Below are 52376 nucleotides of genomic sequence, written 5' to 3' on the forward strand. Positions count from 1 at the left end.
TTCAATGAAATAAGTAAAAAACAAATTTAAACAAAATTTGTATTTTAATTAAATTATAATGATCTAACTATAACAAATTTAAATATTAAAATAAATAAAATTTTATGATAATTAAATAATATTTATATTTATGATAATATTATTTACCTTCGTGATAATTTTATATATTTTTATTTTCTTACATAAAAATTTTATCTAATTCTTTCAAATTTTACTTAAGATTTTAAATTTACTTTATTTAAAATTGTTAGAAAATAATAATAATTATCCATGCGTCAGATAAGTAAACTATTTACGTCAGTTTTGAGTTTTTAACCTTGTAATATATATTATTAGTTTTCTTACTCCAATGTATGAGTTTAGTTGTAAGTATGAATTAAAATATATTATATTTATTGAATTAAAATATATTATATTTATCTTTAAAATTTGATACAATATTTCTAATGTTTCAAAATATTATTATTGAGAAAGTAAAAATAAAATATATTATGTTTACAAAAGGAGGTTTTTGAATTAAATCGAAGAGTAAAAATTCTTATTTTTAAAACCAACCAAGGATTGTCTATTTTTATGAAAAATAATTAAATAATAATCAATTAATCATGAAAGCTATAATTTAGAATTTAAAGGGAATGGCTAAATAAAAAAATATTCAAAAACAATCAAATTGAGGGACTAGATTAAATTAATTATTAAATATATGTGTAGGAAATAAAAATAATTAAAATTTAGAAAGTATTCAATACCATGGGTTCAAATATTTTTAGAGACTAAATTGCAAAACTATTAATATCAACATGGCCTAAAGATGTAAATAAACTATCAAGGAGTTATAAACCTATTATAAAAGTCACCTTTTATAGAATTTATAAATAACTTTATATGCATTATATATCTATAGGCTTGTGATGAGTCGGTATCATCATCAACTGAGTTACCAATTTAATTAGGAAAATTATGGATCTGCTCTTCCATAATTAAAATAATTATACTATTCAATGGTATTTTAGTTTTTTTTATTTTTAAAAAAATCAATAAAAATATACATATGATGAGATTTAAACTCGAACTAATTGCATTAATAAAACTTTTAATTTATCATTGAGTTAAGTTTTTTTTTTAAATATTTTAATTTTATTATGCAGACTTTATTATTTCTATCATAATGTATTTGATTTAATTAGTGTCATAAATTAACTCGACATATTTCATGTTTCATTATTAATTAATTTCAAGCAATACATTTTATTAATTTTTTAAACACATATTTATGATCTATATTTGTGATTTCCATATGCATACGCGTGAGATAGAATTTCTAATTTACTTTATAATTATACTAAATCATCATTAACTATAAATAAACTTATATATAGATTAAACATTTAAATTTAAATCTATATAAAGAAACAAAATAACAGTGATCAAATTGAATGCTAATTAAAATCAAATCAATTTAATTAAAATTGATTTAGGGATCAAATTGTATAAGAGGTAAAATGAAAATGATAAAAAAGGTAGAGTATCACTAAAAAAGTAGCGAACTTGGAGTTCACGTGTTGAAAAATGGACCCCACACTTACACTATGTTTAGTTGGAGGGAATGCAATAGCACTCTCCCCTTATTCATTGAATGGTAAATTATTTTTTTGTTTGGTTGAATGTGATACTTATTTAGTAGAATGATTATTATTTCTCTATATCACTAAATACTATTCCATACAACCTTGAATAATAAAATAAAATTAATTTCTAGATTAGTCTTTTAAAACTTAGACTTAGAAAATATAAAAATAAGATATTTTAATGTAAAATATTAAATATAATTTAATAAAAAATAAATATAATTTAATATAAAATAATTATACTAAGAATGTTATCAAATTATATATTATTTTTTATTAAATTATATTTAATAATATTATTAAAATTTAATAATAATAACAATAATCTTTTTTATCTAAAAGAAAATTCTAGTAAAGGTAGTGGTAATTTTCTAGCAAGAGATGTAATGAAGGTGTTTCATTTTTTTTAAAGTTCCTAAAAATTCATATTTCTGAAACAAAATTTGTTGTTTGATGATTTTTGCAAAAACAAATTATCTGAAAATAATATTTTTACAAAATGCAAAATAAGTAAAAGCAAAAAAATGATAGGAAAAATTCGAAAGTCACATACGTGAACAAGAGGAATATGTTTCCAGAATGAGTATTTCTTTATTAATATAGTAAAATATCTAATAAATAATTAAAAAAATAACAAAAATTGAAAATTAAATTAAAATTTTAAAATATTTTTTAAATTTCTTTTTTCACTTGATTTATATAGTGGAGAAGATTGGGAAATAGGAGTTCTAACTACTGAAAAACGCCTTTATTAGTGGTTCATGCATTAAACATATATCTATTAAATCATTTTATTAATTTTTATTTTTAATATATCCACCAACAATATATAGATATACTATTGTGTATTTAAAATATATTTTTATTTGTTGATTGAGCATTAGCTCGATTAGTATGTGTATTGTTGTCAATGTAAGAGGACGTGAGTTCGAGTGTTATGGGTCAAAGTGCAAATCCCGTGACCATTGCCCAAGATGCGTCCCATAGAGGTCTATCGATTAGATGGGGATCATTTAGCCCATAACAATTGACCCAATTCAAAGAGCTGTTGGAGAAGCCTGTCAGATTAAAGCCCGAGTGGCCCAATGATGAAGATATGGCAACATAGGCAACCTTGATAAATAGGGAAACTAATCTTAAAAGATTGAGGGGTATCATATCTTATAAGATTAGACTGGATTTCATTATGTAATCTTGTAAATCCCTTGATTTAAGGGATAGGCTAATCTCGTCCATCGATGTAATATGCTAATCTCGTCCATCGAGTTAACTTGATCTAGACCATCGATTCTAAAGGAGCTCAACTATAAATAAAAAGTCTCCCCCTCACTTGAAAATCATCCATTGTGATTCCATTCTTTCATCGTTTCTTGTATTTTTTGAGAGAAAGTAATACAATTGAGAGAATTTACTCAAACACCTATCGTGTATTATTTTTTGTGGCTTTCTGTTCTTTTGTGTTTCTTTTGATTTGTGTTACTTCTGCTATATAAATTAATGCCTTGGATAAATTCTTTGTGAATCCTCAATTGGTTGGTGGTTAGGCTGATTTAGGCGTGTTTGCATTGAAAGGATTGTCTAAGGCCGCATGGAACGCGAGACTAAAGTTCTAGCCCTGTGACAAGTGATATCCGAGCCTTAGTTATGAAGGCATAGTTGTGATGTCGAAAGAAGTTGCCAATTAGAATGAGCCAATAGAGACCCGTGAGAGGGCCAATAAAGTAAGTTTATCAAGGGATATGCTGTCAGCTTTGGAAAATCGAGTGATCAATCTTGAGAAGTTCTGAGGGACATGAGGGAGACATTCGAGTTGGTCGAGGAACGCACAGATGGGTTTGACTCAATGGAGGAGCAACTCATAGAATTTGTGTTGAATTTTCTTAGTTCCAATGTAGAAAAGATGAATGGAGTACTCAAATCCACTACGGAAAAACTGGCAGAGAGGGATGATGCTCTCGAGGTTACGGTGTTATCCATGAAGGAGGAAATCACGGAGCTTAAGGGGGAGCTCACAATTTACAAAGTTACTTTGAGGAATGAGATGTTAATTTCAAGACCGAAGCAACAAGCAATGGATGTTCTCAAACCAGAGCAGTTCAAGGGTGCAAGGTCCTCAAGGGAAGTTGACAAGTTATTGTGGGAAATAGAGCAATACTTTCGAGCGATGAGCATCAAGGATGATGCCATTAAGGTAAACATTACTTCAATTTATTTTACTGATGTTGATCTCTTGTGGTGGCGTCATAGGTGTGCTTTTCCATATAACCCATAATTACCAACAATTCACAACAAAACCCATAAATTTATACTTTTAACAATTTAATCCCTATTTCCAATATTCATCAAAAATCACTTAACAGAACATGTTTATTTTACAACAAAGATTAATAATCTATCAACTAACATAAAAAAACATTCAAAAAAATTCATGGAAAGTCCCTCAACCTTTAACAATTTTGCAAATCAACCTCCGGGTTAGCTAGATTAAGCTAAAACGGACTCAAAAACATAAAAATCATTAAAAACGGGACACAGAATCATACCATGCATATGAAACAAGCCTTGGCCAAATTCTCCTCCTCGTTTAATGGCTATTTAGGTTTTGAAACAAAGATGAAGAAGATGTTGTAACGCCCTAGACCCGGCCTAGAAGTTTAGACCAAATCCCGAAGGTTACATTGATCATTGAAGTGATCGTAGGAAAATTTTACAGGACAAGTTATCTTAAATTCCACACAAACGTATTTATCTCTTTATAAACCGAGGACATTTACCCCTTTAAATTTCAATTAGAAAAATTAAAATTAAGTTTAATTTATGAACAAAATAAGATTTATGAGAAAAATCAAAACAGAATCTGTACCATAGTTTTTACAGAACCTTACAGTTCGAAACCGAATTACAAAAATAGAAACTGAAAAGAAGAACTGTTAATTTATTCTTTTCACAGTGGCTGTCTGAGACCTCCGCATATCGAGTTCAATGTCAGAATTCAGAAATGCACCTGCAAGGGAAACACTAAGAGGGTGAGCTACACGAGCTTAGTGTGAGTTCAAAACGATTAACAATAAATTTACAGAAGAGAACTCCAGATGGTAGTTCATTGGTTAAACATACCTATAAAGACATGTAGAAGTAGAAAACAAACTCAGAACTAATATTCTAGCAGACGTAACAGTCAAGCACACAAACTCACACACAGAAAACTCAACACAAGCGTTATTCAGACAGACAAAATACGATCAAATAATCTTACACCCAAAACACTTAACCAATTGCATATGAATGCAATCAAGAATTAAAAACCCACCCATCCAGCCAAAACATCTCTCCGTCCCTCGATCACACCCAAAAGAGCTATTTAAGCTCATCCAACCAAACACACCACTAGGACCTCGAAGGCCCATCCAACCCTACAAACCATGTATGTGGTCTAAGCCACTCTGATAATAATACGCAGCATGGCTGGCGTATAAGCGGTACAGTGATTAGTACGCAACAGAGCTAATGCACATGCGGTACAGTGCGGTAATCTGCTGTACGAATAAGTTGTAGTAAAACTGCCATATCAGATCAGAATTAGTCTTCCTTCTCTTTACAACCAACCCAAAAATTTACTTATGCAAGTGTATGTATGCATACAATCCTACAGAAACAATGAACACATCAACAGACAGTCAAACATGTGTACAAACATTCGAGTAACAGGGTTCAAAATCAGTCATCTCACACCATAGTCTCAAATAACACATAAGCAGAGCACATAGCCACAGATACATGACATAATTACCCTTACTAAAGCCTAGCCAAGGGTCGAGATACACAAACGCATTTTCAAATAAAAAACAAACACAAACTAAAATTGGTGACTTAAGACCACACGACCGTGTGGAAAAAACCTAGGTCATGTGGGGGTCAAAACGCCCATATGGAGGGAGGCACACGGCCGTGTGGTTGAGGCACACGCTCGTGTGAGCCAGGGACATGACCGTGGAGGGTCTCACACGCTTATGTGCCCACTAGACAGAGCTGTGTGTCCAATACACACGCCTGCATGGAATCCTTAAATCCCTAAATTATCCACATAGTCGTGCGGTACCAAATCACTAAATCCCTAATTCCCAAACACACACGCCTGTGTGCCTGGGGGACACGGCCGTGTGGAAATCGAAAAAAATCCCCAAATCAGCCACACAGCCGTGTGGTTCCAATTTTTCCTGAAAACCCTAATTTCTAATCGCACACGGCCATGTGGACAGCCTGTGTGGGGGCACATGCCCTTGTAACCACCCGTGTGGTCAAGAAACCATACCGAAATTGGCTACTGATCATGCTTTTTATTGCGAAACACTCCCCAATCCTTAACTACTCAAAAATATATCAAAATCACACCCAATTCTAAGCTATTCCATGATAATCTCCCCTTTCAAAAAATCGATTCCACAGGCACACAACGATTTCCAATTTCATAGAAACAAACCACAATTCATTAACGAAAATTTAAAAGGTTCGAAATCCACACCTGATTCGAGATCAGAGATGTCCAGAACCCAACTCGATGACCAGGAAATCAGAGCTCTTCCAAAACCACAACACCACTATTTCCAAAAATAAAGAAAACATAAATAAGAAAAAATGAAAGGGGAAGATGAGAACGTACAGAGAGAAAATAAAATAATAATAATGAATATAAATGATTATTTATTAACTTAAAACCAAACTACTATTTAACTACACAAAAAAATTAAAAATACTTCTCCAAAATGCACACTCATAGACTCGAACCCAGAACCTTGAAGTACACTAACACTCACTCAACCACCAGACCAGCAGGCCCATTCTAAAATTTAAACACACAACCAAACACAATAGCACAACCTACTCATTGACCCTAACCACAAACCTCAAAAATTATAACCCAGAATTCGGGGTGTTATAGATGTCATCTTCTATTATCTTTTATTTACTTATTTTTAATTTTTTTTACCAATTTATTACTTTAACCTTATTATTAATAAAAAATTCAAATGAACCTATCCGTGCATATCCACTAACTCTAAATATGGTATATTTACTACTCAAGTCCATTAAATTTCCTTTCCAAAGCCATTTAGCCCTTTTAACTAATAGAATTCAACTTTTATACTTTTTACGATTTAGTCCTTTTTACCTAATTAACAATTTAAACATCAAAATTTCTTAACGAAACTTTTTCATGAGCTTAATATAATCCCGTAGACTTTAAATAAACATTAAAATAATAATTTAATCATCAAAATTGTGGTCTCGAAATCACTATTTCTGACACTATTAAAAACGGGCTGTTACAACTATGTATATGATCCTCAGTTACAACTATGTATATGATCCTCAAACTTGAGATCATCATTGTCCCAACACCGTGAGTCGTATATTTTGATATAGCCAAAACATCTATCGTAACATGTTGTACTATAAAGACTAATGTTGGATATACCACAATCCATGTAGTGTGATATGGTTGATCAAGATATGATTTATCCCTCCTACATAATGGGAGCAATATCTTAGGCCTCTTAGTGGAGTGAGACTAGAAATGTATAGCCGTGCTCGAATAAGTTGATATGAGATATTACACTTATTTATTGTAATCTGCTCAGAAAATCAAGAAATATGATATTGGATTATACAAGTGTGATTATTCCATGACTTGTGTACAATCTAGATATTAAGGATAAAATGATATAATACATGAAAATATGTTCATAGAACAGTTATGTCGAATCATGACTTCTTCCAACTTAGGTGGGAATGATGCATTGCTAGATGTCACTCATTATTTGTAATGTTAGAAACGTTCTAGTATTACTACCAACGTTACAAGAGCATATAGGTTCACACTCTATAGTTGAAACGAACAGAATCCAAATACATTTGGTATTATATTTAGTTGTCACATGAAATAAATTAATTGTTGAATTAATTTAATTTTATAGTTAAATATTAAACTCATTATATGTATAAACTTGTTGTACACAAATACAAAACATATATATATAATTAATATATGAATTTGATTCATACAAAATATTAATTGTATATATTTTACTGAATTTATTAATATAAAAAATTATATTAATTAATTTCAGTCAAAATATTAAAGACATGAAAGTTAATATTCTTTTGGAAAGATTATAATTAATATATGAATTTGATTCATGCAAAGTAATAATTGTATATATTTTATCGAATTTATTAATATAAACAATTATATTAATTAATTTCAGGCAAAATATAAAAGACATGGAAATTTATATTATTTTAGAAAGAATATAATTCTTTTTTCTAACTTTCCATTTGCCTTCCTCTATTAATAAGGGAATAATCCTATATTCTTTTGGAAAGATTATGATTCTTTTTTCTAACTTTCCATTTGCCTTTTCTATTAATAAGGGAATAATTCTGGTTTTCCTTTTTAATATGTGATATCAAAGAGGATAAAAGGATGATAATCCCTTAGTGTGTTAAGGTTATCAACTTAATAATTTAAAATGTCTAGCAACCGTTTTTAATTCTCTTTGAAAAGTTCAAGAGAAAGTGGTTGTTCATTTTTTACGGGGTGGACTATGTAGAGGCTGGGATGTTTTCGTTTTGGCTTGGAATCGACATCGAATCAGTAGCATCCTTTCAACGTTTTCAGTAAAGAAGCTATATTTTGAACTCTATTTCAACTCGATTCGTTCATTGTACATGGATTTTTGGCTGTGGATTGCTAAAATAATTCTTCCGTTGCGCCATGGGATGTACCAATGGTCCCAACAGATGAAAAGGGTGCATTGTGCCCTATGTTGAGAGTTTCATTGCTAATCTGATTCAAAGCAAACTTGTGGTCGTATTGTGGTTTACATTACTTTAAATTTGGTTTTGTAAATAGAAAAGACAACATCGATATTTGCTTGTGAACTTTATGCTCTTTCACAGGTTGTATGCAGTGGCAAAATTAGGGGCTAGTAGGGGCCCCAGTCCCCTCTAAAATGCAAAGTTTTCCATATGACTCCTTTAAAATTTTTAAAATTTTCCAGAAGCCAAGACCACAAACCTATCAAGTCTCTCCTTGACAAAACCATACCTTTTAAGTGATCGAGGTGGGGGGGTTTTGAGAGGGGAGGAATGTTTTGAATTTTATATAATATTAATATAAATATTTTTATTTAAATTAATATAAATTTTTATTTAATTAAATTTTAGGGAAACATGTTTGAGGATCAAATTTATAGAATTTGTAAATGTGGAGGATTAATTTTTTTGAGTTATTTAGAATTAGGATCAAATTGATAGAATGTGTAAGTATTTAGGACTAAATATGTTATTATATCAGTTAAAAAAATGTCACGTCATCACTTTGGTTAACCACTTAACGGAAAGTGATTAAAATAGAAACGATCTAAAATAGAAATTATCTAAAACATTAGCTACTAAATTGAAAACATTCATAGTTGCATGACCAAAATAGAAACATGTTAATAATTGAGTGGCTAATCTTATAATTTACCTTATCTTTTATTACTACGGTATATTACGTTAACCCAAATTTTATATTTTTAATTATTAAATCTTTGCCATAATATCAAAATATGATCATAAATTTGATATTTTTATATTTTTGGGCATACAATATATGTTGCAGTTTCTTAAATTTTTTTTATATTTTATACAATAATAATTTAAGATTAAAAAAAAAACTAGTATATATATGTAACTTAGAGTCATCATTATTTACCACAATCGGATATATGAAAATTTTGTTCATCACTATTTTAAATTAAATTTTATATAAAAAAGTGAAAATTAAGAATAAATATAAATAAATATTGGTAATAAATTGTAAAAGTGGAAAAATAAGAAAATAAATATTGGTAGGTAATGAAGAAAAAAGGTGGGTATTAATTGATATGCATTAAAGCTGAAGTCATGCATTGTATTTAGAGTCATAATTGATATATACTATCATTAAAACGCATCTCTTGGAATTCTTATTCCATAGTAACAACATTTCAATTTACATTCTTCCTTCAAGGGAAGCTTTATGGAATTGAAATTAGCATTAGGGGAGTGGTCAGGCAGGTTCGACATGGAGAAAGCAGTTTGCAATCATGGTTTCTTCATGATGTCTCCCAACCTTTGGATCCCTTCCACTAATTCCCTTCGCCGTCCACTTCGACTCTCAGACTCTTCTCGCTCCGTTCCCGTCACTATCTCACACCCTCTCCATCACCCTTTCCTCCTTATACAAAGTCCATCACTCCCCCATCTCCTCTGCCGATGAAGCTGTTATTTTGGTATGTATATCATATCAATTTTCTCAAGTATTTTCTTTTATAATCATTTATATATAATTGAATACAGGAACAAGTTGGAAGAATGCTTAGAATATCAAAGAAAGATGAGAGGGACGTGATGGAATTTCAAGAAATGCATTCATCGGCGAGGGAGAATGGTTTGGGTCGAATATTTCGGTCCCCTTCCTTTTTCGAGGATGCTGTCAAGTCCATCCTTCTCTGCAACTGCAGGTTCAGTTATTCCAATTAATACTTCCATTCTATTACTTAGTTTTGATGCTAAATCCATTAAAAATACTGAAGCTGGAAGAGGTCATTGAACATGGCTCGGGCTCTCTGCCTGCTTCAGCCAAAAATAGCATTGGATGGCAATGCTCGTTCGAAACGAAAAAGATCCAAGTGTTCAGATGATATAGGGAATTTTCCAAGCTGGAAAGAGCTGCTAGCATGGTCTTGGGTGGATGAGAAGTACCTAATAAAACAGTGCAATGTTGGGTATAGAGCTGCCCGTATTCTTCAACTTGCTACAATGTTTGCCCAAGGGGATCTTCGTGAGGATCACATCGCCAAACTTGAACAATCTTCGGATCCAACATCCTTTGAGACTTTATATCAAAAGTTGTTGAAAATCAAAGGTTTTGGTCCCTTTGTCTGTTCCAATATTTTGATGTGTGTCGGATTTTATCAAAGGATTCCCTCCGATTCTGAAACTATCAGGCACTTGAAACAGGTTGTCTTCTCTTTCTCTTTTTTTTTTTTTTATTCTTTCTATTTTATTCAATTATTTACCTATTGTCTTACTCATATTAATTAGGTACATGGCAAGCAAAATTGCTCTAAAGAGACAATTGGAAAAGATGTTGAGGAAATTTATGGCAAATATAATCCATTTCAATGCTTGGCATACTGGTGAGGAAACAAGGTTCAAATTTTTTCATAGTATTGTATTAGACAAATATTTTTTTTTGTTAATTAGATCACCCAACATAACAGTGTTTGTATATTATGTTTGGTTAATGAAGAAATTAAAATTATTTAATTATATGTTTAATGTAAATACATATTTCTTTACCATTATCATAAATATATTGAAACTATGATGGTACAATTATATCATTAAATCCATTTGTTAAAATATTAATGTATATTAAGAAGCATTTAAATCCCTCATGGTTTATTTTAATATCTAATAATTATTAATTAAAAAAACTTGTTCAATAAATTTTAAACTTCTTTTCTTCAAATCTCTTCTTTTGTAGAATCTACTCTTTCTATTTAAGAAATTGAGGCATGCATAATTTTTTAATTTGGAAATTCCAGCTGATGGGTTGGTGCTTGCAGGGTGGAATTGATTGAGGAATATGAAAGCAAATTTGGGAAGCAGAGTAAGCTGGAAGCTGCCAACTATCATCTTATCACTGCCACCAGCTACTTAGGGACTAGGGAATAATTAATTAAATTGGTTAATTGTCTAATTTCACCTAATTTTTTATACTCTATTTTTGATACAATGATTAAAATTATTTATAGTCTTTTTTTAACCCTTAAAATAGGAAAATAATGTGCTTTAGTGCATTGAAAATAATATCGATGCCAATTCATATTTTTTTAATTATATATCTTATTACTTCATTTTTCCAAAGCGTATCCTACTTTAATTTTCTAATTCCTCCGAGCTTTATTTTTTATTTCTGACATTCCCTGTGGGTCTGCGAGTTGGAAACTATGGCCAAGCTCACGCCGTTCTTCAAGCCTCTCCTGAGGTAAAGCCGGCATAGTCGACAACAAAAGTGAAGGCAAACATACCAATGCTTTGGTATGCATAAGCTGGAAATTTAAATTATAGTAAAAATATTCAAAACACCAGCAGTGGGCTGATCTTGACTTATGCTATGCCAAAACCTTCAACTAAATCTCTATATATTAACAAACATGATGTTGATCAACCAAGTTAGCAACTTCTCAATGATAATTAAAAAAAAAAAGTGTTAAAACTAATTTTAGGTTATAAAATGTACTTGATATTATTACTTAGAATAATATCAGATCGTTTGGCAAAATATATTTATATTATGTTTTTTTTTAATTTTACATTTTTATCTTGATTTTTTAACACATTATTTACAAATTCAGATCTATTGTTTTTCAAAATAGTTAAAATATGTCATATGTTTTTGCACTCTTTGTAAATTTAAAATTTATTTTTTGTACTTTTGATTCTAGGAATTTAGTTTATCTATTTTTTTATATTTTAAAATTCAGGTCAAACTGTTGAACACTATTAAAATTATTTTGTTAAGAACCTTGTGTATTGGTTTGATGGCTACGGTGTTCACAGCCCCAGGCGTGACTTGGGTTTGAGTCACGCTAGTTGCATTGCTGTTAATATTTTGCCCTCCTTTTGTAATTCACAAAAAAGACTAAATTCTTGGAAATAAAAGTATAATGACTAAATTCCAATTTTGAGAAGACTAAAGGGACCTATGACATATTTTAACCTTTTAAAATATAGGCATAATGACTTATTTGGCCCTCCAACTTTACAAAAAAATCATTTTGGTCCTTTATATAATTTTTTGTCCTTTATAGCATTTAAATTTTTTTTTCCAAATCACCGCAAAATGATGGAAAAATTAACATTTTTTAACTTTACTGATGTGACATACACGTGGATGACATGTCAACATTTAATTAATATTTAAAAATTGTAAAAATTATTTTGAAAAATTAAAAATCACTAAAATTACATAAAAAGTACAAAAATATTTTAAAATATTTTAAAATTAATTAAATGCTAACATGCCAAGTGGCAAACCACATCTATGCCACGTCATCAAAGTTAACAAACGTTAACTTTTCCATCTATTTTGGGATGATTTGAAAAAATTGGAAGTTCAAGGAATAAAAAAAGTAAAAATTTAAATGGATGACTAAAATGACATTTTTTGTAAAATTGGAGGGCCAAAAAAATCATTATGTCTAAAATATAATATAATATTACTTTAAAAAATATATAACGTTAAAAGAAATCAGGTAAACTACCACATTAGTCACTCTAAATAGGGGTGTTTAAATTTCGATTAAAATCAAATTAATCGACCGAACTGATCTAATTCGGTTAATCGATCTAATTCGGTCGGAGGTCGACTAATGATTTTTTAAAAGTTTAGTTATTGATTAATTCAGTTTAAAATCAAGTAATTAACCAAATTAATCGAACTTAATAATTAATATTATATATTATATGTATTAAGCTTAGCCCACTGCCCACTACCCCCAACCCCAACCATCGGCCAACCCCAACAATCCTAAGTCCTACCTAATATAAACCCAATCATGTTATGAGTATTCTATTAAGTGGATGTCCATCAATATCAAGATAAATTTTGATCTACTTTAAATTCTAATAGTGATTAGAAGTAGACCTCTACTTCATTTATATTTCTTATGTCTATAAATAGAGACTTTGGAGAAGTATTGTAAACACTTCGATTGATCAATAAAATACGCTCTCTCTTTTGCTCTCACATTTCTTTGTTTTTTACTCTCTGTTTTTTTTATTTTTTAACGCGTTATCAGCACGATTCTCTTTTATTTTATAATATAGTCACTCCAAATCTGCTGGTCAAGTTATTATTGATTGCCTTCTAGAGCTATTGCAATTTCAGTCTTCAATTAAGGCTTGCGCACTATGGGTAATCATTAGAGCCTTTAACCACTCAGATTTTCAGGTATATATTATTATGATTTTTATTTATTATATCATGTTTATTATAATTTGAGACTAATCATGACAACATGAATAGATAGATTTTGATTTGAAATTCACGCATGTTTGCGATAGTGATTATGAAATAAATTTTTTTTTTGGGATGTTTATGAGTTCAACCTAGTAAATCTATTGCATTACCTACAGTGAACGTAAAAGAAAATATAAACCAATACTATTCTAATATTTGGCAGTACAAAATTAGTCGAAAACTTCAGAAGAGCTAATATATTAATATATTGTGATGATTAATCCATTGGTTTTAAAAGATATTTATAATGGATATCAAATTGAGATTATGAATGAGGAAAATATTATATAATATTCTCATTATGTCATCATTTTTTCTTTGGATATTTGAAGGTTTTGACATATTACTTGAAGTGAATAATACATATAATTATTGGAAATTATATTTATTTTCTTGACTTGGTGGCATTATAAACTTCACATTGATTTAGACATTTCCGGTAGTAAATGTCACAGTAGTACTTATATGTGGATACAGAGTAAAAGGAATTACAGTAAAATTATCAATTTGTCACAATTTATAAGGACATTATTAGTACAATTGAAATGCATGTTAAAGTAAACTAGAAGTTTACTGATACAAATGCATTTACTACTTGACGTAACCAGTAAGATCATTCTGGATCATATATGATGTGAAAATTAATTGAGAATTCATATGGAAAGTTATTAAAGAACCAGAATATTCTTTAATTTAAAGAATTCTCATTTGTTGATTGTTCTCAATGAAAATTGATTATTAAAAACTCACTAGTTAAAGTTGAGATTTAATGTCTTGTATATCTGAAATGAATATGGGCTCATTCATCCACCATGTGGATGGTTTTGATATTTTATGATTTTGGTAGATGCATCTACAAAATAATCACGTATGTGTCATCAACTTGTAACCCGTAGTTTGCAAGATTGCTTGTTTAAATAATTAATTTTAGATTATACAATTAAGACAATTTATATTGCCAAAGCTGATGAGCTTATATCTCAATTTTTTATTAAATGAGTTTGAAAAACTTTTGTAAAAGTTTGTTATTTATGCGCATAATGGTTTAGAAAAATTATTGATTGAACGCCTCTGGTTAATGTCTAAACTATTACTTATGAGAACTAAACTTCCTAGTTCAACATGAGGTTATGTTGATTTACGTGTTGTACGCATCAAGCCAATAAGTTATAAATACTCCCAATTACAATTGACTTTTAGTCAAGAGCTAAATATTTCTCATCTTTGAATTTTTGTATATGTGTATATGTTCCAATTGCTTCACCACAAAGCACAAAGATAAGTGAATCCTCAAAGAAAGTTGGGAATATATATTAATTACAAGTCTTCTTGTATTATTTTATGTTTTAAATATATTAGAGATTCAATTATGACATGATTTGTAATTACTATTTTGATTTGATAGTTTTCCTGATATTAGGGGGAGAGAAATAATAGCTAAATGAAATCACTACTTGTAATGAGTTATCATTATCTAGATCTTTAATGAGAGTAATTTGAACCAGAAGTTCAAAAAGGATAACTCACTTTATTACAAGTTAACTATCAGATGTATTCACAAACTTAATGAGAATAACCAAGTGCTATATACCATCTAATATTTTGAATCAAAATCCCAGCAGGACAATTTGTTAGAATAAATAATAAATTGATCGATTCTAAAAATGAAAATTCTTCTAAATGGTTATATAGTGGAGGCGGGGTACTCCAAAAGAGACTCAAGATATAACTAAAACTCCATAAGAGATTTAGATACCTGAAATTGAAGATTAAAATAGTAAAAATAAATAAATCTCGATATGTTATGTCAAATCGAGAAAATGTGAAATTGATAATAAAAGTGATCGACAGTGGTTTTACATGCAATATTATTGTTAAATAATTAAATAAAAGGAAGATCTTGAATAAATCTATTGAGAAATATAGATATGGAATAAATTGGTCAAAATAGAAAGACCTAACTCAAGTATAATTAAGCTTGTGGAGTTTTTGGACTAGTAGTCCAATTATCTAAAGGTATAAAGCCAATGAGGGTACAAATGAAGTAGTTTTGCAAAAGCGGAATAAAAATATGAAAATTTTCGCTAAACCTTGACAGTGATTATGAAAAGATATAATATTCTTTTGTGGTGGATGCAATAACCTTTAGATATATTATTAAACTGACAATTTATAAAAGATTTAACTTGTGTCTAATGGTTATTGTTACAACCTTTTACAAATCACTATATAATAAAGTTTATATTAAAATCCTTGAAGGATTTAGAATGCCAGAAGCATATTGAAATTATTGGAATTGTTCATTTATATGAATTGAAATAATTGAACATATGTGGTAAATTTGACTTAGCCAATAGTAGTTGAAAGAGGATTATAAAATGATCCAAAATATCTATTTGTATTTTTATAGAGGGATCATGATTAAAGTTTGTTATGACTATTGTTGAAACTCTTGAAGAAATCAAAATATATTTCCCCCAAAATTTCTCTCACTCATGATTTTCAAAAGAATGGTGATATAAATGTTTAACAAATACATTCAAATAGTCATTTAAAAAGCTAATATTCAAGATTGAATACATAGAATATGAGATATTATGTGGTTTTTTTATAAGGAGTAAATAAGTGTTGTACACTTTTTCCCTTAATTGGGGTTTTTCCCATTGGGTTTTCTTAAGAATGTTTTTAATGAGGCAGCATGTAACACTCCAAACCCGGCCTAGACGTTATGGCTGAATCTGGCGACGTCATATGGAATGGAATTTTGAAATCGAATTACCAATTCAAAACCATTCTCGTTTATTATCTTTTATTTATCTCTCGTCAAATTCAAAATCGTTTTCTCATTAATTTAGTTCGTTCAAAACCTATTTTGTAGAGGAAGCTTTCAAATCATGATGTTTACAGGAAATCGCCTGCTTTTAGGAAAAAAAGGCCACATTTAATAAAATTGAGTTATGATGCAATTCAACAATTCGTGAAAAACAGTGAAAAATCCCAAAATAATGGTAAATAGTCCAAAAAGTCCCAAATTACATTAAAAATACCCAAAAAAACAAATAGGAATTAAAATCATCAAAGAGATAAGAACCATTCAATAAACTTGTGGTCACCGTTGAGTCTCCCGCTGTACCGAACTGTCTAAGTCTGGGGTTTACCTGTATAAATAAAATAGAAAGGGATAAGTTTACGTAAACTCAGTGTGTAATCCTCACAGAAAATATACATACAATCAAACAACAATTATCGGATATGCATCAATTTGTAAACAAAGTCCTACCCAACCAGCCTCTCTATACCATCTCCGTCCATCCCTACACTCCAAGTAGTATCGAGTGTGGCACATAATCAGTAATTTGCAACTGAGCTGCCAGATAATAAGCTTAAGAGCCTTTCAGTACACTTTCTCCAAATATCAACATCCCAACCTAATGCAATGCAACATACAATCTATGACATGCTAATACACGAATTCCAGTTATACATACAGTTTAGTATTCAGGCTTATAATCATCATACATACAATTTACGTATTTAGGGTCTAAGTAGTGCTTACCGACCCTACAGTAGGTTCATAGTTGACTTGGGCGACCCGTGCAACCTTAGAACACATTTCAGTTAAATGGGCTCACACGCCTATGTGGCCTGCCCGTGTGGGCCCACATGGCCTAATTTGGCCTTGGCCGTGTGGATCACATGACCTGGCCCAGAATTCCACATGCCAGTCTGGACTACCCTTGTGGGCCCACACAACCCAAATCAGTATAGCTCGTGTGTCGCACACGGCCTACCTGGCCATTACACGGCCGTGTCTTATACGCGTGTGGCCTCATCGATCATATACCCGTGTTATGACACACGGCCTACCACATGGGCGACCACACGCCATTGTGGAGTTGATAGTGGGGTTTGCAACTTTTGCTGAAACCTTATTTTCTACATTTTCGGGTACACACCTATATCGTTTTCGACGCGTAAGCTCTCCTAAGCCTCTAGAACCTAAAAATCGACCAATGTAATACTCAATTAAACACTTGTTTTGTCATTCAATCAAAAGTCTATCGAAATTTATCATCGGTAATCTAACAAAACCCTTACCGTCAACAACTGAAATCGTAACTCTTAATTCTCTACAGCAGCACCGATCAATTATTGCCCTTCACCTAATCAAAAAGAACCACAACAACCTTCTTTAAGAGACTATACACGAAACCAAAAAGAAAAAGGTAAAATCGATACTTACCGAACAACGAAGTCACATGTTTAAACAACGAAAACGGATGGAAAAAGAAAATGAAAAGAGAACAGTTGAGTGGGAATAGATTTCGGTAGCAATGGTGGGGGATGAAGGAGGAAAACAACAATGAGAGAAAGAAAATTTGAAATGGGAAGTAGTTTTGGAAAAACAAAAATCAAATCCTATCAGATTTTCCCCAACTCCTCACTATCACACAACTTCATAGACTTTCAATCCCAGTCAAATTCAACCACGCCATACGCCCCATACAAAAAGAATTACTCCCTCACTCATGCAAGGATTCGAACATAGGACCTTTAACAAATTAACACTCCACTTAACCACCAAACCAGCAGGCCCATTCTGTTAATTACTTGTAAACTTTTAACTAAAAGCCTACTGACCAGAGATAGGGCTTAATTCATACAAATATCAAAATTTACCCAAGTCATGGCTTGAACTTGGGACTTCCTACACACACCTAGAACACTTAACCACTGAAGCAGACATATATTTGTGCCACACATACGCAAAAACAAAAGATTAAATTTTTGGGGCGTTATACAACATATTATGCGTATTATAGATATATGTACTCTTTTTCCTTCACTAGGATTTTTTCCCACAGGTTTTTTTTTATCTTAGTTAAGTTTTAATGAGACATATTATCTATAAATGGACGTCCAATGGGGAGTGTTATAAATATTTTATTAAGTGGATGTCCATCAAGATCAAGATAAGTTTTAATGTACTTTAAATTATAATAGTGATTAGAAGTAGATCTCTACTTCATTTATACTTTTTATGCTTATAAATAGAGACTTTGGAGAAGCATTGTAAACATTCCGATTGATCAATAAAATACATTCTCTCTTTTGCTATTTCATTTTCTTTGTTATTTACTCTCTATTTTTATTTTATAACAAATCCAATATATTTTATAAACCCAAAAAAATCCTAAAAATTAAAAATAATTTAATAATTTAATAAAAAAGCCTAAACATCCTAAAAAAAAAAAAACACGGACAACCACCATTTAAACTAAACTTAAACATTGAAGTAACCCTAAATTGAAAATCATCTAAAATCCCTAATCAGTAATCTCATCTCCTCAAATTGAAAATTCTTTAAAATATCCTAAAACCCCTACTGTTGATAGCCATCAATCACCACCGTAACCCAACGTAGTGACACTCTAACCATCACCTTCGAGTTCACATTCACTCAACATCATCTGGTCACTATCACCTTCGAGTGACGCCGTAACTCAACAGCTCAAAACACTCACCATCGTCCTACATCCACCACCACTAGGTTACCAAATCCCCCCTACTTTTCTCTGTTGATTATGTTATTTTCTCTGTTGAATTATTTGTAAGTTATGAAGTTTAAGGAATTTTTAATGTCCCTGACTTTTCTCCTGCCTTTTGTTGGAACCTAACATGTTTTAAGCGTGGCAGAAGCATAACCTTTTCTACTGCCTTTTGTTGGTCTTGTTTTGGTTTGAATTAGGTTTGCTCTTTTGATTAGTATTTTGTTTTCTTTAATTGGATTTAGTTTTGTGATCCTATTCAGGTGTGATTGTGTAGACATTTCTACAGATTTTTCACAATTGCATTGTTATAGTCCGTTACTTTTTATTAATGGAAATGATAAGTATAGCTTCAACTGTTCTATTTGCTTTATTTAAAATATCATCGTGATTAAATTATTTGGTTAATTTAGATAAAGCCCAAATTACTCCTTATAATATAATTTATTAGGAAATGTAGGGAATTAACTAGTGTATGTAACAAACAAGTAAATATAATAAAATTGAAACGATCGAACACACAAATTTTGCGTGGAAAAACTCCACACAAGAGAATAAAAAACCACGAGCAAAATGAGATTTCACTATAATAAAAGAAAGTACAAAAGATGGAGAGAATTAAAGAAAAACTCGAAGCCCCACCAGAAAAACCTTTTTGAAACAAAGAACAAAATTCTCTCAATCTAAATATTTCTGTTGTTGGAAATCCGTCCTATTAGTTTGTGTTATTTGATATATAAATTGGTGATGAAGGTAATTACTAATAATTTCAAAATGGTGTTTCCTAATATCATAGGATAGAAACAGGCAAGTTTCATTGCAGGACATAATATTACTAACAACATACTGATTGCACAGGAGGTCATTCATTTGATGATGAGTAAGCATAAAAATAGAAAGTGAATGGCTGTCAAAATTGACTTGGAAAAAGCTTATGACAAAGTACATTGGGATTTTATTAGGGCATCTTTTAAGAATGCAAGAATTCCTGACATGCTTATAAGTGTTATAATGTCTGTTATTTCGAGTTCTACTATGCAGTTGTTATAGAATGGTGTTCCAACGCAAAAGTTCAAGCCGACGAAGGGTATTTGGCAAGGATGTCTGCTTTCTCCAATTCTATTTGTTCTTTGCATGGAATGGCTCTGTCATAGCTTTCATCATACTATAGATAATGGTCTTTAGTGGCCTATTCATTTATCGAGATCTAGTCTGAGCCTTTCTTATCTTTTCTTTGCAGATGATCTTATCATTTTTTATCATGCAAATCTCTAGCATACTATGATCTTTCAAAGATATTCTAGAGAAGTTTTGTGGGTATTCCAGTCACCGAGTTAATGCTTGGAAGACTAATATTTATTTTTCTAAAGGAACGGATGATGTTATTGGTATGCAGTTGAGCGAAATTATTGGTTTTCAGAGGGTGCATAATATTGGCATCTATTTGGGGGTACCTATTCTTCATGAAAGGATTTTGAATAGTATCTTGAGTTTTATTGTTGACAAGATTCAGAGTAAACTAAACAGATGGGATGCTAGGAAATTATCTTTAGCTAGTAGAGCTACCTTAGCACAATCAATTTTGCTATCTTTTCCTAATTACTTCATGCAGTCCATGATGATCCCTAAAGGGTTATATGATGAGATTGAATGTATCGTCAGGCAATTTATTAGGGTCATCTAATAGTAGGCAGAAGATGTCTTTAGTTAATTAGGAGTCTATTTGCCAACCTCGTTCTTGTGAATGGCTTGGCATTAGACATTTGAGAAACCAAAATACCTCAATTATGATGAAGTTAAGGTATAACTTAGCCTCCAAACAGGATGCCTTATGGGTTCAAGTTCTTCGATCCAAATATGGTATGAAAGAGGCTTTACCAGATAATATCTCTTGAAGGAGATGTTCCTTTCTTTGGAGGGCCATTTCTAATGCATGGCCCCTAATTCAGGAAAGTTTGCTTTGGTCAGTTGGAAATGGGAACAATATTAGTTTTTAAAAAGACCTATGGATCTCGGATATGGGGCCTTTGATTTTTAAGTTCCAACCCTTGCTAATATTAATTTGGACTGTCTTCCTAGTGATATGATCACTGATGAGGGATATTGGAATTTGGATCTTTTTCGTCTTTGGCTATCAAAAGATATAATTAGACGTATTGTGGGTATTCCCCCATCTTATCCATCTGCAGGTTCTAATAGGATTATTTGAGCTCGTACTTTGAATGGTATTTTCTCTCTCAAAAGTGTGTGTTGGAACATTCGGGAAATATCATGGAATATGAAGGATGTGAAGTGGAATTTGGCGTGGAAATTTTAGGGACCCCATAGAGTCAAACTTTTCATATTGCTCATCTTAAATCAACGCATGCTTACTAATGTAGAGTATGTTAAGCGGGGTATAGGGCATGATAGTTCTTGTGGTATATGTGGTCATCATTCTGAAGACATTTTGCATGTGCTCAGAGATTGTCCAGTAGCTAAAAAAATTTGGACGCATGTTCTTCTGGATGGAATTAATGGGTGTTTCTTTACAGGTGACCTTCTTTAGTGGTTAAAGTCTAACTTGCAGAATCCTGCTAAATCAGTAGTCAATAAGGTAAATCGGTCTTGTTTATTTGGCTTACTAATCTGGTAAATTTAGAAGAATCAAAACCTTTTTCTTTTTTAAGGTGCCTTATGGAATACATGTGAGATAGTTAAAATATCGTATATTTGGGCAAACAATTTGTTTCTTTTCACAGAGAGGACTTGTCTAGATAGTAGGAGTCAAGTTCAACTACTCAAGTTCCAAAAAATTAGATCAGCCTGTGCACTGATGGAGAGGTTCAAATTCCTTTTGGTAATGCTACAGCAGGAAGAGTCATAAGAAACAAAAGTGAGGAGTGGATTATGAGGTACAACAGACATTTGGGCAACTACTTAGTTCTTGATGCTAAATTGTGGGTATTCTTGATGGATTGACCCTCATTCACGATAGGCAATATGCGGGTGTGATGATTCAAACAGATAACTTGGAAGCGGTCAAGATCATTCAGGATTCTTCCTTGACGAGTTCAAATTATGTTCTTATTAGACATATCCATCTTCTTCTAGTGAATGCAGAACTTTGGATCATACAACATTTTCCTAGAGACTGTAATAAAGTTGTTGACTGTCTAACCAATATGACCTTTGAAACAAACAATGGCTTGAAGATATTTAATGTGATTCTAAGGGAGGTGTTGGCACTTCTATTGTTCAAGCATATAATAGTCTTGCTCAAAGAACTCTTGTGTAGCTAGCTTTTTATATTTGTTTTTCTTTACTAAAAAAATTAATTACTAAATTTTGAATTTTAATAAATTTTTCCACAAACTTTTATTTAAAAAAAAAATTTAATGACATTAAAAAATAATGAAAAAATATTATTTCATATTTTAATGGTCAACATTAAGTTAATTCATAAAATTATTAAAATTTATAAATTAACTTGGAATTTTTATTTAATGAACAAGACTTGAATTTTTTCTAGAAATACTTTATTTTAGTTTTATAGATAACATTTTTATTTATATTTAAAATTATGTTAATTATTTATTTTTAATTATTTAAATAAATTATTTATATTAAATTTAACTTAATTTAATTTAATTTAAAATTGAATAGTAAAATTCTTTAGTTTCAAAATTCAATCAAATAAAAGTGAAATGGCAAATTAAATTAAAAGGAAAGTGATAAATTTACCTTTTAACAAATATTAATAAAAATATGGTGGCAAAATTCAATTACTATCAAAAGTATAAGGGCTAATTTGCACATTAACCCTATTAATTTGGAATTATACCAAAACTGGATTAGGTTGAGATATAGGGGATGACGGGGCAAAACCCGCCCCGCCCAGCCCAGCCCACCCACCCAGTTGCCATTTCTAAGTAGAACAAGTAAGCAAAGGGAATAAAAAAAGAAAAATATAGGGCAGTAAGGATTTGACCAAACGAGCTTGGAAATCCATTGGAAAAAATGGCAATACAATTGCGAATCGGCGGTGGCGTCTTCCTCTCACAATGGTCTCCACAGCTAGTGTTGGATAGTAACAATAGGAATGGGCGGCGGTTGGTAATCGGGGGCGAGAGCTGGGAGAGATCGCGATTCATCGGCCTTGTCCATTGCAACAGCAGAAGCAGCAATAATGGTAGCAGCGATGCTAAAAAGGGAGTCCCTAATTCAAACTACGTTGTGCCACTCAACAAGTCGTTTTCGGCATCAAACTCTTCGTACATCACTCGTCCTCTAGTTGAAATCCTTCGCGATCTCAACAAGCGAATCCCTGATAACATCGTCAAGCCTCCTTCTGATTCTTCTTCCACTTTTCTCCCTTGGTACTGCCGCTAAATTTTTATGTTTGAATTTCGGAATCTTATTACTGATAAATCAGTCGATCTGATCTGACCTGGTCTTGTTTGATTGCCTCAGGTACCATGCCAATCGCATGTTGAGCTTCTACGCCCCTGGTTTGCCTTTTTCCTTTGATTTCCTTTTGTATATCCTCCTTGAATTGCAAACCTGATTCAATATTTCTCACAGGATGGTGTGGAGAAGTACGTGATGTTATATTCTCTGAGAATGGAACTATCACTGTTGTATATCGACTCACTATTCGAGGATCTGATGGAGAAGTATGCTTTCTTCTCCTCACTTTTACTTCTATATCCTATAATTATATGATAAAAACATCATCCTTACTATAAACACCTAACAATATTACATTCTACTTCCTTTCTGTCCCCATTTTTCTAGGAACATTTGGCCTCACCTTTAAGTTCATTGGGAAATATAAACTAAAAATAATATATTTCATAGGAAGGAGGCAAGGAGCTATCTTGACTGAGTTGCCTACAATCATTAAGGTTTTCTATTCAATGTTAGTTCCATGTTTTCAGATTTATTGTTAGATGAGATGATGCTGAGTATATCATTCATATGAATGATCCAATAGCCTGATAGGGACTGTGAGGCTTGTAGGGGATTCTCATAGATATATATATTTGTATATCGAGGCTTAGTGAGACTGATCCATGACAGCTAACGGGACTAGCTTTTGGGAAAACTGAAAACAATAATCTTTCATTCTCAAATAAATAGCTTAATTTGTATAAAGCAAAAGGGGAATAAAAAAGGAATGATCCCTAAGCTTCATTCCTTTGGTTCCTTGATTGCATGCACAACCAAGAACAGAAGAAACCATAAGCATCATGTGTAGAATTCCTTAATCGCACAAAGGGTTGATTACACCACGCATTTTGATTACGTCATACAATCACACTATCTGAAGTAGAATGTCTCGGAAAATACTCAACTCCCAATTGAAAATCAATTAACTTGGCTTGAAAGCAAAAGTTTAAAGTTTTTTGGGGGGGGGGGGGGAGGTGGAACTTCAGATACTGAACTGTGATGTAACTGTAAAATTCTAAATATAATTGTAGTTCAATTAAGCACCACTGGTCTCAAACTTTATGGCATGCTTTATGTCAACTAAATCCCTATTAGAAAATGGCCATGAAATGACAGATGCCATATGATGTGTAAATTAAAATTTGTCATTCTCTTGATGTATGTTTTAATAAATAAATACAAAATAAGAAATAATTAATATTATGTTTTGAATTTTTTTGAACTTATAAATAATTTATAAACCTATAAAATATTTACTTAATTAATTTTATAGAAACTGTTTTTAGTTTCTTGTTTCTTTCCATTTCCTCTTTTTTATCATTTTATCTTCTTTATAATTTATATGATCTTCTTTGGAATGATGCTCAAGAAATTTTTTTTTATCTCAATATTCACTAGGTATTAAGATCTCAAACCTACTATCATTGATGAGGAAAATCAAAATCATTTATAGCATAGAACGCTACTAGTGACCCTTTCCTTTTCTGGGAGCACATGATAGTTCTGTCATATGAAACTAGATGCTGGTTTTTAGTAGGGTTGCAACGACATCAGCCAAAATTTCGGAATCTTTTCTTAAGCTTCAATAAAAGTTAGCCTTGGCGTTGCTTGAATTGGTAATAACTATGTCTTTGATGTCACATTTGACAAGTAAGCTTCTTAAGCTTTAGTCCTAGGTGATTTCTAGAAGTTACCACCAAGGAAAAGAAGCCAAAGTATCATATCCATGGAATCATATCAGAAATCCTACACCACTGTTCACTTTGGCAGGCCTCAAATTCAGTATATCAAGGTGGTCCTTGAATAATAGCTTCCCTCCAAATATTTGTTGTTATAAGGTACAATATCACAATATAGGGTCAAAATCCCATTTTATCCTAGGTTGAAAGCTAAATGTTAATAAAACTATAAAGGCACTTCTTTTTAAGTAGCTGCTGCTTTTAATGAAACTACCATAGTGTTTTTTTTTTGGAATATTCTGCCATAGTATTTTTAACTGACCTCATGAAGGATCCCGAGGCATTTAATTAGTGTGGATTGTTCAGAAATTCTGGCTATAACAGTGGAGAAGTGTTTCGAACTAGAAGAATCCTTTATCATACATTTACTGTGATTCGGTAATCCAAGTTTAGAAAACCCTAATTATGTTCATTGTAGTTATCAATTATGTTCTGACCAAGGTATTCAATACCGTGCCGATGGACGTATTGTTTTTCAACTGGAACTGATGCATACCGGTATTGGTCTGTTTTGGTATACTGTTTTGGATTTATCAATATTTTTGAAAAATATTTCATATATGCTTTTAGAAACATTTACAAGTATCAATTGACTAAAAATTAAATAAATTTCACATATAGAATATTTATCAATTGTATAAAATACTCCAATAAAGTTCACAGCTAAAAATTCATCATTTGACAAATCCATGGAAAAAGAAAAGATCTCATACATTAAACAAGAAGGTTGTCTTATATATGTAATTTTACATTTTTTTTCTTATTTGTGCACCAGTGGTGCACAATGTTCCGGCTGATATGACTAGAATTGGGTGGAATGAGCCAATGTGATCGATATATGCCAATATTTTCACTGTTGCAGAAAAGAATGTAGAAATGTTTTGGTTTACTACCAGAACAAGGTGCACTGGCCAGAACTGGTGTGGAATTAACTAGATTCTCACACTCCATTTTCCTTGAATTATGTGCGGGATATATACATATCCAACTATCATTGGATATGGGGGTTTGATCCTCCAAATACGTGGAACATTTAGGGAAAAATGAATGTAGCCAGTGGCCGGCACCAATTTTCCATGTTCATATTTTTTGTTGTTTGTTATTGTCCTTTTTGCTTGCTTCTGTGATAGTATTGGGTAAAAATACTATGGAAGCTCTTGTACTGGGAATAAGATTGTATTTTGCTTCCTCTACAAGAAAAATAGTAAATTAGTTCATGTATGTTAAATCAAATTTGTTAAAAATTTTATCTATTTTTACTGTTAAAAATTTGTCCCTGTATGTCATCGTGAGGAATAATGTGGAATGTCATGTGGAATTGTATTGCTATTCTGTCAACTACATCAGTTTTTAATAGTTTGCTCTTTGATTTAGCGTAGTAAAAAGGATAAAATGCAATCTGATTTCTTGTACGGAAGTCTCTATGGTAGTTTTACTAATAATATTGTTATTTATGTGTATTGTGATGGTATTGTTATATATGTGTTATGTTTACTGTGGTTTTGAAGGCACATAGGGAGTCAACAGGGACAGTATCACTTAGCGACACTGACATAGAAGATCCAGTTGGCGCAGCAGAGGAAATAGCATTCTGCAGGGCCTGTGCTCGATTTGGTCTTGGTTTATATCTCTATCATGAAAAACAATAGATACACACAAAAGCATATTGGAAATATGGACTATGCTTTTAGTCTTACTGTTCAAGCACATTTTAATTACCCGAATGCGCCTAATAATTAAATGAAGGTTTTAAAATTAGCCTACATTGAAATTATTATTTATTATTTTAGAAATGTTAGGTTAAATTTTCCTATTAGTCTTTGTACTTTGCGAAAGTTGTGGATTAAATATCTATACTTTAAATTTTAAATTTTAAAATTTTAGTCCTCACTAAACGATAACGGTTAAGTATATTAAAATTTTCTATTTTCAAAATCTGATGTGCCTAATTTATTATCATATATTTAGTGTCATGTTAGTTTATTATTTTTACATATTACTCACTAAAAATTTAGTTGATATATTAACAATTATCACTTGCATCAAAATTGAAATTTTAAATTTTAAAAAGTATAGAGATTTAGAATAATTTAATTGGAGAATACGAATTAAATTTACAATTGTACATATAGACTAGTAATTAAATTTAAAAAAAATTCTGTTAGGAATAATAATTCAAAAATCAAAAGGTATAAAAATAAAAAATGATGAATTTAAAAAAATACGTTAAATTTGATTAATTTAAAAGTATTAAATTCATAATTTTGAAGCATATAGGTAGTTAATTACCATGTGCTTTCTGTTGGATTAATTCTACCCCACTATACACACAAAACAACAACAATGAATTTGCACCTAACAACAATCATCTAATGAAGATTTGTGTACTGTTGATTATTAATTTTCTTTACAAGTCTTATGAAAGAGAAAAGCAAAAAAGCATAAAAAGCCAACTAAAACAGGTCCAGTATTTATATAAATTAAAATAGAGTTTTCCTTTCCTTTTTTTTTTCTTTTTATAATTCTTTTCACACTATTTATTTAAATTAGAACAGGTCTAGCATTTTATTTATCTATAAGTACGAAATTTTGACCTTCGTAAATACTCTTTAAAATTTTAAAACTTAAATTAATTAATTTTTAAAAATAGAGTTCAGATAATACTAATCTATTTAAAAATTAGAGTAAACTACCCAATTAGTCACTCAACTTTTAGTGCGTTTTTATTTTTATCACAAAAAAATAATTACAATTATAATTGCCATTAGAAAACACTTTCATTTTAGTCACTCAAGCGTTAAACCTTAACAACTTATTGAACACACAAAATCATGTCCACATTATGTTTACATTTTCATTTTGGCTATCCAACTACTAAATCATTATAATTTTGATCACTAAAAAAATCTTTTTTAAGTCTTGATCTATCTAATAAATAAATAAAAAACCTTTAATAATTAAAGTGAAAAAACGATAGAAACTAAAATAATGGATTAATAAATTTGTCAAATTATACTTATTTATCCCATTACTGAAAATCATGTTCACGTTATGTTTACAATTTCATTTTGATCATCTAATTTCTAGGTCGCTTTTATTTTGGTCACTCAAAAAAACCATGTTTGATCTATGTAAAAAGAATTTTAAGAATTAAAGTTTAAAAGCAATAGAAACTAAAATAATGCATTAACAAATTTGTCAAAATGTACTTGTTTATCCCATCGTCGAAAATTCTATACACAGACTAACACTACACACCCGTATATTATATACACACAAGCATTGCTAATTACAAATTGGTGGAAGCTCATGGCTAATCATATGTGTGTGAAACTGGACATCCCTCCCTGCTATGATACATAAATGTCAAAGAGGGGAATGAATCTGAGGCAATATTCTTCTACTATTCTATATTACACTACAAATCTCACCAATGCAGTATGATCAAAATAAAATAGTTCCTTTGATGATTTTAGCTGGACGCGTATCAAGGCCTAAAAAGTTTTGTACCTGAATTTGAAGCCATCCAAGAAGTGATCACCTCCACAAGATTGTTCATGTCCTTTGAAATCTCTGCACGTATAATGCTCGACTCAACACCTAATGTATTACTGACCTCTTTGGCTACAGTCTCCCATGGTGTTCCTGCACTCAGATTCACCAAAAGCTCACCTCCACGATTTACTGCATCTGCCATTGCAGGTGGAACATCTGGAAGAGCCTGCAATATAAATAATATGTATAACTAAAACTGCTCGCCGTTTCCAGCAAGAAAAGCAATCCCAAGCGTAGGCTGAAGCACATTAGTCTTATAAAATTCATATACTGAAATGATCCGAAGTAATTTCCATTCATGCAAAGGCATTGTAAAGTAAATTACAAGCATTACTTGTTGTAGAGGAAGCCCGTGATCTCCTGGTAATGATCGAATTGACATGTCTAGCATTGAGCTGATGGCTGACTCTGAACTTAGCACCTTAGCCAATTTTGGAGTTTCATCAATCGAGTCATCCTTGAACTTTATTAAAAGATTTCTCGAAATGCCGTAGTATGACTTTATCTGAAAAAAATATGTGAAACTCAAAAAGCAGAAGTGTAACAGTTTAGCCTAAGGTTATATCCGAAGGACATTGCAGTTTGAAGTACTTCGCAATAAAATTAAGGTTAAAATATGTCATAAGTCCTTGTACTCTTAGTAAATTTGCAATTTAATTCTTATACTTTTATTTCTAGATTTTGAAATTCAAGTTCAACTGTTAACATTGTTAAAATTATTTTGTTAAATTCAGATTTATTGCAATGTCATTTTTTTAATTGCATTGTTGTAAAGTGAGTTTTTTTTTTTATTTCAAAATGTCATACCAATTAATTTAGCAGAAAAAAATTAAGAGTGTTAACAATTGGATCAGAATTTTGAAATCTAAAAAGTAAAAAGACTAAATTCCTTAAAATAAAAATATAGAGATTAAATTCCAAATATATGAAGAGTAAAGGGACCTATGACATATTTTAACCTAAATTTAATAACTAAACTATCTTCAGATTTAACATGCTTTTCATCAGTGTTCTAGAGTTGCATATACGTAAAAACCATTGCCTCTCTACAAAAGCATATGGCTGAAGTGCCAGAATTAGCAACCAATCAACTCTTTCCCTCGTTAATATACATTGCCCTTAACATTCAGAATGAAGTAGAGTAGCAAAAATGAGCAAGAAGCATTTTTTTTTTCAAACAGGGATGGAGTTGTGGACGCCTATGTAGGTAAAGAGTATGTCTTTATTTAGTTTGATATGACTTTCCTTAATTATTGCAATACGAAATCTCTATTAAAAGAGATGATGAATAAACAAAGGTAAGCAGAATATTGTTAAACCCTATAAGAAAGGATCCTAAGGTTTCATGCTTTTTTTATGAGCTTAAGTGAATCAATATAATAGGATGAACAAGAAACAAGGGAAAAGAGCTGCTATTAAACGCAGATTTTCCCTCCCATTGCCCCATAACTTGTGTCCGTGTTTGCATTTTGTGTTTATGGTAGCTTTTAGCTTAAAATTGAGTAAAATTTGATGAAGTTGTGGTGCTGCGCCACCAGAAAAGGACTATTTCAGTTGATTCTGTTAATTTTCCATTTGCAAATTTTAGGGCATTCTCATTTCATTTTATTAGAATTTTAGTTAATATCATAACTGTACATAAATAGTTTCTATTCCAAGCTTTTGGTATAGGAAACATGGCCATGAAGTACGGTCAAATAGGGAGCAAACGCCACCTTACAGCCCAGTCGGGGTTGCGACATCGGGTTGTGGTGTTGCAATGCCATGCTGCCTTTGAGCAGGAAATCAGTGGTTTTGGAAGAATTAAGCAGGGGCATATCAGTCTTTTCGATCCTTCCATGCCTTGGAGCATAAAAACCATTACTCTGGATCAGATTAGATTTCTTAGGCTGATTAGTTGGTTAAAAGTAGTTTCTGAATTTTTTTTCTCTCAACTTCCACATTAGTTCTCTTTAGACTTTCATTAGAACTTTGTAATTTCGTAAAACTTTTGTAATTTTCAGTAGTTTTCTCTAGTTTTTGTGGATTGTAAGTTGAATTTGAGCCATTTGATGAAGGGAACCAATTGGACAAAGAATGATTTTCGAGTGTCAATCTAGAAGGGAGTTTCACTTCGGATTATGAGCATTCCTAAACACCTTTTCGTATTTGTAGCTTGAATAATTATTGTTAGTGAAGATATTTATGTTTGCTTCAATTGATTTTCCAAATTATGAGCTAAATTTCCTATTGGTTGATTAGGGTTGATGAGTAATTGAGTTGATTTGGTTGAGATACTTGTTGATAAGCATGATTAATGTGTTCAAATGATGGGGCTTAAAATTGATTTAAAGATTGACACCCATTAATTTATATGAACTAGGGAACAATCGAAAATTGACATTAGTTAACTAAATCAATTGAATATCTCCAACTTTAGTATTGAGAGAGCTAAAACTAACCAAAATGCATGAGAGAACTCGTCTTAAGGGAGAACTCAATGAGAATTTAGGTTTAATTATCCTAGAAGGATCAAATTAGAGAGTGAAGCTATTTGGTGTTTAGTTGGAAGCTTATGATAGCGAGAGTGTTATGATTATAAGGATTTGGCATGATTATAGGGATTATAGGCTGTAAATGGTAGAGATTATAAGCTCAATTTTAGGAATTATAAAGGCTTAACTTTAGGGATTATAGCTGCTGTAATTCCAATATTTCTTTTCATTTTTTGTGCATTTGCTATTGTATAGATATCCATCTAACTTGAGGGAATAATCAAGCAAAAAATTCAAACTTCACTCTTTTTTTTACTAATTTTATATAGTATCAGAGCCTAGTTGGTAAATCCAAGTGCCACTAGGTTTTTTTTCTTTTTCTCTACTCACAACACCCAACCTTTTCACACATGAGCCCACCTCTGGTCATTGTTTTTTGGACACGATTTTTCCAGACCTCTTACCCAACCCATCCAACTCCAGTGGTACCTCTATTTTTCATTTTGACTTTGTCATTTTTTTTTTTTGTTTCTTCGCTAAACATGTCTGAGGTTTTAGATTCTATCAAACCCATTTTCTCCTCCATATCTATTTCTCTTGCTATTACTTTTGCTAAACTACAAGGTACTGATAATTATGTTTTTGAGCTGCATTTGTTGAGTTATGGTTTATGGGACAAGGGTATAAAGATCATTTAGAGAATGATGCCAAAAGAATGATGAGAAAAATGCAGATGTGTGGATGAAAATCGATGCATAATTATGTAGTTTGTTGTGGCACTCTCTTAAGCCAAAATAACTTTATTTCACTCATGCAAAACTTGTTACGAAGTTCGAACCAAGGCTAATACACTATATTACCAACAATATTCAACCTATTTACAGAAGGCTGTCAAATCTTGTCCATTTAAAACAAAATCAACAGGATATGACTAGTTATTTGGGTTAAGTTGATCTCTAAAACATGAATTTAACTATCTTATGCCTCTTTCTGAAAATGTTAATGATCAAAAACAGCAAAGAGACAAATTCTTCATGGTATTAGCCCTGATAGGACTTGGCACATATTTGGCTACAGTTCAGGATCAAATTCTTGCTAGTCCAATCATTCCTACTTTTGAAGATGCGTTTGCTCATCTACTTTGCATTTCCTCCAACAAGATTGAGATTGAATGCTTTGTGTTAGCAATACAGAAAATTAATCAGCAAGGGGATAATCAAAAGAGGAAGGGCAAAGGATTCAAATCCCGTTGCACTTATTGTGATAGGAAGTCACGTGGATGACCTCCTTGCAATACTCATCATAACTGACCTCATTGCTCACATGACTCAGTCTCAAGGAGATAGACTTCTTCCACTACCAAATGCCCCAGCTCAAGGAACAAAATCAGTCACATTAACAGGGGCAGATTATGACGAATACTTGCAATATCAAGAATCGAAACAACATTCTCCTTCTTCAATGGTTTTGTTTCTCAATAGGGTAATTCCTTTGCTTGCCTAACATAGTTTTCCTTCAATGGCTCTTGGATACTTAACTCGGGTGCTTTTAATCACATTTCTGGTAATAGAGACCTTTTCTCTACTCTTGCTTCTCTTAACTCTTCTACAGTTACCTTAGCTAATGGATCTTAAACAGTCATCAAAGAGTAAGGAGAAATTCATTCTCTGCCTTCTATTATGTTATTGTCAGTTTTATATGCCCCAAAATGCCCATACAACTTGATTCCCATTAGTAAACTTTCCAAATAACTTAATTGTAGAGTAATATTTGATTCTTATTCTGTATATATGTAACAAGTTAGGAGTATATGATATATATGCTTCAGCTTGAGGGGAACTGTCATGATTATAGGAATTATAAGCTGTAAAATGTAGAAATTATATGTTGCAAATTATAGTGATTATAGGCTCAATTTTAGGGGTTCTACTGTAATTTCAGTATTTCTTTTCTTTTTTGTACATTTCCTATAGTATAAATATCCACCTAGCTTGAGGGAATAATCAAGCTGAAAATTCAAACTTCAATCTTTTAATTCTTCTTTTTCTTTTTCTAACTTTATAGAGTCCTAGGTACCTTACAACTCGATAGTCATTAATATGTGAATCGACAAGAATGGATACTGAATAAGTAAATTATGAATTGAATCTAAATCACCAATCAACCATACTTCCATCCAAGTTTCAAGTTTTCAATCCATTATTAGTTTAACACTAGTTAAGTTTTAGATAATCAAAGAAAGTAGCTAAATTCATGTCTTTTCATATATTGTTGATTTTGTTACCAAGATAAGAATGAACTAACATTTGTAATTGAAGCTCTAATTAGTTTATTAGAGTTCCATTTTAGTAAGTAAGCTTAAATTGTAGTAATTCACAATCGTCCTATGGATTTGATCATTGCAATACTTCCATTTACACCAAAATTGTATTTCGCTATAATTATTACTTGACAATGACCCATACACTTGCAGGTAGTAGATGGTCTAGAATTAAGTTTTTAAATGAAAATATTTTAAAGGTTTTATAAGAACCTAAACCACGTGTCACAAGGTCTAGCTATGGCTCAAATCTATCTACCATGAGATCAAAGCACGAAACAAGTAGACAATACACTTTGCCTAGGTTGAGAGATATGATAAACAAGAATAAACAATAATGTCAAATGCAACAACCTCGGAATAAAAGAGTTGGAGATTTTACATACAAGTCGTTGAGCTTCTTCAGGTTTTGGAGAAAAATCTTCTCTTCCCTTGGCTAAGTCCATGTACAAGGGAGGAAGTTGCTCAACAAGGGGGAGAACCTGCTTCATAATGGGAGGACTAAGGCTTTCGATTTGCTTTAGTGTCATCTCAGCCTGCAAGTAGTTGATGTAAAAAGGGTTTAGTCATCCATTCCAGAACCGTATATAAAGAACATACTCAAGGTAGAAAAAACAAAATGAAGTGTCGTAAATGGAAGATATATTTGAGGAAAATGAAAAAGATGCTTTAGACACAAATTTCACACAATAATATCATTCCTTTTAGGTCGGATAAAAAAAAAACAAAGGAAAAGCACTCCTCATATCAAACTTTCATGCTTCAAAATCGGACAGAAAATGGCAAGTAAAAAAAAAAGGTCACTTATAAATAGAGTTTAGTCAAATGGTAGCAACTTACTAAAATGATATTCAATGTGATATCCTAACCATCACTTTATTTTTCATAAGAACGTTGATAGTATCATGTGATGGCATGCAAATATATATTTCAGTATCTAATGGTAACAAAACCTAAAATTTCCACATTATCCAAAATGAAAATTTGTGGCAAAACAGTAACACATAGTTATGATGTCACATCATAATTGGTTATAATATTCCATAATTCTGCTTTTGTTCTCTGTTCTTCATCACTTTTTTCTTTATCTTTTTTTCATTCCTTTTAACTTCATCTTTCTCCAATTTCATTCATTCTCTCTCACAATGTCCATTCACTGTGGATTCCTAGTTTTTCCCTAGACACTTCCTTAAAGATCATCCTTGGTTTTTCTAAATCCCATGCTTATCTGTCCCACTCTTAGGCCCACTATAAAAAAGGATAAGATACGTTCTAAGCCAAATCCAAGGCTGACAAGCTCTCTAAAGGTTAAAAAAGACTTGTCATGGTCAAAGGACCAAATAAGGTTAAAAAGGTCATTGAGCCTCAAGAACTTCTAGAGTGGCATCCTCACTTACATCATCATTGGTGAAACCAATTCTCTTGGTTTTATCATTGGCTCTTCAGTGACACAAAGATCAAACTCTTGTCACCAAGTCAGACATGTAAAATCATGTTTGCAGTTCCAGATTTGATATTTTCATTCCTTGAGCACATTTTCAGATAGGTCAAGGCATAAGAAGTATTGAAGCATCAAAAATCGAAAAAAGAAGTCATAACAAAGAACAATGTTACAATGGTAACAAATTAAAGTATTCATTCTGGTAAATAAAAGAAAATAAAGCATTCAAAGGGAGGAACAGGCAATCTCAAAATGAAAATGTTTATCTAAAGTAGCATGTGGTCAAGAAATCCATGATTTTAAAATCCTAAAAATCTCATAAACAAAAATATAACATTAATCAATAGATTAGAAGTTGTGGTTATTATTAAAAAAAGTAGGTGCAAGTCGAGTGCTTTAGAAAACATTATTTGCATCATTGCATGTAATGCAGGAAAAAAATACCCCCATGCGGATTGTGGGTGACGATGCAATCTGTGATAGAAATGGTCCAATGCTTTGGGCCATTGGAACAAGAACAGGTGAGAGCCATGAGAGAGCTAAGCTTGCTTCCTGCGAGGGTATAAAGTATATTTTCAATCCCATTTCAATTCATAAAAGGAGGTATATGGTAGCTACCTTAGGATGAATAAAAGATGACAAATGCAGACTAAAAAAAATATCAACATGAGATCAGCAGATTGCTTCTGCCTTAAAGGACACACGAAATAAACAAAGTGAAGTTGATCTTATCCATCTCATTTATTTGCTTAAACTGAGATCAGAGTCACAAAAGAGAAGGAAAAAATGACCCTTTCACTAATATTTTGCAACGTTTAAATATTAAGTTTCCTGCAAATTTCCTTGACATGCAAATTGAAAGTTGAAATAATTCTGATGGACTAATTTGATTTAGGACTATGCAGACACTTCCATAATCACACATATGATGTAACTTGCCTCATTTTTCAGTAATTTTAGATGTGCACAATAAGATGGTGAACTACCTGGTTGTTGAATGCCATTAACACATTCCCACTCCTTGGGATGGCATATCTTGAACCTGTACAATGAATTCATTAATCAAAAAACCCACTGCAAACAAAATCAGCTACAAGCTTAGGATGAATATGATAGAAGATCTAGTAATACCAATCAAAAGGTGGATGACAGAACCCAAAGAATGGCCAATACCAAAAGTAGGAAGATCATGCCCCTGTGAAGCTTAAAGTCACATTTTCAGTTTCATTCATAAATGAATTTAGAAAAATGAAGGGGTGATTTTAGTAAAAACTCACTGTTTCTTGTAGAAATCGTAAACACCTGTCAAATTTGGACTGTACTTCATCGGCAATGAAGAAGTAATCAAACCCACTAGCATATGGTGTTGCAATCACCAAAACGCCCCTTCATTATAGGAAAAGGATAAATGGTGAATTCCCTTATTTCCCAGTAGGACAACCTTGTTTAGTGTCCAGCTCTATTTAGATTAAATCGCAGTTTAGGTCAAGAGGCTGATCAAAGATAGTATTATCAACAACAAACTGGGTGCTAAGAAGAATGACTCCAAATGGTTTACAAATAAATTACAGGCAGTACAATTACTATCACACAATCAATGTCAATTTTCGAGACCCTCAATCAATTCTTTTGAAAGCAAGCAACTGAGTAGCAATAGAAGAGACTTACTTCTCCGAAAGGCGCTCCAGAAACAAACGATAGGTAAGCTGAGGAGCAGCTCCAACAAATATACCACCAACAAAGTGAACAACTGACTTAGGTTTTAAGCCTTTGGGTTTGAGAACCCATGCGCCCTGTATGCATCAAAGTAATCTCATTAATAAGCTAGCAATTAGGTGAAATTTTGTTGAAGATGGAGTTAATAATAAAAAAAAAGCTGATTTCGCAAATTTAATAAAATCGTGAACAGTTTATGGGCTATAATGAATAAACATGATATTATACACTAATCGGGTAAAACCTCGACTTGGCTCCAATTGCTTGAACCACCCCAAGCACTTTGCGATTGTCTTACGGTCTCGGTAAGTAATCTGAAAACATAAACACACCAGGAGAAGAGCCGATAGGTAAATTAAGAAGCCATAAAAGAAATCCAGGATTGGAAGAAGAGAAGGACATAATTATACCTCTCAAAATCCCGATAGAGCTGAACTGAATTTGAAGAGGACTGTGTCTGGTTGTTACGATTGGAACCATCGTAATTACAAAAGATTCTTCGAGTCAAACGGGGACGAAAAACAGGCGGTGAAGGAAACTTGAGAAGAGATTCAGAGAAGGATCTAATGTGAGTATGAAGTTGAAATGGAGATGGAGAAGTGAAGACGCAATTAGCCATATCGTTCAGGGTTTACCTGTTAAGACTGGTCTCTAGTTGTATGTATCTCTTGGAAATTGCTTTGCTTGTTTCAACACGTTTGTCCTTGTCCCATATGCCATAGCATGCGGCAATGCTATAGGCTCCTCCTATGGTTTTTGATTTTTTTGATGCAAAGTCTGACGACCAACGACCGTGCTCCACCAAACAAACATGCATGTCGCTTTCAGTTTCACTACAAGTGCGCTTTGGTCACGTAGGCTTGGGGTGAACAAATTGAATTCTTTATAATAAAAATATGGTAAAATGTTATAAAATAATAATAATCCAAAAATAATAAGAATAAGAATAATAGACTAGAATAAACTATGAACAAATTAAATTATTTATTAATATAAGTTATTTTCCTGATTTATGAAATAACTTAATATTAGTTAAATCCGAGTTAATCCAGGAGTTCCTATTTTCTTACAATAGATATAATGACCTAACTGCATTTTAGAGGGTATCATAGTTATATGGGCACTTCATGCTGTATTTGGAGAATAGGTTGGATAACTTTCAATGCATTACATGAAGAGTTTGATGGACATTCTATATTTAATGAATAAAGCGAAGAAAAAAGAAAGAAAAATATTTAAAAAAAAAAAAGAAAGAGAGAGGAAAGAATAAAGTGAAAAAAAGGAGAAAAAAGAAAAATTTAAAATTTAAAAAGGCATGACAATATATTAAAATTTAACAATTTAAGTATTTTAAATAATTTTTTAATATTTTTAAATTTTGTAATAAATATAAATAAATCTGAATTTATATATATTGAATTTCATGGAAATTATTTCTAATTTTTTAGAAAATTATTAAAATTAAAATTAAATTAACAGAACATATAAATATTAAAAATTAAATTTATTAAAATTTTAAAAAATTAAGATTTTAAGAGCTAACTTTATTATATGGATAAAAGGAGTCTGAGATTAATAGTAATTAACTTAACTGGACGAAATAAAAAAAAATTATATGACGAAATTAATAGACAAAATTGAGGATTGATTTGAGAGAACAGAAAAAATAGGTAGCAAAAGGTAGAGGCAGAGGCAGAGGCTCAGAGCTTGGAGAAGAGTCTGTAGGAGCTCAGACCTCTCATATCATTATCATATGCTTTCCAACACCCAACCTTTATACAACGTTTCATTCCAGGTAAAGTTCAAAACTGACCCCTTAATTTCAATCAAATTCATCGGTTGGATTTCAACAATGTTTGTCGCTGTTGTAAACAATGATTTTATCTGGAATTCAGCTTCTTTTTTATCTGACGGATTTTCTCTCTTGGTTTAAGATCTGATGGCTTTGATTGATGTCACCAAATCTTGCCTTGATTCGATTCGCCAAGTAAGTTCTTAATTTAATCTATTTTTGAATTAAGCATCTCCGTTTTGTATCAAATTGTGTATTGAAAGAAATTCTATTTTCATTATGATTATCAACTACGTGAAGCTTGGTTGAAATCGAAACATGTCTTACAATGGGTATTACTTTCAGTAAACAACGTTAGAAATTTCTGTTGCTGCTTGATTTTTGTTGGCATTTTCTCTATCTTATCTATAAATTACATCTGAATTATTTGCTATGCCAATATTTGGTGCCTAATACGGCGAATGATCAGGTAACGAATCTTCCTTCTTGCTTTTCTTTTTTGTTCATATGGTGTTAATAAGAAAACCTTCTTTAAGTGTAACATTAAATATGCATAGATCTGGTTTAAATTCGAAAAAGGATTGTACTGTTGTGTCAGGATTAAGTATGTTATGGTCTTTCTGTTGTCATTTTAGATATCAGAACACATCGAAGGGGCAATTGTATACCTAGATGCTGGATGCACGGAAAGTTTCCAGCTTATGGGAGCATTTCCTCTTTTCCTGGACCTTGGAGCGCGTGCAGTTTGCAGCTCGGAAAACATGTGTGCTCTTGATGCGGTAAGCTAGTTGTGGCACTTCCAGCCCTAAACTCTTTTGAATGCTTATTGTCTTCTGTCCACTTGAAAATAAATAGACTGGTTTCCCTCCTCCATTTTATTAACAAGTAAAGAATGCTGTAAGTCTAAATCTGTCAAATATGAGAAAAGAAAGGATGTTGTGAATAGTTATGTATTTCAGGATGTTAAAATGTAGACAAGGACTGGCATGCCATGTCAAACACCTCAAAACATAATTGTACCAATCATTATCTTTAAACTGATTAGCAATTTTTTTTCCCTACATAATTTTTCTTGCCATTAATTAATACCTTTTGTGGATATAATTTGTGCACCAGATCCATTGTTTGTGCTGCACCATCCTGTTTTAAACCTAGACTACTGATATATAAAGGTGGAAGAACATAATGATGTACAGCAGCTAGAACCCATTTGTTATCTAGCAAATTATTAACTCCTGTTTGTTTTACTAGGAAATGTTTATAAGATTTTCCTTGATCATATTCATTTCAATTCTCATTTGCTACTTGCCTTTCTCCTCTAGGTAGCTGACTGGAATGGAAGTTTTGAATCAGCAAGGAAAATTGTAATTATGACTTCTCGTTTACTAAGTGATGCACACCGTTTTATACTACGTTGCCTGAGCATGCATCAAGGAGGTCATTGTTGTACGATATTTACATCTATCTCAGAGGTAGTTCCTTGTTTTGGGACATTTTCAACTACTAGGTGGTTACTAAATTGAAGTTTGCAGTCTCTTCTATTTTCATCTTCTCCAAAGATGATTGATGGAATCTTGTGTCATGCTTTTTATATGTTTCAGATTCTTCTTTTTGCGTTTACTTAATACACTATTATCTCTTTATCTCTTGGGTTCATTGTGGTTGATGCTTTTTGAATGTCGCTAATGTAGGTAGCTCATTCAGCATATCCTGATTCACCTCTTGGACCTGATGCATTCCATGAGTATCAATCCTTTCTTCTCCAAGATTATGAGGAGCTTATTGAAAATTCTGATTTAAAGTCTGGTCAGTTGGTTGATAGTAATACAAAAGGAAATTTGACACTTGAAGATGAAGGATGGTCCAGGTTCACCTCCAATGAAGATGTTCCTTCCCTTGAGGCTAGTTCTGCTGGAAAAAATCTATATGGGGATAGTCCAAGACGGGGAATGGTAGATTTGGGACAAAAACCCATTGTTTCTGTCCATCACTTCCCCATGATTTTATCCTCCATTTCACCTAGAGTGTTTGTCTTACCTTCTGAGGGATCAATAGCTGAAGCATGCTTATCATCTGAACACGAGGATTCTATTAGTGCTGGGTTGCCTTCCTTGAGTACCGGATTGCCATCTGATGTTGATGAGGTTCCTCCTGCTGCAACCCTTACTGCTCATTTTCTGTATCATTTGGCTGCCAAGGTAAGAAGCTCTTTGCGGCCTTAAACCCAAAATTTACTTTTGTGTAACATTATGTATATATATATTTTTCAAGTCCCATTGATCTGCATATGTTTATCTTCAGATACTTTCATATCTTCTAAATGTTAGCTTAGTGTAGAAACCACTCAAAGTGCAGATATTTGTGAAAGCTGTATAATGAAGCCTGTGGAATTACTTTTGTTTCCTGTGGCAAACTCATAATCATTTGGTTTGAAATGGATGGAACTTTTAAGAACAAGAAAGATCATATAAATTCTTTCATAGCATACATGCAGCTTGTTCTTCTACTATGTCCTGCAATTTGTTGTATTGCACTATCGTTTAATATATAAAATCCTTTTCACCATACATTTACTTTGTTCTTCTATCTCCTGCAATTGTTACATTGCACTATTGCTTGCCTTGCTGTTTTTCAGAATCATGACCATTGTGTCTTCTTTTAAAACATGTAGATGGACTTGAAAATGGAAATTTTTTCCCTTGGTGATCTGTCAAAAACAATTGGGAAGATTTTGACAGACATGTCAAGTCTCTATGATGTAGGGCGTCGAAAACGGACGGTGGGGTTATTACTTGTTGACCGTACCCTTGACCTTCTTACTCCATGCTGTCATGGTGATTCACTTGTAGATCGTATCTTTTCAGCTCTGCCTCGTAAGGAAAGAACATCGTCCTCTGCAAGTATCAAATGCTCACAGGCCCAACTTAAACCTGGTCCTTCTAGCCTAGCACGTGCTTCCCTTGAGGTTCAGATACCAATTGGAGAAGTTTTAACCAAAGAAGATTTTGAAATAGATGATTCTGGTCTTTCAAATAGCATTGAAGCTTTTCGCTGTGGGTGGGATTCCTATAACACTGCTTCAGAAATGGTAGATTTGATTAGTCTCAGCAAGAAAGCTAGTGATGAGAAGTTTTTTCCTGCTGAGCTATTACGGGGGTCCTTAGTCTCTACCGAAACATTCAAAGGAACACCATATTTGGAAGCAATACTAGATAGGAAGACGAAAGATGGGGCTATTCTGGTGAAGAAGTGGCTTCAGGAAACTCTACGTCGAGAGAGTATGACTATTGATGTGAAAACTCGCCCTGGTTTTGCTTCAAAATTAGAATTAAAAACCATGATTAAAGCATTAACCAAAAGCCAATCATCCTTAATAAGAAACAGAGGAATTATCCAGTTGGCATCAGCTACTTTATTTGCCCTTGATGAATCATGTAGTGCCAGATGGGATGCATTTATCAGTGCAGAGAAAATATTGAGTGTTAATGCTGGGGATACGAGCCAAAGTCTTGCTGCCCAAATAAGTGACCTGATCAATAAGAGTGCTTTTGCAGGATCAGATGGCAAAAAGAGTGGGAAAAAGGAACTCTCACAAGGGCTACTTTCTTTTCAAGATGCTTTGCTCCTCACAATTACTGGTTATATATTGGCTGGCGAAAACTTCCCCACTTCTGGATCCGGTGGCCCTTTTTCATGGCAAGAGGAGCACTTTCTTAAAGAAGCTATTTTGGATGCTATACTTGAAAACCCATCGGTGGCTAGGTTGAAGTTTCTTCATGGTCTAACGCAAGAACTTGAGGCCAATTTAAACAAAACTAAATCAGATGTAACGAAAGAAACATCAACAGATGAATTGAACATTGATGATTTTGATGATGATCAGTGGGGTAAATGGGGAGATGAAGATGAAGATGAAGAGAATGATAATAAAGAGCAAGAATATGATGACATGCAGCTTAAGTTGGAGTTGCGCGATAGAGTGGACAACCTTTTCAAATATCTTCATAAGTTATCTAGTTTAAAGAGCAAGAAAGGGCCATTGGGTTTGGAAAGCAATTTGAGTAGCGATCCTTACACAAATAAAGGATTACTTTATAAGCTTCTAACAAAGACTTTGGGCAAGTTTGATGTACCAGGATTAGAGTACCATTCATCTACAGTAGGTCGACTGTTTAAAAGTGGGTTTGGAAGATTTGGTCTTGGACAGGTAACTTTAATTAGTTTCCACAGATTTTTCTTTAACTTGCCTGCTGTATATATGTTAATAGTTTTAACGTGATCAACTTTGTTTTCAAAAATACTACAGGCTAAACCAAGTCTAGCAGACCAAAATCTCATTCTGGTTTTTGTTGTTGGAGGCATTAACGGTGTTGAGGTCTGAATTTCTTTCATCTTCTACAGCGTTTCCTTCTCTTTTGCCTTTTTCTTCCTTTGGAAATCTCTGTTGCTTAAACTGTGTTTATTTTGGGTGGCATCTGTCTAAAGATCCCATTACAGTGGGATCCTTTTAAATCAACATTTGAAATAAATAGGAAAAGAAAATCAATCCACCGTTGAACATGCCATGTAGGATTTGCATTGAGAAACATGTAAAGAAGGAAAGAAATTGATTTTTAGAGAAAAGCAACACATTCAATAACCGATTTAATAGGTTTCAGGACACCAACACAATTTCCTAGTTTCTGACATGGCTTGATCAAATGGCTATAGTTTCCTCATTTCTATCTTTTAGTAGTTGATTTAAAAAGGATCTCACAAGATCCCATTATGATAAGATCTCACCTTAAAGTGTTACCTTTTTTGGTACAAATAAGTATTCCCATGTTTATACGGCTTGACTAGCAAGATGACTCTAAATCTTCAGTTTCTTTTTTCAACCCAAATAACTATGAAACATTCTTTTGTTGTTCATTGTGGCAAGGTACAAGAAGCACAAGAGGCATTATCAGAAAGTGGAAGACCTGATATCGAATTAGTTCTTGGTGGAACCACTTTTCTAACTCCTGATGACATGCTTGATTTGCTATTGGGAGAATCTAGTTACATTTGACTTCTCTCTCTCTAACATACACTAATGTTACCGCGAAGAAAGAATACATGGTTAAAGCATTAAGTTAGAACTTGATGTTTGTTTGATACATGTGTCATAATGTATTGGTTCAGGTGTTTATAGTTTTTGATATGTTTATCATACTCAATAGTTACCGTTGACGAAAGGGAAATTGGCACTCAACCAACATGGTAAGTTGTCTTCTGCCTTTTGATAAAAGCGTGTAAATGCATTTGCTGACCATAGATCATTGAACAAAGTTTTGTTTATCCACAAAGTTCATATGATGGCTGGAAGTAGACTTGATTATGGGCCGGGTTGGGTTGATTTCAAATATTAAGTCTTTTTCTTAAGTTCGAGCTTGGCCTGAAAAATGGGCTTAAAATTTTGTCCAAACCTGGCCCAGATAAAAAAAGGTAAACTCGAGCCGGACTCGGCCCATCTGTGTTAATTTTTTATATTATTTTTATATAAAATTAAAATTTTAAAATATAATACATCAAATTCATTAAAAACATTAAAACAAATATTTCCCAATAAATTGAAAATACATTAAAAAAATCTCTATACTTAATAACACTAATATGGTTATAACTTATCAAGTAGATGCCTTCAAAGTAGAAGCAAAATTAATAATAAAGTAAAAGTTATACAATATCCAAACAATAACAATGAAGTAGTAGCAATATAATAGCAAAATAGTAACAAAACAACAACAAAATGACACTAGAGAAAAAAATATTATTGGGTTAGATAAATTGTAAGTGTTTAGAAAATGGGTTTTATTTTTTTGTCTAAGCTCATTTTTTGGGTTAATATTTTTACTCAAATTTTCTTACTTTTCGGGCAGGCTTTCGGATCTGGTCAATGGCCCGGCTCATGATCAAGTTTAGCTAGAAGTGTTTGAAGTTAGAATTGTTAGAATTTGGGAAGGGTTTAAGGTTCATTTGGTTAATAAGTAGATATGTTCATGAACATGGCTAGACTAGGTTATAACTTGGTTTCAAAAAAATTTTGAGCCCGACCCATCCAAGCTCTCTTAAATGTCCATTTTACTGTTTAAAAAAATAAAAAGTATTTTTTATTAAAATTTAATTATATAAATATTGATATAACCATTTTTTATATTTTATTATTTATAAATAGTAAATGGATTGGATCAAGTAGGCTCAAAATTGAAAAATATGAACTCAAATATTAACTAAAGTGGGTTGGACCGATTGGATCAAGTAGGTCATTTAACCCATGAATACCTTTAATAGAAAGTGATAAAATAAAAGACAAAGCAAAAAAGCATAAGCTCGATAAAAAGTGTAATGGAGACCTTTGAAGTAAGATTTGTAAAATGAATTATTTTATGAACTTCTGGTTTACATATTTTGTATGAGGATCTTAGATAATAATAATTCATTCCAAGTATTTTATTTATCTAGTTGTTTATTTTCTCTCCCTAATGTTGTGAAAACTATCTCATAATAATCGACAACCCATGTCTTAACTAAATATCAATTAATAGCTAAAAAATATTTAATAATATGAGGAGACTCATATCAATATATATTCCCAATCTCTTATGAGAATTATGTTAGAAAAATTGGTTTAGAAAATAGTATTTTTAAGCAAAGTGAAAGTTTAAAATTTTCTTAAAACTGAGTCTTATGATATTTATAATAATAAACTCTTAGCCAAAATTATATCTCTGTGTTGTACGAACCAGTCTAAGTCAATCTTGGCTTTCTATCGAACGATTTTAGCCACTATCCTGGTCCTGGAACCCCAAATTCCTTTGAGTGTGGGCTCAAACAAAATAAACCAAGTGCACAGAATGAAAACTTTTCTTAACTTTCAACAGGAAAGTTAATTCTCTCTATAACTAGAAACTACGAGTTTTTCCTAGAAAATATAATTTATTCTAAAAATAAATGTTCACTATTTTTCGACAAAATAACAATGCTCAATAAGTTGTGTGTTAATAGTTTATCTCATATTTCCTATTTATAGGAAATGATACAAGAATTATGTTCAAAAAAGGTCCAACTAGATAATAACATTTTAACAGAAAATACAAATTCTACTCTAGGTAGAATACATGGGGTGGCAACATGCCCTAGAAAATACTAGGGTTTGTCACTTCTCTCTTTAACTGGGCAGAATTTGGGTCTTTTATGTATTGGATATAATTATGTGTTATTTGATATTTTATCTAACACTTACAATTTATCTAACCCAATAACTATTTTCTATTTCCCAAAATATTAATTTAGTTAATTGGTTTAACTAATTTAATTTTCTAATTAAATTAATTTTTCAATTCAATTCTAATTCTGTTAAAGTCATGACAAATTTACCATATTAGAATTTATGAGAAAATAATTTAATTGCCTCATTCAAAAAATCCATGTGGATAGTGATGCATACGGTGTGCTTCTCTTCCTTCATCATTTTCATTCATTCCATATTATTGGTTCTACATACAATTCATTTCGGGTTATCTCAAGCTAGCGAGGGGATCAATTGGGCATATATAATTAGGCTCAAATAATTTGTAATTAAGTCTCAGCTCTTCACCTATTAATTACACTAAAGTACTTTGACATGAATTGGTTGCTTGGTTGGGATATATTAGTGTATCTTTATGTTGTGTGCAAGTTGATGCTAATAAAGGTGAGAAAAGTGGTCTTAAAATGACCTATTTTCGTCCACATGGGCAGAGGCACAGGTGTGTGTCTCAGCCATGTGTGATACATGGTCTGGCACATGGACGTGTAGTCTGGCCGTGTGTCCCCTGCACCTAAAAATTTCAAAATAGAATGCCCAGGTTTTTGCACACGGCCTAGCACACGGGCGTGTGACCCCTGTACTTCATACACGGCCTAGTACATTGGTGTGTGGTTGGACGTGTGACCCAAATCAGTGGCTACCCTAATTTGGACACGGCCTAAGACACGAGTGTGTCTTCTGGCCGTGTAAGCCACACGGGCGTGTGTCCCTTGCTCCTAAGAAAAAAATTTGAGATTTTGAGAAAAATTCTCTAAGTGTTCGGTTTAGTCCCGATTTACTTTTAATGTGTATTTTGGGCTTCGAGGGCCTATCTAAGGGACAATATGCGTGTTTTATGATTGATTCTTGATATGAATGATAAAGGTTGTAAAATTTCAGTAATTAGTCTATAAAGTTTGGTAATGCTCCGTAACCCTGTTCCGGCAATGAATAAAGGTTAGGGGTGTTACAGTAAATGTTTAATAGGAACTGTGGTATAAAACTTGTTCTGGATTTTTGCAAATTGCTATTCTGACTGAACTTTAGAAACTGTGGATTTATATTCCAGAATGTTTTTAACGTAACCTAACTCTTATGTATTAAATCCTAAATGGTTAAACGGTTTAGTTCGAATTTAGCAAACTGTGTTCAAAATAAGATTATAACAATTCGTTTTGAAATATTGCTTTTGGATCACTTCGGTGATCAATATAACCTTCGGGATTCAGTCTAAACTTTTAGGCTGTGTTTTGGGGTGTTACAATAAGAGAGACAAATAGACACAAAAGTGAAATGATAATTCTACTTTTACTTAGGATACAAAAAAACTTATACATGTCCTCTATTTATAGGGTCTCAATAACCATAGGTTGCAAAGACATAGATAAGAGAATTAATGTACCTTATAATTTCTTTAGGGGTTACAAGAGAATAAATTCTTGGGGGTTTGGGGAGTTATATGTGTAGGGATATAGTGTCCTTAGTGTTGTATTTTCTTCTATATGTGCTTGTATTTTCCAACAAATTGGTTTAATCAAATATCCATCAATTTCATTAATACATTTTGTATATTATCCTCAATAGTTTTTTTGCATGCAAAGCAAAATGGAAGCAAATATTGTCTTACCAATTATCTACTATTTAACTAATACTAAGTGGTATTACGTGGTCCAATTGTAGAACGAAAAGACAACTTATGTTAGTATATAATCTAAACATATTCTTAGTCAAATTAGAAATGAGCATACCAATTGAAACAGTTATGTGTTATTTATCAAGTCCAATTGGGGAGATTAGGGAGATGCCTTATCTTAGGTATCAAAGTGAATGACTCCCAAAAGGTAGAGAGATAAAAATGAATGACTAGACTGGCAGTACATCAGACAGAACCCAAGTAGAATATATTCTAGATCCATTTATAGATTTATTCACTTTTGATGTTCGTCATATGGCATACCTTCTTGAGTGGATGATGGAATATGTATTCGTAACTTGTATACTTTGATGTAAAAGAAAACCTGAGTTCAAATAGATAATGAATCAAAAGCTGGTACATTAGGTATACAACTCCTACAGTATGTAACATCGTTTTCCACAATAATGGAATTCATAGCTTAATAAAGGGTAAATGATATCCTCCTATCGGTATTACATGATAGATAAAAAATAAACATATAAATAAAAAGTAAACATAACCATGGGTCATTTGTCTTTGTGGTTATTTAATTAATATATGATAGGAATTGACTTTTCATGAAGGAAGATGTAATGGTTACCACAAGATAAAGTAAAATCATATTGGGAGAACAAATTTCTCCCAAAGAGATTAAGTATATCCTATGAAGATAATTCACTTATGATAAGGTTGTTGGACGAGCACTTATTTAATAGCTTTTGTATTGGTATATAATAAGTGAGAGCTCAGTCACGATACTTTAGTGGACTGAATTCGTGACGAAATAATATTTTAATTAATAGGTGTAATGTAATGTCCTCACCTAACCCAATTCACAGAGTCCAGGTTTTGGGTATTACTGCACAGAAAACTTAACGAAATTGTCAAAACCATTGACAAAAACTCTTTACTGAAGACATTTATCATTAAATTGATTAAAACTTCATATTAAATGAAGAAAGGAAAGAATTTGCAATAACATGTTGTATTAGCCTTGCTAAAATTTTATTATGACTCATAAGTTACAAAAGACAAACTCTAAGGGTATAGTCTTTCTAAACATCAGCCCTTCTTATACGCCCACTGTATGCATAGTATCCTCACTTGCTACTACTCTGGCATATTTTTGGCATTGTCTCATTAAGTACTTACATTGACATGACAATACCTAAAACATAAATATAATACCAATAAGTTCAGAGGAACTTAGTGAGTTATGAACACATATTACCTTTTAACTTTCCTTGATAATTTTTTCATTTTGAATATTTAGACTTTCCACATTTGTCTACACTATCATACTTATATGCCACTTACTATTCGTACCATATTCTCATTCGTTCTGTTACTTGACTGACTTCAAGTTTTGACAGTTGGAACTGTCTTCTCTTTTTCTTCAAATAACTTTTAAAAACGAATCTCGAACAAATAATCATATGCACTATATTTGATGGATACCACTTAGTGTTCATACTTTTGGCGGATACCCAAACTGACCTTACTAAATCAAATTATAATTTAGACCATACCCTAATTCAACTCAAGACGTTCTCGTATTGCAAAAGATTATATTCCATTAGAGATTAGAATAAGACATAATGCTATACAAATACAGTAAGTATCAAATAACTCAAAATTCTACCTTATCAGCACAGTCACTCAAATTGACGGACTTTTTTATCGAATACGCCCATATACAAATCTGATAGATAACCACGACGGATACCCTCTTCTAACATGTTGAGTCATGCTTCTTTCAAGAACTTTCTTTAAAAATTATTCAATTTTATCACAAAACCTTTCACAATAAAGCTTCAGGTAGATCATATACTTAATGTAGACTTACCAAAGTACAGGCTAGACATAGTACTCCACAAATATATAGAATACGACACAAAGGCTAACAGAATCCCACAATGGCTATTTTAGAATGCTACAAAGGCTAATAGAATGCCACAAAAACCATATCATAATGCCACAAAGGCTAACAGAATGAGCCATAAAGGCCAAATCAGAGTAAGCTATATAGGCTAGCAGTATGCCACCTATGCATTCCATACATGTCGTGTTTGTGATATGGACTTTCCTAAACTCACATCGCATGAGGTTTTCCCATCATTGCCCTAAGATACGCAAAGAACCCCAATCGATAAATGTGGCTTATTCACCCTTTCCAGAATGTACCATGGCCATGGACTTTCTTCAGAATTTGCATATCAAAATTCATGTTTACTGTCCCGATAAACTTTATCGTATACCACCACAGTGACCAATTCCACAACTCAACCTCACCATACTAAGATTCACCCCTATTTCCTAAACAATTACTAATCATATATTGCACATTCAACAGAAACACATATTCAGGTCGACTAACTCATTTTCTTAATCCAAAGCATACTTCATTACATACTTCACACTCAGATATTAGCATCTATTATATTTTAACAAAAAATTAACTAAAATTTGATGGAAAACTCACCAATTTTCCTTCAACTAGTGTAACACCCCTAACCCGTATCCGCTGCCAGAATAGGGTTTCGGAGCATTACTACCATTTACAGATCACTAAAAAAATTTTAAATACTTACCGATTCAATGCATCATATAAATAAATATATTACCAATTTACCATTCAATCAACAGTTTGACACTTGTATAAGCATCAAACAGCAACATCGTTAGTATACTTGCACATATCTCATATAAATTCAACATTGATATATCTATTTTCTCGACATATCGCACTTGAGTTTAATAATAGTCTCAACTTACATAATTTCCTTGTATCAACATATCAAAGATAATCATATATGTACATGTCATGAAACATATCATGCTCTTACTGTTTCTTCATAAGCATATATCATTCATTACATTATATCAATATTTCATGCTCCATCATTTCCATATATTTTATGTATATTTATTCCGGTAATAGCTTATATCAAACTTAACATAAATTATATTCCATGTACTTATACTTATTTCGTTTATCTATCTTCATAATTATTTCATATAACCATTCGTCATCTGATACATATTACCTGAATATCAATTGTTCAACAGATGTCAGAGCGTCTCCCATCCACGGTCTTATTTATCTTTGACATGATGCCATAGTGTCTTTCAACTATGGACTTACTCATTTTCTGTCATGTTGCCATGGTATCTTTCAACCATAGTCTTGTTCATTTCATATCACGTTGCCATGGTATCTTTCAACCATGGTCTTACACATTTCATATCAGGTTGCCATGGTATCTTTCAACCATGGTCTTACACATTTCATATCAGGCTTCCATGGTATCTTTCAACCATGGTCTTACACATTTCATATCAGGCTGTCATGGTATCTTTCAACCATGGTCTTACACATTTCATATCAGAGAGCACACTCCCGCGAACCTCATCCTTACAGTGGGATTACCAGTCCAGGCTAAATCCCCTGTAATATAAACTCATAGAGTATTGTCGGGATTACCAGTCCAGGCTAAATCCCCTGCAACGACAATTACTCTAATGAGCTTGGATCTGAATTACCAGTCCAGGCTAAATTCAGACCCTAATTCGGATTACCCGTCCAGGCTAAATCCATTTTACACATATTCTTCGGGAGGGCTATATCAGGATAGGATCACCCGTCCGGGCTAGATCCTTTTTACCGTCAATTCCTTTTCAGAGATCCATCGAATTTTCCTTTCATTCAACCGAGATTTCTTCTCCTTTTATCAAATTTATCAATGTTTCATAAATTTTCATACAATGAACATTCAAATCATATTCACATAAATAACATACAATCTCAAGCATTTAAGAATATAATTCAAGTTACACGAACTTACCTCATTGCTTATTTGTGTTTATAATTTCATTAATCTGATATCTTTTCTTTTCCACGATCAAGTCTCATATTTGAGTCGTCCGAATCTTTATAAATAAATTTGATCATCATTTTCATTCATTTCATCTTCTAATGCATTTAATTAATGCTCTAGGCAAAATTACTATTTTGCCCATAAAGTTTTAATTAATGACGATTTCATCCTTAGGGTCAGGAAAATAAAATTCTTGCAATTTAATCCTTATTTCCAGCTATTATTCTCATATATATTGATAACAATCCATGAATTCTATAAAATATCAGAATTTTTCATAATTTCAACACTTTTCATTTTAATCCCTAAAACATGTTTTCCCCCGATCTTGAACTAAATTAATAATTTCATTCAATTTTGTAATTTAAATAATAAAATAATCCATTTCATGCAATTTTGTCATTTCTGACATGTTTACAAAATTGCCCATAAAGTTTTACTTTTATTCAATTTAGTCCCTGAGCCTAAAATATGCAAATTAGCTATGCTAGATGAATATTCATACATATTTTTCCTCCTCCTCCTCTCCATTCCACATCCTTAATGTAGATAACACACTTGTAAGTAACATTATCCATAATTTTTATTATTTACTTTTATGAATATTCAAGCTGTCTATCTGCATTATAGTCACTAAATTATTTATATCTGGATCTATAGAGCTCCAAATTAATATCCGATAATTTTACCTGAATCTAGACTCATATATATTCTTACCATAAAAATTTCAGAATTTTTGGTTTAGCCAATA

The 52376-nt window shown here is 32.1% G+C and overlaps 4 protein-coding genes across 9 annotated transcripts; 3 read left to right on the top strand and 1 right to left on the bottom strand.

Annotated features, from left to right (window-relative positions):
• The first annotated feature begins 9629 nt into the window (after positions 1-9629).
• LOC107890185 (uncharacterized) lies at positions 9630-11498 on the top strand. Its single transcript, XM_016814680.2, has 5 exons — positions 9630-9946; positions 10014-10177; positions 10250-10676; positions 10761-10855; positions 11288-11498. Exons 2-5 carry the CDS (start codon positions 10029-10031, stop codon positions 11394-11396), a joined length of 780 nt encoding a protein of 259 aa, XP_016670169.2. The 5' UTR covers positions 9630-9946; positions 10014-10028; the 3' UTR covers positions 11397-11498.
• Positions 11499-23135: 11637 nt separating this feature from the next.
• LOC107888517 (DNA repair RAD52-like protein 2, chloroplastic) lies at positions 23136-27228 on the top strand. Of its 2 annotated transcripts, none has more exons than XM_016812656.2 (4): positions 23136-23653; positions 23748-23785; positions 23859-23950; positions 26974-27228. In XM_016812656.2, the coding sequence occupies exons 1-4, from the start codon at positions 23295-23297 to the stop codon at positions 27112-27114; spliced, it is 630 nt and encodes a 209-aa protein (XP_016668145.2). In that variant the 5' UTR covers positions 23136-23294; the 3' UTR covers positions 27115-27228. The 2 variants fall into 2 exon arrangements, with proteins under 2 accessions (XP_016668145.2, XP_016668146.2); XM_016812657.2 differs by lacking the exon at positions 26974-27228 and adding an exon at positions 24072-24706 and having other exon boundaries at positions 23230-23653.
• A 1406-nt stretch (positions 27229-28634) lies between these two features.
• LOC107888516 (uncharacterized) lies at positions 28635-37744 on the bottom strand. 4 transcript variants are annotated; one of them, XM_016812652.2, is made up of 11 exons: positions 37382-37735; positions 37216-37285; positions 36924-37048; positions 36533-36641; positions 36387-36450; positions 36242-36297; positions 35700-35807; positions 34201-34350; positions 29346-29525; positions 28976-29186; positions 28635-28812 (listed from the first exon to the last, which is right to left on the bottom strand). In XM_016812652.2, exons 1-11 carry the CDS (start codon positions 37588-37590, stop codon positions 28751-28753), a joined length of 1344 nt encoding a protein of 447 aa, XP_016668141.2. In that variant the 5' UTR covers positions 37591-37735; the 3' UTR covers positions 28635-28750. The 4 variants fall into 4 exon arrangements, with proteins under 4 accessions (XP_016668141.2, XP_016668142.2, XP_016668144.2 ...); XM_016812653.2 differs by having other exon boundaries at positions 29355-29525; positions 37382-37704; XM_016812655.2 differs by lacking the exon at positions 35700-35807 and having other exon boundaries at positions 37382-37744.
• An 827-nt stretch (positions 37745-38571) lies between these two features.
• Positions 38572-44082, top strand: LOC107888515 (sec1 family domain-containing protein MIP3). 2 transcript variants are annotated; one of them, XM_016812649.2, is made up of 8 exons: positions 38572-38766; positions 38906-38958; positions 39399-39542; positions 40086-40235; positions 40455-40961; positions 41435-42970; positions 43070-43138; positions 43685-44082. In XM_016812649.2, the coding sequence occupies exons 2-8, from the start codon at positions 38911-38913 to the stop codon at positions 43811-43813; spliced, it is 2583 nt and encodes an 860-aa protein (XP_016668138.2). In that variant the 5' UTR covers positions 38572-38766; positions 38906-38910; the 3' UTR covers positions 43814-44082. The 2 variants fall into 2 exon arrangements, with proteins under 2 accessions (XP_016668138.2, XP_016668139.2); XM_016812650.2 differs by having other exon boundaries at positions 38584-38766; positions 38867-38958.
• Positions 44083-52376: the final 8294 nt, after the last annotated feature.

Source organism: Gossypium hirsutum, chromosome A09, assembly GCF_007990345.1.
Source record: "Gossypium hirsutum isolate 1008001.06 chromosome A09, Gossypium_hirsutum_v2.1, whole genome shotgun sequence".
Classification (NCBI taxonomy): Eukaryota; Viridiplantae; Streptophyta; class Magnoliopsida; order Malvales; family Malvaceae; genus Gossypium; species Gossypium hirsutum.

Bases quoted from the DNA above. Each gene is read 5' to 3' on its own strand.
- LOC107890185 (XM_016814680.2), top strand. From the start codon at position 10,029: ATGCTTAGAATATCAAAGAAAGATGAGAGGGACGTGATGGAATTTCAA. The intron at 10,178-10,249 runs GTTCAGTTATTC...AAAATACTGAAG, and splicing joins ATCCTTCTCTGCAACTGCAG to CTGGAAGAGGTCATTGAACA. The intron at 10,856-11,287 runs GTGAGGAAACAA...TGGTGCTTGCAG, and splicing joins TTTCAATGCTTGGCATACTG to GGTGGAATTGATTGAGGAAT.
- LOC107888517 (XM_016812656.2), top strand. From the start codon at position 23,295: ATGGCAATACAATTGCGAATCGGCGGTGGCGTCTTCCTCTCACAATGG. The intron at 23,654-23,747 runs GTACTGCCGCTA...TGATTGCCTCAG, and splicing joins TCTTCCACTTTTCTCCCTTG to GTACCATGCCAATCGCATGT. The intron at 23,951-26,973 runs GTATGCTTTCTT...GTGGTTTTGAAG, and splicing joins TTCGAGGATCTGATGGAGAA to GCACATAGGGAGTCAACAGG.
- LOC107888516 (XM_016812652.2), bottom strand. From the start codon at position 37,590: ATGGCTAATTGCGTCTTCACTTCTCCATCTCCATTTCAACTTCATACT. The intron at 35,808-36,241 runs GTAGTTCACCAT...ATACCCTCGCAG, and splicing joins TAATGGCATTCAACAACCAG to GAAGCAAGCTTAGCTCTCTC. The intron at 29,187-29,345 runs GTAATTTACTTT...TTTATATTGCAG, and splicing joins CTCTACAACAAGTAATGCTT to GCTCTTCCAGATGTTCCACC.
- LOC107888515 (XM_016812649.2), top strand. From the start codon at position 38,911: ATGGCTTTGATTGATGTCACCAAATCTTGCCTTGATTCGATTCGCCAA. The intron at 38,959-39,398 runs GTAAGTTCTTAA...TTGTCATTTTAG, and splicing joins GCCTTGATTCGATTCGCCAA to ATATCAGAACACATCGAAGG. The intron at 42,971-43,069 runs GTAACTTTAATT...AAAATACTACAG, and splicing joins GAAGATTTGGTCTTGGACAG to GCTAAACCAAGTCTAGCAGA.